The following is a 63,366-nucleotide window of genomic DNA, read 5'->3' on the forward strand; positions in this document are numbered from 1 at the left end:
CCAAAGTGTAACCCCAGATCGTAACCAAATCCCTCACCATGGATTTTCTGTTGAAGTTATTTGCAAACATTTCTATGTAATTTTAAATGAGGTCAAATCAAATCTAGTGATGCCCAAATCATGCAAATCGTTTCTATTTGACCTAATGGTGCTTCAAGCAACTTGAACAAAGGTTCTGGGATTGAAACTGCTCTCTTGGGCACCCTATGACTCACCCGGATACATGTTGCGTGGGGCCGCAATGTTGCCCTCCGATTTGGTATGCCGGCTCGAGTCCAAGGGATTGGGTCGAGACATGTTCCGAGTTACCAAAAAAAAAAACTTGCACACAAGTTGGTCATGACTAGCTTCAAAGATACTTGCAGCAAAACAATTACGTAAATTCCATCTATTGCTAGACAAAACTTTAAAGTTCAAATAACTGTCCCAGCATATTAACCTACGTAAACTCCAAAATTTGATTACATTTATTGGCGAAGTTTGTCTTAAGTGTTTTCCTTAGTTATAACTTATAAGGCCTACTCACCTGGCTACTAATGAAACTGTTAAGAGTACGAAAACTTACAAATCACTGTCCAAAATTCTTGTTCAACAAAGGTAAAGGATCCCTAATCACTGTCATTTAGTGATTTACTATATATAAACTGGGATCACTTATTCCGGCAGTGGAAATAAATTGCATCCACAATTACAAAACCATCCCAAATCACCCCAATTGCCCAAATGGTTGAAAATTATGTACGGTAGAATTTAACGTGCGCGTCTATTTTAAGATATCCTAAAGACTAATCCAGCTTTGTATCCTTAAGAAGAACAGTGACATTGCAGGCTTTTTGTTTTTTTTTAAAGTGTAAGTGGGGAGACTCGAATGCGGGATCTCTTACTTATACTTCCTCCTGCCGGAATCATCTAACTCATCCCTCCCCTCAAGTTACAATGTAGGCATAACCGTGTTTATACACGTTTTATCATGGTGTGCATAATTTAATTAATTTGGATAACAAGGAAGAAACTATAATTTGGCTCGATTAACAAACTTTACAATGGTGATAGCATTAGAGATATTGTAATTAATATCCAAAGTCTAACTATAATTCATTAAGATGAGATTTCTATTTATTTTATGTTCAAAGTCTAATTTTGTTCGTGGACACCGCATGAAAAATAGAGGATCCTCACGTCTAACTTTACCGGAAGAAAGAGGGAGAATAACTTATAATTTAGGAGAATTTTGAGGTTGTTTTTACTAGATGAGTATTAAAAAATGTATGTAACTCTATAAAATTCATGATTTCCTCAACTTGAAAAAATGGTAAAAGACAAGACAAAGTTAATTAAAAAAAAAAAAAAGCAAAAGACAAGGAGCATGTAATGGATGCCTTTCTTTTGAACGAAAGAAACAAATTTTTTGATACTTTCTTGTTGGCTAGGAACTAATTGGTAAAATATCGAGTGGGTTCTTGTAATCTGCAATAATTGGCTTTGTTAGTTTGTAACAAAGTGTCCTTTGCCAGCTATTTGAGAGGAAGGTATGTAAAGGAAAGACTAATTCATTCTTCAACATTGGTGATCGCTTGACCCTTAATATTGACCAAAGGAAATGGCTGAAAATCACCTCATTCTCCTTCACATTTTCACAATTGCCTTCAGCTTCCAAAATCTTTGTGGTTTTCTAAAGGCCGATCTTGAGTACTTATGGCTTCTTCTTCTTGTTCTCATCATAATTCTACTTAATATTGTGCTAAGTCAGTTGAAATTCAAGTCTTTTGAATCTTAGCTGGGTTAAAGATTTTACAAATGCTTAAAATGTACATCTTCAGGAGTTAATAACCATTAAGATGGTTATGGAGAAAGGGGAACTCTAGTTTATGACCACTCAAACCAAAAACTTAAACTTTTTTTCTTTCTTGCCAAATCTTCTTGATCTTTACTAGTTTAAGTTACTGAATAGGTTGTAGTCTGTTTCTCTTGATTTGCAGTACTAAATTATGATCAAGAATAAGACCTTCACTTGTTATCCAGATGCAAAGGTGATGATGGAATACATCGGAGCCACAGGAGTACCAGTAAGATTTGATGCAGTACCCATAGAAGAAGGCATAGATTTTCACTTCACACTTGGCTTTGCTATTGATGCAGATCCATTAGGCAAACCCCAAAATGGAACCTTTTCACCTTACTGGGCATCAACATTAACCCCAAAATCTGTTGCAGCTAGGGGTGCAAACGAGTTGAATCGAGTCGAACTTTGGCCTAATCGACCTCGAGCTCGATGAGCTCAAAATGTCAAGTTCGATCTCGACGAGAATACTGTTTTGATTAGTACGGTTCGCGGAGCGAACCTTCTAGGCTTCCATAGTGCGCAAGGTCGAGTCGAGCTCAAGCTTAAAAAATAAAAAAATAATAATTATTTTATTTTTAAAAATAAAAAATAATTATTTTATTTTTAAAAATAAATAAAATAATTATTTTTTAACAAATAATAAAATATTATGGATATATATATATATAATTTTACTATTAAAATAAAATATATATATATATAATCTAGCTCGCGAGCCAACGAGTTTAATGTTTTTGAGCTCGAACTCGACTTGATTAGTTCGAACTTGATATTGACCGAGCTCGAGTCGAACTCTTATTCGAGTCGCTTGCGATCCGATTCGTGAGCAGCCCTACTTGCAGCCATCAAGGCCAAACATCCTAATGTTAAAGTCATGGCTAGCCTTTCTGGCTGCAGCATTGGCAAAAAGGCCCTGAATTGGTACATCCCAGCTGATACTCAGCTATGGATGTCAAATGCATACTCCTCACTTAGATCCATGGTTGAAACTTACCATCTTGATGGAATCGACATAGACAACAAAAGATTTGGCAGACATAATGACAGCTTTGCTTATTGCATTGGTGAACTTTTGAGTCTCTTCAAGAACCAAAGCATCGTATTTTTCGCGAGCATTGCACCATTTTACAGCATTGTGATCCCATATATCAAGCTTTATAAAGATTCTGGAGATGTTATTGATTATGTTAATCATCAGTCATACACACATAGGGTCAGAACTCCTGGAGGATACTTTGAGGCTTTCAAACTTAGGACTGCACAGTTTGACAAGTCCAATTAAAGTTTTGCCTTAGCTATGAAGTCAATGGTAGAGGAATACAAGGGGAAGTATTCTTTGATGCTCTAAGGCTTCTTGAAGAAAATGGATTTGATATTTAATGGGGTGATGATTTTTTCAGCTGATGCTTCTGCCAAGAATAATTATTACAACGAAAGAAAGTCTCAAGCTTTCTTGCTGAATTCTACGAGTAGTGTATGATTTCTTTTGTGTTAATCTTTGTAGTGAGCTTGAAAGGAGAATCCCTTCCCTTTTCCTCCTTTTCGTTGATTGAGTATCAGGGCATTGGGGCAGGCGTGGAGGCGTTGTGTTACATACGTTTTAATTCTATAGTATATAATCTTTTTTTTTTTTTTTCATGGTCTGGAGGGATATCCCGGATTCACCTAGACTAATCCCCCAGGCTGGACAGAGCTCTTCCCAAAGATGCCCAACAACGGTAGCAAGTGGATGTCGAACCCTAGATCTTACTATAAAGACAGATGATCGAAACCAGCCGAACTATCACTGAGGCCTATAGTATATAATCATGTTATACTATTGTACTGAATATATGTGAAATATTTTATCTATGTATATCAATTTTTTTGAAAATACAACTATATGGTGTTATTATACATCAAGAATGTAGCAAGCATAACAGTCATATTGAATTGGACGAAAATACAACCATATTCGCTCTCATGTCTGAGTATCAAAACTAGTATAGATTCGATTATAGAAATAAGTGGAGAGTAATAACTTGCAATATAAGCAATTTTCAAATTCTTACATCATATAAATTCAAATCTCAACTCTTTACCATACGTTACATTTCATTATTAATAGACCTGTATACATGGAAGTTAATATTGCCATCAAATGATACATAATCCCTTTGATCCATTCAACTGATCTCGAAAGCTAAAGATAATTGAAAGTATTGTGCTCATCTTCTTTTTTTTTTTTTTTTTGCATTTTCATTCTATAAAAAAAAAAATTTGTCATTCATTCAAGAAGTGTTGAGAATTGTTAGAATATTCATCATTTTGGTGGCAATGGTAAACCATTTTTCTAGGATCGTGGTGACGTTAATCTTTTTTCATTTTCATTTCTTTTTTTTTTTACCAAGTGAGGTTGCTTCATTTGATGCCTTTTTCTTTCCCCACTTTCATATTCTTTAAGATGAAGTAACTTTTTAGCTAAACTGCCTTGTTTTGAGACCAAACTAGGCAGCTAATCCTGGGAATATCTTGGCTTATTTTCTTTGCTGACATAGATTAGACAATGAAGTATGTTATCCACAACACTTGTGCACAACGACTTTGGATAATAGATTAAATGGGATAATTTTTTGAAAAAAAAATACTATAGCATATTTTTTGATATAATGTAGTATATGAAATAAAAAAATGGTTGAAAAATGTATTGATAATATATAAGTAAATAAATTTTTATGAATAATCCACTATCCAAACAAAAATGCTTTTTAATTCATGTCAACCACTCAAAGTTAGGGACAAAAATTATTCTCCCTCGTTGAGCGCGATTTCTCTCTTTTCTAGAGAGACAAGTTCCCTTTTGTGGTTGTCTAAAATATGTCTGTTTGGATTAGCTCGTTTTTTGAAAAATAAGTTTTTTTTAAATATAATGCTATTGTAACACATTTCAAAAACACTTCTAAAATACTTCAAATACAAACAATTTTAAACACACTTAAAAAAAATTAAAAAATATAAATCTCGCCACTACTTTCTTCTTCCATCTACCACCCCTCTCCTCCTTCCTCTTTCTCCACATTAGTTAATTATTAATTTATCTAGTTTTTTCTCCCCCACATTTGCCGTGGTTTATTTTGCATGGGTTTAGTTGGCATTTTTTTTTTTTTTTGCCTTTTTTGGTATTAAGGAGGATCAACAAGCCAAAGTAACTAAACGTGGTAATGTAACACCAATTACATAAATCTTGAAAACTCGAGATTTTATTTTAAGCAAATAGGAGATTTTAATATCTTAAAAGAGTTTAATTACCCATAATCAAGAGAGTAAAAAGAGCACCTATATCTCAACCTCAAAATGATGGTCACATTGGACAAACTGATGTAACCTTTTGGTCAGAAGTTAAAATGATACAGCAAAAAACACGTCTAGTTTACATTATCAAGTTGAAATTATCTGCTTAAGCGAAATAAGTTAAGTTTCATTTCGCCATCCCGGAAAGCATGACACAAATCAAGATTTCCTTGAGAATCACCAGATTCTTCTCTTAGAAAATGGCTAATGATTACTTTATTCATACCTTTTTCAATTTATTAGACTTTAATTCAAATAATAAGGGATAAATAACACAATAATAACAGTAAATACATTTAGCAAAATTTGAAAACATGAGGTAATATTAAACTTTTTATGTTTCAAACAATAATTTTTTATGATTTTTGTTCATATCTAGTGTTAGAATATTATTATTATTATTATTATTTTATTGGTAAAATTAGTCAAATATCAAATACTTAATCAAAATTGTTAAAAATGGCTAATATGCCTTATTTTTAAACTCAAAGGAGGAAAATAAAGATTAAATCAAACTTCACTCTTTTGGGCAATAATAGTAACTATAGATAATTTTAGCAATAAAAGGGCAATGTCATAACACACTTTTTTTCTTCTTTTTATACAGTTAAGATTTCTAAGGTTGACTAATTTTCATGGGAGGTAAAGTGTGATTACCCTCGAAACTCAAAGCAAAGTGTGATTAACCCTTTATTTTTTAGAACTTCAAACTTCCCCTATATCCTTTTCATGGCATTTTTTAGTTTTTAACTTTCAAACCTCCATTTTAATAACTTATTCTAATATACCATGGACTGTATATTATTTCCAATACCATAAAAAATATGCACTTTTCAGGTAAGCATACACAGTGTGTGCCTAAAACACTAGTAAATCATTCAATGCTTTTGGAATAACTCATAGTAACACAAGGCTTAACCACTCAAGATGAATTCCTCACATAGAGTGGTCTTTTAGTGCACTAATATGCATGCCAATCAATGTCATGTTTGTTTGGATAAGAGTTTATTTGGATGATTTATTTGAGATAATTACTGTAGCACCTTTTGTGATGTGATGTATGTGAGATAAAAATGTGATTGGAAAGATAAAAAGGTGGTTGGAATTTGTGAAGTAAATTTTTTTATTTGAAATCAAGTTTATCCAAACAAAGGTATCAAGGAAGAACATGGATACAAGCACAAGTTCCTATTTCAAGAACATCAAAATGTGGTAGTCCATACAAAACTTTTTCATCAATTATAAACACATAAAATAAAATTTTTTACTAGAAATTTTGCATTAGCATAGGATAGGCTCTTTTGAAGCTATAGGGCAAAAACCACCTCACGTTATGGAATTTTTTAAAATTTTAACTTTTTATTTTCGGATTTACCATCTAAAATCACGAAACTTTAATTCGACCTTTATAGTCTAAAAATTGCATTAAATCTTCCATCATGGTGTGCATTACATCCCATTACCTATGAAATTTTAATCGACGAATCACTTCAATTGTTAAATAATTGTTTTTGCTTGAATTCTAGTCTCAAATAGGTTTGTTTGGATTGTAAGTTATTTGAGATATTTTTATTGTAACACTTTTTGTGATGTGATGTATGTGAGATAAAAAGGTAATTGGGAAGATAAAAATGTGTATTGGAAATTGTAATGATGATGTAAGCAAATATATTTGAAAAAATAATCAGCTGTCCTAATCACACATTCATCTAGAGCAAACTTTTAAGAGTACAACTATCATTTTAGTTTCATAAAACATTTAAAATTATCTAAGAATCCAAATATTTAATAATCTAATTTATATACAAATAGAGATGTCCAAATTTCAATAGTTATTTTAGATATTCATGGCAAGCTAAAGAAAAATTTGAATTCACCATGACTAAAGAATAAAGAAAATTTGAATTTTGAATATTTTCTAACGACCTTATTTACTGCTAACAATAGAAAACATTAAAAAAAGGAGAAAAAAAAAGAAAAAACAGAAATTAAAATGATTAAAAAAAAAGAAATAGTAGTAAAATAGTCTTACATCACCACCAACCGATCACGCGCACGTTAGCCCCCACCACAGTATTCCCCATTTCCACTTCAAAATTTCAATTTTTTCTTAACCAAAACGCTGCCGATCACCACCAGCTCAACTCCCCGGTTTCTTCATCTTCTCGCTGCCGACGGGATCAATTCAACTCGCGGAGACCTTGTAAACGATGTCGTCTGCGGTAACTTCCTCATTTCTCTCTCTCTTCTTTCCACTTCCTGTTCCGATCTCTCTCATTTCAAAATTTAGCAAAAAATGGGGTAAATTCAGAATTCGCAAAAAAATCAACTTTTTATTCATCTTCTTTTTTTTTTCCTCTCAGAATCATCTTGACATCATCGGGAGCTGAATTGAATTGAATTGAAAATCTACTGAATTCAGAACCTTAGTGTGTTCAATTTAGTGCAATTGAACTAGCTAGGGTTTTCAAAATTTTTCTGTGAATATTTAGGTGTAGGTAGATAGATATACGAATACATTTGAGTTTATATAGATGGAGGAGAGGATAGTGTTGTGAGATTTAGGGTTTGGGTTTTATGAAGATGTAAAATGGCGAAGCTGTTAGGATTAGCGAGAGGATTAATAGGGGAACCAGCCGAGTCACCTCGGGAGATTACTCGAACCATTCCGACCAGTGAGAACATCGGTGAGAGTGGGTGGCTTATCCGATTCTTTGACTCGGCGTTTTTCTGTGAGTGGATTGCTGTCAGCTACCTGTACAAGCATGATCATGCAGGTGTTAGGGATTACTTGTGTAATAGAATGTATACCTTGCCACTTCCGGGTATCGAGAGTTACTTGTTCCAGATATGTTATATGCTCATTTACAAGCCAAGCCCCTCCTTGGATAAGTTTGTGATTGATATTTGCTCTAAATCACTCCAAATTGCTCTTAAAGTGCATTGGTTTTTGATGTCGGAGCTTGAGGACAACGATGATAATGATGGGATTAGTAGGATTCAGGAGAAGTGTCAGATTGCTGCCACTTTGATGGGTGAGTGGCCGCCCTTGATTAGGCCACAAAATGCTGCTTCGTCAAGCCCAATGGGGAAGAATCAAATGCTGAATAGGTTACTTTCTTCAAAACAGAAGCTGCTGTCTCTGACATCATCACCTCCCTCAACACAGTGGTCTATGTCACTTTCGCCTACTTCTGGTAATAATTTACAGCAGGATGATGGTGGTGGAAGTAATCAAAACCTTAATAGCAAGGTGTCATCGCCAGAAGAGAATAAGATCTTTAAGAAGTTTATTCCGGGACCAAAAATGCGGGATGCTCTACTATTCAGGAAGTCAATGGACAAGGATGAGGAAGAGTCAGAGAAAGATGGGTTTTTTAAGAGGTTATTGAGGGATAGTAGGGATGAAGATGTCAGGAAAGTAGTGGGCAAAGATGAAGTGGAGCCTGAGAAGGAAGGGTTTTTTAAAAGGTTGCTTAGAGATAGTAGTAGAGATGATGATTCTAGGAAATCACTTGATAATGATGAGGAACCAGCGAAAAAAGAGGAGGGTTTTTTCAAGAGGTTGCTTGGAGATAATAGGGATGAAGATTCTAGGAAATCTATGGATAAGTCTGACGATGAGTCAGAGAAGGATGGGTTCTTCAGGAGGTTTTTAAAAGACAGTAAGGATGAAGAAGAGGAGCTTACGTCAAGCTCAGATGGGTTCTTTAAGCGGATATTTCGTGACAGTAAAAATGATGCCGAGGAAAAAGCAGGTTCAAAATCTGGGGATGATGATGGTAAAGAAGGATTTTTCCGGAAGCTTTTCAAGGAGAAATTTGAGGAAAAGAAGGATGTTGGTGAAAGAAATGATGATGAAGAAAGAACGCGAAAAAATTCTGAAGATGATGAAAAAGAAGGTTTCTTCAAAAAATTCTTTAAAGAAAGATTTGAGGATAAGAAAGATATGAATGACAGGAGCCAGGAGCATGGGAAGGGGCAAGCAAATGGTGAGGAAGATGAGCATTTGGATTTTTCATTGTTCCGCAGGATATTTCGGGTGCATCCTGAGGATCCTAAGTCTCCTGCAGTACAAGAAAACAGCAATGGCAGCAATTTCCTTGAAAGCAGTCCCGGAACAGAGAAATTTTTTCGAAAACTGTTTAGGGATCGTGATCGCTCTGTCGAAGACTCAGAGCTTTTTGGTTCAAAAAAGAACAAGGAGGTTAGTCCACAACTTTTTTTCCTCCATTTGACTGTTTCTTACTGCTTGTCATTGTAATTTAGTGTCTCCATTGGTGGTGTTATCATCTAGAAATATTGATTGTGACGTTACTTTTTTGGTTTTTAAACAATGTTTGTTTCAGAAAATTCCGTAATGATTCAGAGTTCAACATGAGATGGTGTTTTGGCCTTTCTTTATGGTATTGTTAAGAGTCAGTCAAAGTCATCAGATGTTCATGTTTTGATATGTTTCTATATGCTTAATTGTGTAATCATCATTTTGAACTTCTGTAACAGATTTTCTGAACTCCTTTGCATAATCCTTTCAAATAAAGGGGATCCTATAGGAACTGAAAGTGAAAAATCTGGCTTTATGCTTTTCTTTGGTGATTGAGATTTGTACCCTTTTGAAAGGCAGAACCTTTTGTTAGGTGGCTAATGCATCAATAATGGTAAAGAACAGATTCTATCATCAGAAATCCTCACTCCAGTTCTTCAAGCAGTATCGTTAGCAGAAGTTGGGACCTCCTCCTTCCCCTGGCTTCTGTTAGGGGGGATGGGGGTTCAGCTTCATCAGACACACTGTTACTGTGGTTGTATGCCAAATATCTGTTTCTGATGCTAATACTTTAATTATTTATGGATATTCTTTATCACCATTTATCCCTTATATGTAATATAAACATTCTCTAACACAACGAAGCTTATAATACTTCACGGGTGGTCTTTTGAACACAAGTATATTACAGATAGAGACAATAAAAACCTTGGTCATGCTTACATGTCTAGTCTGTCATGCATCTGTGGAGTAAAGATGGATCTTTACTTTGGACCATTTAGTGCTTTTTGACTTTTTGAGTTGTCTTTTAAGGGAAAATTGGTTGTATGCTTTTGGTGGCTGTGGCGATGTATAGTATCTTTCCTCGGAAAAATTATTAATATCTTTGTGGTTAATGGTATCCATTGAAGTGCTGGGGTTGGTTTTGGTCCCTTGTTACACTCTCTCATTTGTTCAATGAGGGAGACTTGTAGGAATTGGGTGACAAATCACAGCAGTTTCATGGTTAACTGACTTCATTGAAATGCAAGGATTCCCTTGGCAGTAGACAATTCATTGTCCAATTCATGAGCTGTGAATGTATGACCATTATGGTTAAAGGCTGATATATAGAAACCATGTTAGTGGCTTGTGATGATTGTATATCATTAGTATGTCCCTGCTCGTCACAAGTGCTTTGCCTTGTCAGGGGGAGGCACATGTACTGCACCTAGCTTCACCTCAGCACATAGGCATGCCTCTAGGTGCCTTTAGACAATATGCTTCTACTCTTTGGAGAAATCTTTTGTACATTTGGCCTTGTTCTTGCAACTTGTAGAAAGTATGAATGCATGTTTGATTAGGAATAGATTTTGGCATTTGCCTCGTTCTATTTCCCCATCTCTTTATTTTTTTATTTTTTTCATGTGGTTCCTAATGCTGTTTCACTTTGCAGAAATGTCCTGCCTCACCAAAGCAGGAGAATGAGAAATTAATTACTAAACCGCCACTTCCAAATAATGCTGCATCACATTTTCGGAAAGGGGGGTATCATGCATCACTTGATTTTGTGCAATCATTATGTGAGACTTCTTTTGCCTTAGTAGATGTATTTCCAATTGAAGATCGTAAAAGTGCTCTTTGCGAGGTTTGTTATCCTTGTGGTTTGCCCAGATTAATTTGTATTCAATTTGTCCAGAAATATATCATAGTTACTGAAATTGTGCTTCTCTGTTTCTAGTCACTTGTGGAGATTAATGCACATATAGCTGCTGCCCAGAGTAGTGGAGGTATGTAAAGTAGTTTGGGTAGTTTACTCATTTCTTTTTCTTCTTTTGAGATGCTTCATAATCATTTCAACCGTGGGTGTCTATTGTAATGGTTTATAAATAACCTAAGGACAAGGCCACTGATGCTCTTTTTTTTCTTCAAAATTCTCTGTGTTTCTCCGTCTTCTCGTGGTATTGCATTGCAAAAAAGTGATTATTTAAATTAGATTTTGATGTCTCAACAGATACTTGTTTGTTTTCTTTCCTAGCTGAAATCTGCTTAAGTATCATACGATTGCTGAATCTTTTGCAGAGTCTCTATGATGGCGAGAGCACAATAACTGTTTCTATTAGTTTATGGTTTCAAAAGAATCTCTCTTGCTATTTGGGTTGGGGTGATTATGATTGGGCTTGCTGTCAATTGCTTGCGATTCTGAAAAGCAGAATCGGGATTCAAAAGCAGCTGTTTGGATGCTGCTGATTTTCAGCCTTTTTTTTTTGCTTCCAAAAAAGCTAGAAGCAGGTCTTAAAAAGTAATCAAGAACAGAAAAAAGTAGCATTTTTTAAAATCAGAAGCCGAAAGTTGTGCCTCCAAGAAAGCTAAAAGCAGGTTTTTAAAAGAATTTGAGAACAGAAAAAGTAGTATTTTTTAGAATCAAAAGCTAAAATTAGGTGTTCAAAGTCATTTGGGAACAGGTCAATTGTACAATTCGGAGAGGACATTGATTAAACATAATAGGGCTTATTGTTTTATTCTTTTCAGTATGCTCTCTACTGCCAGATTTATTTGGAAATTTTTCTTTCACATTAATAGATGTTCTTGCTGAATATTTAGAATAAAAGCAAATGGCATCTTGGAACAAGTTAAAAGCTTGTGAATTTGCTGATAAAGGGCGATATGATAGAATATAGATAATTTATAATTGTTGGACGCTTTTAAAGTTGTGGTCTGTTTTTTTGTTTACAGTCTCCTGTTTGATGTAAAGGATAAAAATTTGCAGGGTGTCATTTGATATGGTTGTGTACTGCTTTCTACTGTACTTTAGTTATGCAAGTATAATTTGCTTGGGAGACCCTTCTAGGTGGATTTTTTTTTTTCTTTTGTCTCTATCTTGAGACGTCCATTTATTTTGCTCCTCTGATCTGTATTTATTGTATTATATTCATCTCACTTGGTGAGTTCTCTGCTTAAAATATCAATTTATTAGTAGTGCACCTCCCATTACAATTGATCAGTAGATTACTACTTGAGATGCAATTCTTCCTAGAGCCTGTTGTTACTTGCATATGTTGTGTATGTGGTTGTGTTTTTAGAGGTTCTTGCAGCTTTTATTTCCTTTAAAAGAAGTTCTAGACTATGACTTCTTAATGCTTGGAATTGTTTCCTCCAATTTAATTTTGTTATTCCTCTTGGTTCCTCTTGGCTGTGCCCAAGGGGAGATACGGGAGATTTTTTCCTGAGAAAGATAGGTCATTTTATTTGTTACTATTTTTTTTTTGGAAAGGAGAAATTTTTTGCTTCTTGAGGCATGTTTAATACTTTGACATTAGTGATTTTGCTTGTATCATAGGTATTTGTTTCCCAACGGGAAAGGGAACATATCGTGTAGTTCATATACCTGAAGATGAAGCTGTTCTTTTAAATTCTAGGGAAAAGGCTCCATATTTGATCTGCGTTGAAGTTCTGAAAAGTGAAACTGCAAGGTAATTCATAGAACTGCATTAGCCTTAGAAGCTAGTTTCACTTCTTCCACTAAATATGATGTCAAATGATGTGAACTAATATTTCTATTATATTGAAATTTTTTTTCTAATAGCAACTCAAAGGATGTTTCAAACAGTCAAAAGCTTTCTAAAGGAGGTATACCTTTGGCCAATGGAGATGCATTATTGCCAAAGCCACCACCTTGGGCATATCCTTTATGGACTGGGCCTGATATGTACCATAGTGGTTATGATCGAATGTCCAAGTCTACTTCTCAGGCAATAGATGAGGCAATGACTCAGTTATGGGAGGCCAAAGTAAAATTTGTTCATGTGAATCTTTCTGTGGAGAGTCAATCAAACTCAGAAATTCACTTTTGCCGCCCTGAAATTACTCCTTCAAATGGTGGCCAAAACAAAGAATTTGCAGCTCATGCTTCGCTGCTGAGGGAGGGTTTAGATTTGGAGTGGGTGAAGGTATCGTTGACAGCAGATCCTGGGGTTAGCATGGATGATATAGTTGACCAAGAGCCACCTAGGAGGAGAGAACACCGTCGTGTTCCAAGTACAGTAGCTATAGAAGAAGTGAAGGTACCGTTTGTTCTGGCTGTCTGCTTTTTTGTTTTTAAAAATTTAAATTTGGTGTTTGATTATGGCAAGAGAGTTTACTTCTAATTTTATATTCTTTTGTTTCTTTCAATTTCTCTGTCATTTCTGTACAAATGGGTAGTTCTCTCTATAGTTCATAGCAATTGTAAGATTCTACTGGTGTCAGTTCTCTATCAAGTTTGTGGCATTATTGCTCTTTTTTTTCACATTTATATTTTTTATTTTCATAAAAATAGCTGTATTCTTGCTTTCTCAACATGCTTTATTGACATGTTCTGCTCTCACTGAAATTGATCATTATGTGCACATTTGGGTCAATTTTGGTAAACTTTGGGACTTGCAGAGTGGTGAAGAATACCTTGGAACTCCTATGGTTTTGGAATGATTTTAAGAGCCTATTTAATAATACAAGTTTGATTTTGTTTTGAATGTGGAAGTTATGGCATAGTTGGTTGCTTTTTCATTTAACTTATACTGTCTGGATACAAAGTTTGGATCCCAGAGAGGGCATTGTTGGAACTGTGATCTGTTATTTTGTCATTCCTTTTCCTGGTGGATATCTGTTTTGGTGATGCCAATGAAAAAATGTCTGAACAGTTCTTAAGAGTATGATTATATTTTTGTGCATCATCATGTCAGTTGGAGTCATGTATTTATCTTATGTTATATGGGTCTTGTGCCGTTCTGATAGTATCATCCTACATTGGTGATGAGTTGGTTTTTTTCTGGTGAACTGAAGTTTTGTTATTGGTCAAAGTTTTCAAACACTTTGATCAAGTCAGTTAATTGAGTTGACTGAAAGATTTCAGAATTTTTTTTTGGTTTTTTAAGTTCTAGTATTAAATTTTAATTATATGGGAGGGAAATGAAATGAAAATTGTAAAGCATATGAAGCATATTATAATGACATTTGTTCTAGTGTGGTTGGCTTTTAGGTTAATGGTGTCACATGCTTGAAGATATATGTGATTTAAAGCATATGCATTTGAGTGGTGTTTACTCAGGGTAATTCAGAATTTTTGTTCTATTGTGGTAAATAGTTCAAGTAATGTTCTTTGATGACTTATTTCTTTTGGATTCCCTTTTTTGGCTTCTTGTACAAAGGCTTTTAGTGATCAGAAACAGACGTGCTTTGCTTGATTGGGGACCTGTTACCTTGCATAATTATTTCATCTGTATGATTTTGTCTGACTTGGGATTTCATTGTGTTCATAAATGTACCTTTTCACAGGCAGCTGCATTGAAAGGAGAAGCACCTCCTGGACTCCCTCTTAAAGGAGCTGGTCAGGATTCATCAGATGCAAAATCAGAGGTAGTCTAGCTGAAAGTACTAGTATTGTTAGTGTCCCCTAACATTCACTTATTTTTATCCGGTTACAAAACAGACTGCAAATGGAGGTATTCCAAAGGAAACTGATGCATTGTCAGGTGAACTTTGGGAGGTAAAAAAAGAGAGAATACGCAAAGCCTCAGATTATGGAAAATTACCTGGTTGGGATTTGCGTTCGGTAAGTTCTGAATTTCTTAAGATCTTTTTTTCCCTCTCCTCCGTTGTATTAAATAACTGGTTGTTGCTGACTAAAAATTCCCTCCTTTGCTGTCTCTAGATTTTAACTTCCAGATTTTAATTATGAATTCCTTACCTGTAAAGTATTTTTGGGTTGTATAGTTCTATTGATTGGCTGCTTTGAGAAGTCTAATAACGAAAAAGTCTAATAACTTAAAGAGTCTTGTTAGCTTAGAGTCACATTAGTGTTTGACCTCAATTTACTGGCTTCTCCGCAGCGGAAGGATTCAATGATTTAGAATAGTGGGGGGTGCAGTTTTCTCTGATTCACAGAAACCTTGAAACATGGATTGTTTTCGTGCTATCAAAGAATTAAAGGTTTATGTGCAGACAGATGTTATGCTGTTGACTGATGTTTGGCCATTTATGAAAGGAATTGTGGATTAAATACTGTGTGAAATGTTTGTAATGGAACTGTTAGTTCGGAATGTATTGGGGGTACAGACATCAGATGCATGATGGCTGGCATAAGGGGCTAGTTCATGAATGTGTTAATGCAAAAAACTTGAAGAGTGGATGATGGGTTAACAATGTTCATATGGACTTGATTGCTTATAGAGCTTAGGAAAAACGTTGATGACATGTGCATAAGAAACTTGGGAAGGGAAGCTTTCAAATGAGGCTTCTCCAACCATGATGTACTGGAGCAGTTGGCCAGTTAGCATGCGTGAACTCGTATCTATTTGTGTAAATAGGGTTTTGCATATTGGATGACTTACATCTGAGGTCACTGTTGAGCTTGCTTTGGCCTGACCATGGTGTTTGGTTGGGAGCAAGAAGCCATCAGTGAATGATACATTATCCGGCTTATTGTAGGATGTAGAACTTGGAATTTGACTGGGTTTTTGAAGTATCGTTCTCAATAGTTTGAAATCAGACTCGTCATTAAAAGCTTTAGATCACTGATTATAGCCTAATATTTTCTTTCCTTTTTTTCTGGGTTGGTTTGTGGTGCTTTCAATTGCCTTGTAGCTTCAGCTTTGAGAGCTGATTATATGAAGCAGACTTTGAGGTGCTTTGAAGATAGCTTTTTAACTTTCCAGAGCATATGAAACAGAAACATGCTTTTGTTCTTTTCTTCTGATTCTCAATAATCTGCTTTAAAAAGGAAGAAGCTCTTGGATACAAGCCCATAATCATTTGTGATGATCCCGCACAATAGGGGTTTTTTGTTTTACGCTCCTGCACATGCATGCTTCTGAGATTTCTTAATGCCTTGAATGTATCAGAACATGTTAAGATGAACACAAATTTGGTACCAATTTTACTTGCAACTTCACTTTAACCATGTTTCACTGGAGGGCAAGACATGAAACTGTGGATGATTGGTTGTTATCCTACTATATATAAAACCAGAGGGAGGGATTGGTGTAAACAATATGTATCACTTAATGTATTGCCAAATATACCCTTATTTCTTTAGACAACTACATCATTTTAACTACCTACTTTCCTAAAACTACTTCACATCCTTACAATTGTTGAAATTAAGTGCCATTTCTCCATAACAAACTATCACTTTCCTATAATACTAAAACACTTCTTTGGCACAGTTGAACCTTTTAAACTACTACTTTCTAACAAAAATAATAATTTTAATATCTTTTTATTAGATGCGCGCACATTGGGTGTGCCTTCAAGCACTAGTATTTACTATGTCTTTTGGGTTTTATTCTTCAAAACCATTCTGGACAAGTGAATTAATTGTGAGTAGTAGTAGTATTTTCAAGTTCTTGCTGCAAAATTACATGCCAGCGTCTGGCATGTTTCTGGGAATATACTGGCATTTTTATTCTTATAAACTTCAAATTTCTTTTATTCTGTTCCTTCTTCTCTTTTATGTGTTTATTCACGTGAGTTGTTCGCCTTCCTGGGTCATTTGGCTTCTTAGAAGCTTGGTCTGTCTTCATATGCTACTTAGTGTCTTGGATTGCACCACCATCATTTGTTTGATCTGGCTTCTAAAGAATTTTCTACTTTGGGGCAGATAGTAGTAAAGAGCGGTGATGATTGTAGACAAGAGCATCTGGCTGTACAGCTTATCTCCCACTTTTATGGTGAGTACTTGTTTGCTCTTAGATTTTTCTTTTCCATTTTCTTGGCTACGTTTGATTTTCTTGTTTATTTATATCTGATATTCCAATTCGCATATTTGTTCTCACTTTCAACACTGTGCACTTGTATATCATTGAGTGAAAGTTTATTCATCGGGCATCAAAGGAAGGTGAAAATCTAGTAATACAAAACCAACTTTGTTCTGGTTTATATTTTGTTCTTCTTGGGGCGCTCTTTTCCTAATTTAACAAGTTATGGATCTTTTTATCCTGGGCTGTGGTGGTGGGGTTTGCCTACATATGTTCAGTTCAAATTCTGGCTCATCACATACTTCAGATGTGGTTATGATCTTTTACTTGACCTCAAAATGGCAGATATATTCCAGGAAGCTGGCCTTCCTCTCTGGTTGCGTCCGTATGAAGTTTTGGTTACGTCCTCTTATTCAGCACTAATCGAAACTTTAACCGACACAGTATGTTCGTGATTTTAGTTGCTCATTCTCCTATAACATAATCTTGTTTATTTAATGTGCTCAATCTTGTTGTTTGATTGTTATTTCTGCAGGCTTCAATTCACTCAATTAAAAGTAGGTATTCCAATATTAGCAGTTTGCGGGATTTTTTTGTTGCCAAGTATCAAGAAAATTCTCCAAGTTTTAAGCTTGCACAGGTGATTTACTCTTAAAGACAAGGAATTTTCTGTATGATTGTGGTTTGTTTGTGTTTCATACTCTTGCTTTTTCTGTGATCTCTCTGTTTTCCTTTACTTGTACCATTTTTCTGATCTTTCGTCTTGCTTTTGGGTCGTATTTATTGTTGTCCTTAGATTTTCCTTGCTTATGGCGGCAGTATTTGAGACAGTTTGTTCATTTTGAAGTTGTTCCTACTTCTATTAGAGAGTTGTTTAGGGACTGTAGTGCACTTTTGCTTTGTAGTTGCAATATGTTGTCATTAAATGGTTGGGCCAGGCATTGTATTTTTCACTGCATTTGGTATCTGAAAGCAGTTGAAAATCTGTCATTTTTTTTGAGTAATATCTTCAGGCTTAGAAAAATAAAAGACGGGAGTTACTGAACTGTAGCAACTTGATGATATTGGCTGTCTATATTTCTACGTGAATAATCAAAAAATGCAACTAAACCAAAGCTAAAGGCTCTTCATGATTTTGGCTTTTGTTTTGACAAACTTGACTATGTTGGCTGTCTATATTTTTACATGAATAATTGAAAAATGCAACTAAACTAAAGGCAGAGGCATGTTGTGGTTTTGGTTTTTCTGTGGAAAAATTTTAAAAAATAAGACCAATTATGCATATGATTATTATTTTTAGTTTTCATACCATAGATAAGTAACAGGTGTAATAGAAATATTCAAGGAGGGACTAACTTCTGTCATGACCATCCTGAATTCAGGCTTTTCAGCCATCCATAACCTATTGCTAGATAACCATCTTAATTATTTCATACTAATAATGGTAAAAAAGTATACTATATGGTGAAGATGTCTAATACCTAGCTTGAAAGGCTTAAACTTATTTATATGGCAATATGTGGTTGGGTACCTGAAACGCCTCAAATCTAAATGGTCTTGATAAACTTTGAAATGAAGTTAAAACAAAATCAATTAGCCTTATTATGCATGTGAATGTTGAATGGTTATTATTTTATTGGATATGCTTATTCAAAGTTTGCACTTGATTTTGGATTGCTTTACTTGAGAGTTGAGAGGCTATTAATGAGATTTTTAACTTGTTGAACAAAATGAATTTTACATAATGGCGCACAATCAAGTGACTACCCAACTAACAAGAAAGAAAACAAACCAAAATTGGAAAGCGTAAATGAACCAACCCAGAAGGCTGGAATAAGTTCGTTGGTAGGAAAATAAATCCTGTTCTCTCAACTAATTAAACTTTCTCTTTTGTTAATTAACACAACCAAATTATATAAATAAAAATGGAACTAAAAGGAAGACAGCATCATATTTTTTGTTTGTGTTTCAACTTTTATTGAGAAAAATTTTAAGAAGTGGTTCAATAGAAAGTGAACTTGGCAACCTGATCCATTAATTGTTTTGCAATGTAAATTGGATTGGATGTGACACCAAGGATGTGTAATTTCACTAATTGATCCTTATTTCCTTTTACCATTGACATTTGTATTACCTAATTACATAGAGAAGTAATGGGGTTGAGGCTTGGTTGGATTCTGAGGTAGGGTTGTGTACTTTGTGGCCCTTCTGAAAGCCAGGTGACTGGGTAATCAGATACTAAGTTTTCTCTTATATGCCTTGGCTATGCAAACTTTATGGTTATCTGCAATCATGTACTGTCCAATAATTTCAATTAAGAGGTCCATCCATCACAATGATTGGGAAAATAATTGTCTTGCATATCAGAAATAATGTGTGAAAATTAAAAACACGAGACCAATCTTTGGGAAGAAAAATAATTATGCAAAAAATCCAGAATGGAACAAGTAAATTGGGATATCTAGTTACGTCTTTCTACTCACTCATATGCTTTTCCATTTATAAGACCTGACTTTTATTCTGTCAAAAATGTTTAGATGGCGTATTTGGATTGGCATTTTTTCCATGAATACCTAGAGCTTTTTTGGGGAGAGTAAAAGAGACTGTTAAAGTATTGAATCCTTTGTTTTAAATGACAGATGATTGATGTGGGTTCTTAGAAGAAAATTTGTGGGGAAAGTTGCATGGGAGCGTTAGACAATGAACCTAATTTGACGTTGGATTAGATCCTTCTGTGTCTCATAAGAATAAAGTTTATGATATTGTCTTTGATGTGTCTTCAAATCATTGGCACGCATAGCATTTCTCGCTTAATAGTTGTTAATACTAGCAAGAAAGAGACTGTTGGAGGGAGATCTTTCATTTTGTTCAAGATCTACCATGAGTGCGAAAAGAATGATAAGAAAGTGCATTGGGTGTGAGTCTGGGGTCCCAGTTATTGACAGGCAGCAGTGTGGAATAATATTACTGGGTTAATATACTCAGCTTCAGGTTGGTAGGATAAGGTCTCACGGGCTTTTTTTAACCTTTAGCCCACACCTTTTGTAAATTTTGGGAACTGTGAAGTCAGCAACTTTTGCTCCTAATGTCATTTGCTATCCTTTTTGTTGAATGCTTGCGTGTTGTTGGATTAAAATTGAGCCAAACGTTTTATTAGACTAAATTTTGTAATTGGTTTGTGCATTTGAATCGCAGAGAAATTTTGTTGAAAGCATGGCGGGATACTCCCTTGTTTGCTACCTTTTACAGGTACATCCCCTCCCCTCTTTGTATGTGTGTGTGTATGTTTTGTGTTTTTTCTTGAATGTGCCTAGAAAATTAAGAAGTATGTTAAAAGATTGGCTGCTTGATATTGAGGTTCCTACATTCTCTCAGCTGTATTGTTTTTCTTAGTTCTTCTCTTATTCCAAGAATTAATAAGTTAGTGATCTTAGCTTAGGATATTTTGATATATGTGTCAAATTCTCTCAGAATGAGGCACACAAAATATTGTTTGCTGTCAGGGGTGGTTGTTTGGATTTGATTTTGATCCAAATCGTATTTTATTTATGCATTATGTGAAAGTGTACGAGCAATACTATGTTGATTGTCGTCTAGCCATTCATAGAGACCTGCATTTTTTTTGATGGATACTGCCTTTCTGTTAAATTGTAATTTAAGGACAAAAAAAGGTAGGATTTCATGGAGACCCAGATGGCGCAGGTGAGGTTGTTTATGTGTAGACTGCAAAACGACTGAAACTTTGGGGTTTCAGGCAGTGATAAAGTAGACAGAATATGATGGGAAGAGCTGGAAATAAGAATGACCTGAGAGTGAAATTACTCACTTATTTCATCAAAGTTCTTTACGCCCTCTGCCACAATCATTTTTCCTCTTTGACAGATGTGAGTGTATCAGACATCTTACATTAGCATTCAACATGCAGATCAAGGATCGGCATAATGGGAACCTCTTGTTGGATGAAGAAGGTCATATCATACATATTGATTTTGGCTTCATGCTCTCTAATTCACCTGGTGGTGTTAATTTTGAAAGTGCACCATTCAAATTAACTCGTGAACTTCTTGAGGTAAGTATCTTAGACATATGTAACTGTATATTTTACTTGTTATCTGTTTGACCAAAAATTTCATATTTTAGATTTCTTGTTTCTATTAAAGTGTTCTTTTTGGGTCCTGAATAAGTTCATTAGTTTGTTGGCCTATGGTAGGTCATGGATTCTGATGCTGAGGGAGTTTCAAGTGAATTTTTTGATTATTTTAAGGTAGAATTTATTGCTGCACTGCTTTCTTCCTCTTTTGCAGCCCTTGCAAGAACTCTAGGCATATATTTGGAGCTTGATTTGATTTTTGTCCTGTGTATTCAGGTCTTATGTATTCAGGGGTTCCTGACATGCCGTAAGCATGCAGAGCGGATAATTCTTCTTGTTGAGATGGTGCAGGTAAAATCTTCGATAAACTTTCTCCATTGTTGCTTGTTTTACTGCACTTTCTGGATGTAAAACTTTACCGGTTTGGTATACTGGTATGAGTAAAGTTTTTTTTTTTCCTAGTGTTAAAGAGCTGTTACGTTGTGCAACATATCACATGTGGTTCTTTGTCTTTTCAGTGTGAAATTGACTTAGGAGATCTAGACTATTTAGAATGATAAAGGGACCTGAGGATGTTGATTCCTTGATATCCAAGTCTATGGAAGTGTTTGTTTTGTGTTTTTGTTAAAATAAAACATGGGCATATGTGCTTAAAATCAAGGTTGATTGAATAATTCGCTAGATCAATTACAGATTAGAAACTGTAGTTAGACAAAACAATAAGTGGTCCTTGAGTTGTAAGGTTCATTTCTTTCATTTATGATCATTTTCATCTAGATGTATCTGATATTGGAAAGAAAAAAACAAATGTTACTGTCCTTCTAAAAGTAATTTGTACATTCTATGATGATCATATTTGGGGGAAAAGTGTCAAGCATGGTCCCCACATTAGAAATGCTTAACATACTGAACTTCTAAAGTTTAGTTAGAACCTGTTATAGAATAAAACACTTAGACCTGATTATCTAATTTCAAGGATTTAAGTGCATTTGGGATTATGACTTGAATGCATCTTTGAAAAAGAATTCTGCTTGATAATGGAGTAGACAGAGATGTTCAATTATGAATTATATACTTTCTGTACTAGTCAGATTGAATCCATAACTTGCTGTAATACTAATCATTGCTAGAACCTTTTGGAAGACATTACACTTTCATCTTCGCTGATTTTATTCCTTGTTAATCTGAGGATGCATGAAAAGTGAGAGTTTGTTTATTATAAGTTCTATAGCTTTCTTGCTAGTTGAGTAACAGACATACAAACCTTCAACCTCTATTAAATCAACTTACCCAGTTGATTTTATCTAATTGAAATACTCTCTGCATCAGGATTCCGGTTTCCCCTGTTTCAAGGGCGGTCCACGTGCAATTCAGAATCTGAGGAAACGCTTTCACCTTAGTTTGACTGAAGAGGTTTGATACTCTATGATGCTTTTGATATTTCTCTAAAGTTCTTGCATTTCCTTTTTTATGATACAAGTTGTTGTTGTCTAGCAGCAATGTGTGTCCTTGGTGCTTTCTCTAATTAGCAGCAGCTTGGATGCATGGCGGACACGTCAATATGATTATTACCAAAAGGTTTTGAATGGGATATTATGAGCTTGAGTTCTGTTAGAGATTGAATTCATGAAAATTGACTCAAAGTGAAAGCATATGAAAGCTTCCTTATATTGAGGGCGATGCAGGAGGACTGGTTCATTTGTTGGATTCATTTCAAACATCTTTCTGGGGTTCCATAAAGGATCAGTGGTAAAATTTTGCAGTATGTTGTATCAATATGAGGATATTGTAATTATGTACGGCATATGTTACTTTTGGATGTCAATCATGTAACACTGGAGGTGGTCGATTTTGTTTCCCTCCATTGCTTATTTTCATTGGTGAGAAGAAATCTGATGGCTGGTGGGAATGCCTCCTGACTGACGAAGATAGTTTATTCTTTGGACCCATCTTTGACAGCACATACTGTACAGAAAGGCTTGCCGATGGAAGAGGCTCAAGGGTCTGCTGTCAGGATCGTGATCTTGTAATCATTGGTTCATGACTGACTGCAGGTTCTGAAGCGACAAATGGCTGCGTTTGTACGTGTGCTTATATTCCTCAAATGAGACCATGTTGGTGTAAGAATGCATTCTGCTGCTTATTCTTGCCTCATCTATTTTCCATCCATCTTCAAGCTAGACTTTTCTGCTACCTCCAAGGAAAATGTTCAGAGCAATGATTTGTTGTTTTGTGTATAAGAATTTTGTCGATTACAGCATCTGTAGTGCCATTTTTTCTTTTTAGTGATTTTATATGATTGTTGAAATGTGGCTTAAGTTGAGGATGTATAAAATGCCAAACTCAGCTAATGTGCTACATTTGAAATTTCCAAATTACACCTTTGAGTGCAAATGGAGGTTTGAGAGTTATTAAAACGCTTTTATTGCCTAAGCTGTTTGAACATCTACGGTTATGGCCACAAAGTTTATTTGTAGCTTCTTTTTTCCTGTTCTAGTACTGTGTTGTCAAGAAAGAAACTAATTGGCAATGTGTCAAGAGAAGAGGGGAAAAAGGAATTAATTCAACAAACTTCAATAGCAGGATCTAATTTTGATTTCCATCTGGCCTACCCGAGCAACAATAGCTTGTGATTGGCACTTTCCACTTCCATTCTGGGTGAAGATTTTTATTGATGCAAGTGTCTCATTGGCGTTTGGAGGCGTAATTAGAGATGACAAAGGTGTTTGGATAAAAGGTTTTGATAGACAATTAGGTCATTGTTGTTTCAACATAGCAGAATTGAATTGTGGGCTATCAAAAATAGCCAAGAACTGGTGTGGGAGTTGGGTTTCAAATATGTATAGGTTGATACAGATTCTTTGTTAGCATTCCAACCTCTAAGCCAAGGTAAGCATCAATGGCACTCAGCTGCTGCCATCATTGAAGATTGCAAAGTATACTGAACAGAAACTGGACTTGTTTTGTGCAGCACTCTTTTAGGGAAGGAAACTTTGTTACTGATTGTCTAGCTAACTCAAGACATTTTCGTAATCAACCTTCTGTAATTTTCGATACATCTCCAAATGAGGTGAAACGGTATTTAGATAGGAGATTGTAAGGGAATAGCACTCTCAAAATAGAGTGCATAGTGTTTTTTCTATATCATTCATATAACCAATAATTGAATAAAAATAAGATCAAGATAGTACTTTCATAATAAAAATAGCAATGGGGCGGGGATCTCGCTGCCGCCCCCACCCCTTGCTCGTGAATCTCAAATTTGTCTTTTATTATTATAATGGATTTTGATAGTATAGAAATTGAGGATATGCTATGCAGAGTCTCCACTAAGATCTTAAAAAAAAAAATTTCAATTGAACAAAACTCATAGCCTTGGGGGACTAGAAGGAATATTTATTTATGAGATTGCTGGCAAATTACCACAAAAGTTAGACAAAGGACAAAACAAGGAAAAAAAAATAAAGGTTTAATTTTCCATAATGTGAAAGAAAAATATGAAAGTTTATAGTGAGCTATATTGATGTTGAATATTGTGCCATGTTTTGGTGGCTTTCTAAACTTTTTCTTATTATTAAAGTACTAGAAGTATTATGATTGCTTTTGGTTTAGTTACAACTAATACTATACTGCTATTAATACATCAATGCACTTATAGTGTATTAATTCTCTATCCTTTTTAGGTATCATCATAATAGTGGTTCAAAAATCTTTATTCAAATTACAATAAATAGGGAGGTTGACTTTATAGATAGAATTTATCTTCACAACAAATTTTGAGGGAAATTTTATTTATACTCCATATTTTGTTAATTGTATTCCTGCAATAAATAAAAACTATATGATAAAAATAATGTGGAAGTGTGATTAACAAAAATGAGAGTTCAAATAACATTTGCCAATTTTAATCGTTTTGATGCTCAAATTTTCTCCTATATTTCTACTCATTCATCATGTGCCAAAATAATTTGATACTATGTGTTTGACTAAATTTCTAAGGGGCCCAAACCGTGTTTTGCATGGTTAACCATGAAACACGAAACTAAGACCACTGCCGTCCAAGTTCTAGAAATTCAGACTTTGTTTCCCTAAGATTCTAAGAATTTTCGAAGTTTTTTTTTGGGAAAAATCGCCAATTTAGTCCCTAAACTTTTTTTTTCCGTCAATTTAGTCCCTATATATTATTTCTAGCCAATTGGATCCCTAAACCTATATATCGGTTCCAATCAAGGATCTTTGCAGCGGCGCCACCGTATAATTTCCATTAGGTTCATAATCGTGCAATACAAAAGGGGCATTTTAGGGAATTCCATTCTGGCGCCTTTTCCAATTAAAAAGTAAACGAAACAAGTCTGCGATAAATACACACCCAAAAATCCAAAATGAAAACAAAAAATGTCTTGGACAAAATCCAGGGCTTGAGTCGATGATCTGCTAAATAAAATCAAAGCAAATCGTGTTAAATAAGGAATCGGAGGGCATAAGAAAGCAAATGACTCGACTGAGCAACAATTTTTTAGGGTAAACAACAAAAAAGCCCCCTGTGGTTAAGCAATCATACATAAAAGCCCCCTGTGGTTTCATATCATACCAGTCGATACCCCGTGGTTTGAATTAACCTGAAAAGTGGACGGAAATCGGCAAAACAGACGGAGCTGAGTGAATAGACGAAAATACCCTTTTGAAGAACGCAGCTTGCATGTAAATTTTTTTTTTTTTAAGTAATTTGTTAAATAGCCTGCCTGAAACCCGCTTGCGGGTTTCCTGAGTGAATAGACGAAAATACCCTTTTGAAGAACGCAGCCTGCATGTAAATTTTTTTTTTTTTTTTAAGTAATTTGTTAAATAGCCTGCCTGAAACCCGCTTGCGGGTTTCCCCCTTATGTAAAATGACTAAAAGCTGCGTTTCTGTTCTATTTATATCAAACACATACTCTCAAACCCTCACCTGAAGGGTGAGGATGAGAGGGGAGGTTTGCTGGGCATCCTAGGGCCCTCCGATGGGCATGTGCAACTCAACGCAGCTTGCATGTAAAAAAAATTTTTTTTTTTTAAGTAATTTGTTAAATAGCCTGAAACCCGCTTGCGGGTTTCCCTCTTTTTTTTTTTAAAAAAAAATAAATTCTATGCTAAAATGACTTAAAACAAAAATAAAAGACTAAAAGTAAATAAAAACTAGCATGAAAAATAAAAATAACAGTAAATAAAAATACACTAAAAATTTGGTGTCTATAGTAGTTAATGAATAATCTGGAAACAGATTGAATGAAGACTCAGAAGAAACGGAAGCTGGTCTCTTATTATTAAAGAGTGAAGGCTAAAATAGGCATATCAGGTGAAAGTTTGTGGTGGAAATCTGTTTTTCGCATATGCACGCGCCTTTGCAGTTCGTTTAAGACACACGCCGAATATTTGACGATTTCCGTCCACTTTTCAGGTTAATTCAAACCACGGGGTATCGACTGGTATGATATGAAACCACAAGGGGTTTTTATGTATGATTGCCTAACCACAGGGGGCTTTTTTGTTGTTTACCCAATTTTTTAATGGCCATCACTTCTGCAATTCTTCCACTTCAGTCAACATTGTCAGCATAACATTGAACTTGTCACAGAAACTTACATGAGCAATCCAGATGCAAAACAGAGTAATAACAAATCCAGAAGCAAAACAGAGTCAAACATAGATGAAAACTCAATTGTATTTACTTCATTTTAAAGTACAGATGAACCATACAATTCCATACATTCTTCAAAACTACTGCAACATCTTCAATTCCAGCAAACCTTGTTTCTTCCTTTCCTTGCCTCCAAGTACAAAAACAAGTAAAACGCCAAAACAGATACAAATTATAAACAATATTTTCACTTTTGCCTTCAACTTGTTCATTTCAATCAATAATGCTGCGTTTTCTCTCTCAACACTTCTCAGGTCCCTTAAAAGTGCACCCATTATATTTTTCATCTTTTGGGGTATGGGTGGATCATACCACAAAAAAAATCTGCAAGCACCACGTTTCTGCATTTACCACCATTTCATAGTTAAAAGACAAGAAATATTTTAACAAATTCTAAACTTTATGCACATACAAAAAAATTACCCCATAATTTCTGCAACCATGAAACCTTCTTGATGGATTTGCCTCTGTCCAAGCAGTCACAATTCAGCATTGTTCTTGGCAATAGCATCGCACGATGTTGTCTCCACTGTAGTATTTCTCGTTTCCTTCATAAATCGAGTTTCCTGTTTCTGAACCATTTGATCCTTTGACGGTGTTAATAAATTGATCACTGGCTGAGCTTGAGGATGCTTTGTCCCAATTCTTTCTCGAATGCATTGAATTACAGTGCTTTTTCTACGCGGGTCTGCAAAAATTGGACAGCTCTCTTTGGTGCAAGAGAGGTAGTACCTAGATTTGGGCTTTACATCGATTTACTTTTTAATTGGAAAAGGCGCCAGAATGGAATTCCCTAAAATGCCCCTTTTGTATTGCACGATTATGAACCTAATGGAAATTATACGGTGGCGCCGCTGCAAAGATCCTTGATTGGAACCGATATATAGGTTTAGGGATCCAATTGGCTAGAAATAATATATAGGGACTAAATTGACGGAAAAAAAAAGTTTAGGGACTAAATTGGCGATTTTCCCTTTTTTTTGTATATGTCTAACTATTTGCTCCCCTAAGTTCTAGAAAGTCACGCTTATATATATATATATATATATATATATATATATATATATATATATATATATATATGTATATATAGCTATTTGTTTCTTAGAAATTTTCAAAAATCTTATATTGGCTCCAAAGTTTATATGTGTATGCATTTCATCTTCTCAAACTAGATTTATAATTCCGCCACCAAATCTCACTTCAATAAATCTTCAAGCTAAAGTGTAAATCAATTATTATCTCAAGATGCCACCCCGCGAAGATATAGATCCCAAAATATATATGCCTATATGATACCAATATGTTAAATTGGTGGCATATTCATGTTTATTGTTACTTAAGCTAGGAGACATATAAAGCTAAGTATAAAAAATAGTAGCGTGACATGAATCGAGCACTCCGACAATAATGCTGACAAACATACGAAAAAGGCTTAATGGGCCATCACGGTGAATAGCATGAAGTCCTAAAGGCGCAAAAGACTGCTGCCGACTACCTTTAAATTATCCCTATCAGCTTTCCATTGGTGCAAATTCGCAGGCATCAAGTGGTAAAAAGATTGCCCGTTCCAATGGATGTAGATTGTTGTGTATGTTCTCTTTTTTTCCTTTAAAGGATGATTCCAAAAGGGAAACTTTAAAGTTACAAAAGAAAATATTTTGCCTAGCTTATATGAGCACAATTTGGAGACATTTATTCTTACCAAACTTATATGAGCACCCTTTTTCTTTAATGGAAGATTTTGAACTCATAATTTCCTACTTACAATCGCTTCTCTTTTATCAGTCAATTCATACGAGCACTTGTTTGTTACCATAGATACCATTATTAAAATATACCATGTAACCAGCATTACAATTTAAAACATTTTCACGTACTAAACTGCTCCAGATGATCTACAAAAGACTAAACTAAAACATAATTAACTAGAAATAGGATTACACTTTCAAATTCTAAGAGTCTCATGGCAGCTTGTTTTTGTTGGATAAATCAAATTTACAACTTGTATCTTTTAATGATTGTTTATTTTTTATTTTTTCAAATTAAAACATATAATTGTCATTGTAATCTTTTTGCATAGCACACGAATTACAGACACATTAATTATGAAAACAAATACAACATATATCAATTAACTGGGAAGCTCATTCAAAATCCATCCCTTTAATATGCAAAGTAACATGATAACCTTTTTTTTTTTTTTGGGTCACAAATGATGAAACTGAAAGATCAAATCAAGCGCGTAGTGGAAATGGCAAATGCCGATTGGAAATTTTCGGCCGCTGGCGGAGAATATAGGTCCAACAAACAAGAACGAGCCACCCTCCAGTTCGGGGCAACTAACAAAATCGGGCAAACTGCGACGGCCCAAAATAAGGTTTAACTCGATAATATGGACGGCCGATAAAATCTAATTAGCCAAACAATTGGGGTTTTATCTGACTGCAAATGGAGTCTAGGGTTTTGCTGCTTCATCCTTCTGCAAAGATAGAAGTATCCGATCAAAAGTCCTTACGCCTACATTAGCTAAGCAGACCCAGAAACAGAGAGTACGGGAGAGTGATTCTTTTGAAAGACTGGGCATTACCGCAGCTTTGACTCTGTTGCTTTCGTTCCGAGGGTGAGGTTCAAGGGTTGGTCGAGCTACTCCTATTTCTCATCTTGAACAAGGTAGTCCGGGAGTGAATCAAGGTAGTAAGTCAGTGAGCTGATTCTGACGCTTTCAACAAGAAGAATTTCCCTCTAAATGGTCGAACTAATTTCCTATTGAAAGAAAAAAGCCCTCGTCTCTGCGGTGAATCTTCCCAGCTCTTCAACATGGTTAGCTCTCAATATCTCTGATTATTATCAGGATTTGGTTAATAAATCGAAAGTTTAACCTCTTCCTTTTCGACTTAATTACTTGTTAGTGCTATTATGATTTGTTCATTTGCTGGGATAAGTGTAGGGATTTTGTCTTTCTTTGTTCAGTTATCTTCAATTTATCCGTTTTTAAGATGGCCAATGCGAATAGGGTCGGGGGGAGGGAAACTATATTTGTTGTTTCACTAGGTGCTGAAGTTTCTTGGATTGGAACTTTCAAAAAATTTATAGTAATTATCTGTATTTAAAATCTGGAAGATTATTAAAGAGTCAACTTTAGGTGCTTTCTTGATGTGGTCGTTTTAGCTTGGAGAGTTTTCGTGATTGGTTTTTGTCCGGAGTATTTTTGGCGGTAAGGAAATGAATCATGGGAAATTCTTGCTGTAGCATGTTGTGGTGTTATTATATGTTATATGGTCGTTTGTTAAAAAAAAAATAGTGTCATGGTTTTGTCCATAGATTGCTGATTGCAGCTTTCTGTCATAAGTTTTTTGTTTGTTAATCTTGTCGAAATTAATTTTGTAGCTCTAGTTTCATCATGCTTGTTTAATTTTTACAGACTAAGAGAACTAAGAAGGCGGGTATTGTTGGGAAATATGGTATGTATCTTTTCCATTTTTGTGGGATCCTTTTACATTGTGTAAAGAATTTTATAGGTGCTATTAGAAATGTGTGTGAATTATGGTTAAGTATCACCAAGATAAATATGGACAACTCATGATATACCTACTTTCACAGACTTGTGCTAGTAACTACAAGAAGGATACATCCATAGGTTCAACAATCGTACCTGCACTTTGTGTCCATACATTCCATAGGTACACTAATCGTACCTCCAGATTAATCATTCCTTTAATTCAAATCACATAACCAAAATCCTGACATATCTGCACCCTCTTGTCTGGGACTTGATGCAGCTTCCGGTGCCTCAGACTGCTATAAATTTTCAGGGGTTGCTTCAATTATTGCAGACCTGTTTGAAAACGGAAACCCCTCCAAAAGAAAAGAAGCTTGAGACTTCAGAGTTCGGAGTTTGTCGCTTTCGAAAAGAAAATGGCCCAGAATTGTATAGGAGGAGTTTTGAACCCATCCAAAACTCTCAAGCCAAAATGCATACCAATCAACCATTCAAACCCTTCATCCCTCTCGTCATCTTCTTTGCGTAAATTCATTCTAACAAAATCCAAGAAGTGCCTTCCTCCGTCAATTTGTATCTCTGCATCAATGTCATCAAGCCAGCAGCACCAACCGCCACCTTCTCTTGAGTCTTTGAAAACAAGTGAACGCAGAAATGAAGTCTTGAATGCTATCCATAGCTCATTAAACAATTGTTTATTTGAAACCCATCTTGATTTAACCGTTCCTGGTCTTAAATCCAAAACCAGAGGCAAGGTAACTATTTCCAAAATTCTTTCTTTACTCGATTTTTTGTTCAGGGTAATCTTGTGATTCTTTTTTTTTTTTAATTGTACTTTTTTGTATTTTTTGTATCTCGATGGACTTTGTATTCTTTATGAGGCGCATAATCATATATCTTACCTTTTGTCTCTGTTGCTATGCTTAGTTCACTTATTGATGAATGTTGGAAAAGGGAGTAAGAAAAGCGTGTCATTTAGTTTGGGAGAGCTGCAAAGATTTTTTTTTTTAATTTTATTTTGTGTGTTGGTTGTTGCGAGTGAGAGTAAAGATAGGTTAACCCTGTTGAACACTTCATCAGCGGCTGGCCCCCCGGGGGGCCCGGGGGTGGGGGTGGTGGGAAATGCTTTGCTGGATTGTTTTTGGGGGTGAAAAGGTAGAATCGACGGATTCTCTGATAACATAGTTGCTCTTCAGTTTTTTCGTATAGTTGATACTCAAATGATCATTTGACTCATTTTGAAGGTTAGGGACATTTATGATGGAGGAAATTATCTTGTGCTGGTAACAACAGATCGGCAAAGTGCATTTGACAGAGTTCTTGCTTCAATCCCCTTCAAGGGGCAGGTACATGATTCTAAACATACAGAAAAATTTTTGATTAAAGCAGAAGAATACGTATTATTGGTTGAGGCTAACGAGTGTTTGTTTCAGGTGCTTAATGAGACAAGTTTGTGGTGGTTTAATAAAACTCAGCACATTGTTCCAAATGCAGTTGTGTCTGCACCAGACAAGAATGTGACCATCGCAAAGAAATGTTCAATATTTCCTGTTGAATTTGTTGGTGAGATATTTTTACCTTTAGTTTTTACACATTTTTTCCTTATATGCAATATTCTGCAAATTTTTTTGTCTCCAACTACGTGTTTGTGTAACAGTATGATACTATATGGTAGTCTTGGACTCGAAGTGGCTCTCATTTCCATATTGAGTGACAAACTAATTCACTTGTTGATTGTTTTCTTTTTCTAGTTAGGGGTTATGTGACTGGAAGCACTGATACATCATTGTGGACTGTCTACAAAAAGGGAGTTCGGAATTACTGTGGCAATGTACTTCCTGATGGTGTGACATGTTACTTACTGTGTCAATTCCATCTTCTGTGTAACTTTTGGTTTTATGATTCTTCAATGAATGTATAACAGGAATGGTGAAAAATCAAAAGCTATCAGAAAATATTCTCACACCTACTACTAAAGCTGCAGATCATGATGTTCCTGTGACTCCGGATGAGGTTTTCATTTACTAAATAGAACTTGTCATTCATTAGGCATGTGTATATATTCCGTTGATTTTTAGTGTAATAAAGTAGAGACAATAATGGCTAATTGCATTTGAATGAATTGCCTTGCTTTACATAAAAAAAGGTCTATCTCAAGTTGAGCACCCTACATATGGAAGTTCTATTTTATCTGTACAATGCACCTGCTAATAATGTTGTGCGGGACATTGTGAAAAAAAATTTCAGTTTTGCCCTCAATTTGGGCAACATATTAATGAGCATTGTTTGTTTTCCTTTTCTTTAGTCGTAACCAAATAATAGATCATACTGCTTATATGTGTTGAAAATTTTGTATCTCAGATAATTCAACGTGGTTTAATGTCTCGAGCAGATTACGAGGGTGCAAGTAAGAGGGCACTACAGTTATTTGAATATGGTCAGGTAGTTAAGTTTTGGCTTTTCTTAAGGGAAATTTGTCTCTTTTTTTTTTTTCATGTAGTGTTTTTTGGTTGTGGCATGGTACATACTCATGCATTTTTCGTTGATAGTAGTTACACAAGTTGACATGAGCCTTCTGCCTGCAACTTAGGGTTAATCATGTCGAAGTCCTGTAATTAAGCAGTTTTTCTACATTCTAATTTAATGATGATGGAGAAGCACTTACTCTGTGATATTTATTAGAAGAACTACCTCCTTAAGAATTCTAAGCATTGTGATCATTTGTACAAACTAGGAAGTATTTGAGAAAATGAAAGCATGATCAAGGGGTGGTGAAGTGGAGCTGCTATTGGCATATAAATTCTCCTTTCCTTATCCATTTTTTTTCCCATAATTAACTGCAGCACGTGGCAATGAAACATGGCCTCGTATTAGTAGACACCAAGTATGAATTTGGAAAAGCACCTGATGGTACTGTGCTTTTAGTTGATGAGGTAAATGATATTCTCTCTCTCTCTCTCTCTCTCTCTCTGCTTGTGAAAGTGCTTGTGTTTGTGTGTGTCCTGTGCATCTCTCTCTCTCTCTCTTACACTTCCTCTCACACATTTTCATGTGTAATTATAACACTGTCTTGTGTTTTGATTTTCTTTTGAAGGTGCATACTCCAGACTCGAGTAGATATTGGATTGGTCATTCTTATCAAGAACGCTTTTGGAATGGCCTTGAACCAGAAAATGTTGACAAGGTAATGCCTTGAGGGGGGAAAAAGGTTGGAATTAAAAGCAAAACCTTAGGAAGGTGAAAAAATCCGAAAAGCAAAATCAACATTCCAATAATAGAAGTCATTTGTCCCAAATTAAGTGTGCCTATATATATATGTCGTGCATGTAACTTGCTTTTTCTTTAATACAAGATTATACTGGCACTCTTGGAGATGTTATAGCATTCTGACTCCCATATTTTAATACTAAATCTTTCCCAGGAGGTCTTGAGGCTATGGTTCAATGATCATTGCAACCCATATGAAGATAAGGTTATTCTATTTAAATTAGTTTTTTGTGTATCATTCGAATGACTATTCCCACTGAAGTTACTCATCAGAACTGAAAATGGTTATATCCTTGCTTAGGTCTTGCCTGATGCTCCAGAAGAACTGGTTTCTGAATTAGCTTGGCGGTGTGTGATTCATTTATTCTTTTTTTTTTTTTTTTTGTCAGCAACGATACATGTGTATAACCTACTCTATCCTAATCTAGGGGGAAGGGGGAGCCTAAGGAGACTGTTATAAGGGCTAGTGGGTATACAGACCCAACTAGACCAAGGGAGTGCTATGACACAACTCTTAGATTTTTTTCACTGCTGGTGAGGTTTGAACCCTCACCAACAGCCCAAGGAGGGACTTAATCCCTCCCTGGTGGCCACTGAGCCATTGGCCCAGTGGTTGTGTGATTCATTTATTCACCTTTTTGTATTTTGGCTCATAATGGCATATATAGTCATTTCTTGTTAGTTTTTCTCGATGGAGTGAAGACGTTTGCAGAGTTTATTAGTTGTGACCACATATTATTGATATTTCCTTCTAATGACAGATATATATTCTTGTTCGAGACAATAACAAATTCAAGTTTTGAAATACCTACGGCAAAGGTAAAATCGTAATGACTGATTTGTTATCTCAAGGTTACTAGATTAGAAGCCCGATATGTGACTTGAATGTGTTCATGCAGGAGCCAATACATGATCGAATCACCCAAAATGTTTCGCAAGCGCTGAAGTCTCTCTTATAGTGTCAGAGCTTCTCGAGGTGTTCAAGGCTGAAATGCCATGATTTTCTACCAGTTGGAAGAGCTGCAGCAGCGATCAGTACTTCTGTAATTTAGCATGCTCAACAGCTCAACAGTTCTTTGTATTCGATTTCGTTTCCTCTGCACTATGACAGCGAGCACTTTCTCATGTTGAGATGTTGATATGTAAAGCTTCATCATCTCGTTATATGGATGAGGGTTTACAATTAGTCCCAAGCTGTTCATCTTCTGCATCAAAGCCTCAGCCTTCTCAGTGGACCTTTCTTTAACATAAAGAGTGCAGAAGAGGGAGACTGGCAGCTTTCTTAGAAACAGTGTCAAGCAAATTTTCAAAATACTCTTCAACTTCCCATACAGTGTGCACTTTAATCGTCAATTCCAGCCTCAATGCATGATCAGCAGCAGACATTCGAGATCTTTCTTTAGCCTCCATTCATGTGAATATCTGCAAAAGGATAAAAAACCAAACAACATTACTTTCTGCATCGAATTTTTGACTTAAACCCCACAATAGGGAAAAAGAGAAATATACATAGCCTGTCTCTTGCGCTTGTACTCTCACATTAACATGAAAATCAGAGTAAATGTATAGCATCAGTGCCACTACAACCACCAAAATCACCTCTCAAACAAAGAGATTGCATTTCACTGAGTTTAAGCATTTTAGTGCAACGCGTAAAAGGTCAAAGAATGAAATTCAATCTCGGCATTCACCCTGCAAATACTACCAAAAGCAACCTTTCATGTCTGTATTTCATGTGCAGAAAGGGATCCAAGCCAAGGAAATTAGCATCTGTCAAGATTATCATACAGGTAATCCATCCCAGCAGCAAAGTTCTACCGGCCATACCACAAACATGAATCTAGAAATTGCAGAACAGCAGAGAATCTACTGTAAAACCAAAAACTTAGAAACTCATTTTCCCTTTTCAATCATGTTTAATTACACCAAAGCCGTCCAAGAATCTAGCAATCTCAGCTTCAATTCTTCCAAATTTTGCGTTACTAGGAAAAGCATCAACATTGACACCACAATTACGAAATGTACAAAATAAAAAAAAGGGAAACAAGTAAAGGGAAAAAATGGGAACAGAAACAAGAAGGCAAGAAAGCCCAAGAAGTAAAAGCATTAAGCATGAAGGATCTCCAGGGCGTGCTTGAAACGCTGCCGTTTCAGCAGTAGCCTGGATATCATATGCAACGGAGCTCAGAGAATGAGACCTGTCCGCGGCCTTCCTCAACCCAATTCTGCAGCACAGCAGTGGCGCTCCGCCGTGGGTACACAAGCTTTAAAATTCGAGTTTTGAGGCAGCCACCACCACCACCATCATCTTTATCAATCTTGTGGGCCTTGTTAAATGATTCTGTACTGAGTCTAGAAATTGTTTCTGATGAGAAATGCCTCCAAAACCTCCAAATCATTTCATTTGCTACCATGGTTCGAAGTCTCGGCCGAGATCGAGACGACTCGGCCGAGTCGTCACCGTCTCGACCCTACCGATACGATACCGTGACAAAACGATACTGAGATACTTGACTCGCCGAGAAATTGGCCGAGACGTCACCGCGACGGATTGACTCGGCCGAGTCACACTGAGTCACTCCGAGTTATCCCGAGTCAAGACGAGAAATCGGCCGAGTTACACCGTGACGGATTGACTTGGCCATTTCTTTTGCTATTTTTTATTATTTTTGTTTAGCATATTTTTTTATATTATTAATAATTTTTAGAATATTAAATACTTTAAAATTTGCGTCTCACCGAGACCGCGACCGATATGCCGAAACCGATGTGGAACGTTCCGGGCCGCGACCGTGACCGCGACCACGACTTTGAACCATGTTTGCTACACTGACAAATATAACATTTCCGCGCCCCACCAAAAATTAAACATCACCAATTAAGAAACTCTTCACTCACAATTACTACATCTTTCTGGGTAGTTAAGAAAGAGTTATATTTAGTATTTACCTGCTTGGAGCAAAAAGCTGCAGACGAACTGCCATTCTTGATTTCTTCCCCCTCTTCTACAGCCCACAGTTTTTTTTTTTTCTTTTCTGTCTCTTTGTTAAACACGGTCGCTGTTTTATGAAGGAGCAATATGGAGGACGACTATTGCAAATGAACCGTGCTGAAGCCTGGATACCAGATGGTAGCGTATCCAACATTGGCTTCAAAATTGGCTTGTCCAACTCAGATGACTTCAATCTTATTTCCGGTACTTCCATGGCTTGTCCTCACGGTGCTGGTATTGCAGCACTTCTTAAATGTGCACACCCAGATTGGAGTCCAGCAGCTATTCGCTCTGCAATGGTAACCACAGCAAACCCCTTGGACAATACTGGAAATCCTATCCGCCAGATTAACGGCTTCACTAACCCAATTGCTTCACCTCTATCCATGGGAGCAGGACAAGTCAATCCGAACAGTGCACTGGATCCTGGCCTTATATACGACGCTACAGCACAAGACTACATAGAATTGCTCTGCTCAATTAATTACACTCGGAAGCAAATTCGCACCATAACAAGATCCAGTTACAATTGTTCAAAGGCATCATCTGAGCTAAACTATCCTTCCTTTGTTTCCTTGTATACTTATGGGACTAATGCATCAACTCAAAAATTTGAAAGGATTGTCACAAATGTTGGAGATGGGGCAGCAACATATAAGGCAAAAGTGACACCGCCTCACCGTCTTCCCGAAGACATTGGTATTCAGAAAAATGTATGAAAAACAAAGCTATTCCCTCACCATACATGCTAAGATTGACGAAAATAACCAAGTTACATATGGTGCAGTTATTTGGGTTGAGGATAATGGTAAGCATAGCGTGAGGAGTCCAATTGTTGTGACACCAAAAATTTCATCTGATGATTCGTAGTAAATAAGTATTATCTGTTGCGGTCTATGCTCTGCAGGGTAGATAGGCAATGTCAAACAAAGACGCCAACAGATGGAAGTGTCAAACTAATGTCCCGACTCATATAGGCGTGTTCTTGGAATGGCATCTGTACTTACTGAGCCTTCGTGACAAGAAAGGCGTGGTTATAGGGCTGTAGCATATGAGCTAAGAAATTACGCCTTCATTTCCAATCTTTACAATTTGTTCCAGAAACTGCTGCCGCCTGTCCAGAATCATTGTAGACATGCCAAGCAAGCAAAGACTTGTCACTAAACAGTAATTTCCGGTACCCAACAAGGCGTCTCTTTGTCGCTGCTCCGCTCACTGCCTTGAACCTCCCAAAAACCTCCGGATTTCCATGAGCCCGTCCGACGCCGCCGGAGACCGTTGCTCGCTTTCAACTCCCCCGTTTCACACCTCTAAACCGAAAAATTTTTCATAGGTTTGAGTTCAAATAGTTTAAAATGCGCAGATGGAAGCCGCTTGGTTCGTCAGCACATTCAATTTTTAAGAATTTTTTGGTAGTTTTAATCAATAATTAATTATTTTTGCTCAATCCAAAATTACTTACTATTTGATTTATCGCTTCATATCTTCTTCTGTTCTTTTTCATTTTATTTTTTGCCGCAGTTTCGGAGTTCAAATTTTTCTAGAATGTTCAGCTGGAAAGAGGCCGTTGCAAGGGGCATTTCCGGCATTGGATCACCGCCGATGTAAGAAACCATTATAGGCTGTAATTTGTTTGGTTATTGCGCATTTGTTCGATTGTTCATTACAAAGATGGTTTTACCACAGTTTAGGTGTGCTTAAGGAATATATATTATCCCCTAGGAGGAAGAAAAAACAAAACTTTGCGGCCCAAAATTAAGAACAAAAATGGTAAATAACACAAAGCTGAAATAGATTACTCAAATGGTTTGGCACAAAGGAAATGTGACTGTTCTAGAGTTCCTTTCTTTACGTGTCTATTCGTTACTTAGCTTGTTGATTCACAAATTAATATAGTGTAACGAGTTCACCTGTAATTTACTGTCGAGTCTCCGTTCAATTTCCAGTGGTTTACCTTTGAGATGATATTGAGTCAGAGATGATGATTTAGAATAGACAAGGCAATTTGGTTTTACAAATTTATTAAATGATTCTTCTTGTTATGAGTAGTTAAATTTTAGTTAATAAACCTACAAGCAAATTTCTGGAGATGGTGGGAAGGACTGTTAGAAGCAACACAAAGAGTTAATGGCCAAGAGCACATAGAGTTAACAATCAACATTCTTTGGCAAATCTGGAAAGCAAGGAACAAGGTCAGGTTCAACAATTCAAAAATGGAGGAAATCAACATTGTGAGAAAAGCCCAGCAAGAATGGATGGAATTCAATGAAGTTAAGAAACAAGAAGGCAGAAAAGGCATTGCTGAAACAACTCCAAATCAGCAACTTAGAAGCTGGAAACCACCAATGGAGGGTGTGTATAAGATAAACACAGATGCTGCAATTTCCTCACAAATGATCAGAACCGGAAAAGGAAATGTAACTAGGAACCGGAAAGAAGAGATTTTAAAAGTTTGGGTGATAATGGAGGAAAAGATATGAGAACCAAAACTAGAGGAGGCCCTGGCAATCAGAATAGCTATGCAATTGGGAAAAGAAGCAAGTTGGAGGAAGATCGAAATACTGTCTGACTGGAAAAGTGTGATAGACTGCATTACAATAGGCTCCTGCATTGACTGCAATTGTGCCATGGTACTGGAGGATATACAAGAGCTGAGGGAGTTTTTTGACCAACGCAATTTCTCCTTTATATATAGAGCAAACAATGAGTTGTGTCATAGGCTAGCAAAATTTTCTTTGAAACTAATTAATGATGTGTTAGGGAGAAACAACTCGAGAGAATCCATCAAATAACTCAACATGTAAGTCAGGAATCCAACTTTAACCAAAAAACTTAAACTGTTAGGTCTCGGGTCCATACTTACATATTAACCACTCTTTTTTCGTCTCTTGAACAAATATGAAACATAGTCTTTTACTCATAAACCTAACAAATTTCCTCCTTTATAAGTAACCCCTCACATTAAATCCAAGTTTACAATCTATTGTTCGAACTCACTTTAATACTCAACATAAACCCACCTTATCATCTAAGATCATTTCTTCTCCCAATCATGGACTCATTCTTCTTCAAGATCCAAACTGAATTTTTGGACGCTTGCCAATGCTTGGCTCCTTTGTCTAACACCAACCGGCCCCTCTACCAAACTCATGGCGTACTTGATCCAACATTAACCAAACTTCTTAGCACTTTGGCATTTCGATCCATCTTCAAGAAGAAAATTTTCACCGGTCCAATTTCGAGAAAAATTCTGATGCGGTTGAGCACGAGACCCATGGTGCTCCAGTAGACCCTGTGAAGGTGCCCCAAGACCCAGTGACACGAGCACGAGGTAAGAGATTCAAGGAGTCGCTTCAAACCTTGGTTCATGCCGTCCAAGCCCAAGAGAAACCGCCCATTGAAGGGATTGAGTTGGAAGATCCTTGCAAGACGACTAAAGTGTTGCTTACAATTGAAAATGCGCTCCGCTGAGTTGGGCTAGTTTCGGCCAAGGGAAGGCCCAAGGGGCTGGCCGAATTTTCCTTGTTATTTTTCCAGTTTATTAGGTCTTCGTCACCGCTATAAATAGCCTCAAGTCGGATGTTACATTCAGTTTTTGAGATTATTGAATAAAAATTCCAGAATTTCATCCATTCATTGTGGCAAAAATCCCTTAGCTTGAAAAAGCTAAGTTGAACATCCTAGAGTTAATCCTAGGTTGCTCTTGACTTATCAATCAAGCACACACACTTGATTGTGGCGTCCTCTACTGTTGAATCTGTTCTTGAGTGGTCCAAGTTCGGGTTCAACTCCATCAAATCGTCAACGTGTTCCTCTAGATCCGAAGTAGCTTCCGCGTCTCGCATCAAATTCACTTGCCCATGAGTAGGCCAGTCTCACAATGAGAAACTCTGATATCACTTGTTAGGGAGAAATACCTCGAAAAAGCCCATTGAAAAGTCCAATATGTAAATCAGGAGTACAACTTTGATCCAAAACCTTAAACACAAATTTTTCAAACCGGATAAAAGATCCAGCACAAAGGATTATGAGAGCAATTTGCCCCTTTTGTAAAGTATACTTGTATTATCAAGTTTAAATTAATACAAATGTTATCGTTTGACAAAAAAAATCTCGGACTTGACAGTTGGAGGTGGAAAGGATTTGGGGAGGGATAGGAGCACGAGAATTAATAAAGAAACTTCTTTTTGCTATATGAAGAGTATAAAAAAACAAATTTTGGTAATAATAATTATTGTGTGCGCTATCATAACTATAGTGTTTCACATAAAAAAACATAAGAAGATTTCAGCAAATTTGATTTTGTATGACGTCGTATCATGACGCATTTGCGCCAGTTAACTTTGTACATGATGACTTCAATTGTTCAACGGAGGAAACAATTATAACCCAATATGACTGACGACCCGCAACGTAGATGGTTAATAACTAAGTCCCAAAATTGACATCTGTTTGAATTGCTATTTTCTAAAAGTATTTTAAAAAATATATATATATACTATAATAATTTGATGTATGAGAGGTAAAAAAGTAATTAAAAAATCTATTCACAGAAAATATAAATTTTTTAAGGAAAAATGTTGGTGATTTGGTGGATCTTAAATTAAGCTATAAGAAGTTCTTCATATACATATATATACCCAAGGAAGTATTTAGGCATCAAGAAATCAGAGAGTTTGAAGTTGAATTAGGAACCTCATAATTATCTGGCTAAGTCATAATAACAATACTGAGTTTGCTAACTAGAAGGAGAGCTACATGATATTAGAACTCTAGTTTAGACTACTTTAGCAGCTTTTTGACTTAGTAGATATTGGAATTGCTAAGCTTTTTTTCATCTATCTTTTCCTACTAATTTCATGATAAAACCTTTGTACAAAACTTTACCACATTCTGATCCGTGTACTATATAGAAATGTATTGATGAAAGGGATAATTTCATAAACCTCCTCTGAGATTTTTGACAATTTCACTAAGCTCCCCAGAGATGGTTCCTAGTAAATTTTGTGTGTTTGTGTGTGTGTGTGTGTGTGTTTTTTTTTTTGGGGTAAATAGTGAATTGTGTGTAGTACTTGACACATACCCTACAAAAAATTTTGTTTTTGGGGTGCTAAAATTGACCTGATGCATTTATGATCTAAATTATTGACATATTGCATTTATACGAGCTTTTTGCATGTCGGTGTTTATATTGCTTCACGTTTGTGTTGTTCTAAATTGCCAAGGCTTTTTCCTATCATTTTCCCCTTTCTAAAATCTAAATTTGTGTAAAGGATTTAATATAATGTTTTAACTTTACTTCTTGTACAATTCTTTTCACCTTTTTTTTTTGGTTCAGAAGCCACATCTTGGGGTTGAGGGGTTTTGCCAACAAACCTCACGCATTGAAATTTGGCCTTTGGATTACATGGGTTATAAAAAAAAAAAAAAAAAACTAAAATGCTTGGGGTAAATTGTAATGCACCACATAGAGTAATTAACCACATGGCTACAAAATCTGAAGCAGCTGTGAAAGCTTTGAAGCAAACATTTATGGAAGCTTTATTTAATGATGATAGAGTTGGATGCATGACATTATAAAATCATGCTAAATTTTCATTCTTCAACCATTGGAGTAGCTTCCTCTTTGCCTCTTCTTCTAGTGATTTTCTTATCCAATCCGGGGGCCCACAATGACATTGTCATTTTCATCCAAAAAAACAAAAACACGATTGCAGCAAAAATCTGCAAGTATAAATCGACTATGACCAGGCACAACTGTGACGAATGGGTTCTCTTTCTCGATTACTGCCTTTGCATGCTGTCCATTCGTTCCCTTCAATTCAGGCGGCCACTCATATTTGTAAGCTGCATCAAAATATTTGTTTAGAACTTCCATTGAGTACTAAGAAGGATGTTGGAGACCAAAACCAAACCAAATGGCAAGATCGCAAAACTTTATGGGGTGGCGATTTTTTTTTTTTTTTTAAAAAAAGAAGAAGACGAAGAAGAAGATGATGATGATGATCAGCAGAGAAAATTCTGAAATTTATATCAGAATATTTGAGTTTGGTATATGCTTTTTGTTAATCAAGAATCTATTCATTCTCAAAGAATCATATTAAAATCAAATAACATATGAAGTATTTGACAAACATTGGATCATTTTTTTGGTTGTTTTGGGGGGAGGGGGGGGGGGACATTGGACTATTATTTGACGAATTTGTTGAGATAAATCAAGCGTAGAAGATGGAGTGATTTGGGACTACTAAATCATTTCAATAGAAATGAAGAGTTTTCAACTCTTTCTTAGAAACTCCCAGCCAAAGGATTTTGCTACAACCCAAGATACCAATTCTTGGTGCTTGAGTCTAGCAGCATTTTTTGTGAATAGCGGTTGACTAACCTGGGGGGTGCAACACTCGCGTTTATTGCAGCCGGAAAAACAGGGTGGATATGGAATTCGTTGAGCCATTTCTCTTTGAAATATTGATGCTGTATATCTATGTAGGTGAAAGGTTGAGGAACCTAGAGGCAAATATATATAGGCATGCAGTAGCGGAGCCAAGATGCAGCTGTGAGGGAGCAAAACATTTTAATAAAGAAGGCTAATATCAATATGGCAACTTTTAATTGTCTAAATATTTTTCAGATTTTCTTCCTCATTTGGAATTTTTTTTTAGATTTTCAATAGGATAAGTATAAAAATTTTATCTTTAACGAAGACATGAAATAATAGATATATGCATGGATGGAAAGTGTTAAATTGTAGTCCACGCATGGAAGGTGACGTTTGCAAATATTTAATGGTTTTAATAGTTTTGAGTGTATAGACAAGTAGGTGCATTTTTGACGTGTATGCGTGCAAACAAACACCAACATGATGCGTTCACACATACAACTGTAAACAAACCAAACTGTTAATGAATAGTTTTGGCTCTATTCGTTAAATGTTAGATTTGAATTCGATTTTGAACAAGCTTGAACTCGAATTCAAATCAATCTTAGGATTTGTTTAACATATCGAATCGAATCTGGACTTGTAAACATCTGGCTCGTTAACGCTCGAATAAAGTTTTTTTATTTAATATATATAACTATTTTATATGTAATAATACATTTATTATTAAAATAATAATAAATATAAAAATTAATAAAATCTCTAGCTCTCATATTTAATTCAAGTCTACCGAATATTCGAATCAAACTCCAGCTTAAATTTTAAGCTTGTATAGGATTCGAGCCTAAAATTTTGAATCAAGCCTGACAATTTCAAAGTTTGATTTGATTCAATTCAATATATATGTGTGTGTGTATTTATATATGTTTATATTTATGTGTTTATCGTATATATGTATGTATATAGTGTTTTCGATTTTTTAACCTTATTTATTGAACCATTAGGGGTTGGCTCAATGGTCAAGGAAGGGTTCTTAGAATCTTTCTTACTACCAAGTTCATAATTCAAATCTTGGACTTGAGATTTGGAGATGTTCAACATAGCTTTGCTAGCAAAGCAGCTTTGGAGAATAATTGTACATCCAAATATGCTTGTTAGTAGAGTAGTTAGAGCAAAATATTTGAAAAGAGAACAAGATTGGGTGAGGGAAGCTCCTAAATCAGCTTCATACTTATGGAAAAGTCTACTAAGTGCCAGATTTCTATTGGTAAATGGGATCACAAACAAGTTGGAGATGGGAGCACTATCATAGTTTGGCATAGGGGTGGGCAAAAAAACCCGCCGATCTGGAAACCTGATGAACCTGATCCAATCCGATGTGAGAAATATATAGGATATCCGATTTGATTTTTCTTAGCGGGGCAGATGAGGTTGGGTACTCGCAAAATATGGATACGGATACGGATCAAAAATATAAAACTCGCGGGTACCCGACCCGCAAGGTATATTATATAAATATCAAAAAATTAGGGTCATTTTACAATTTTATAATTTTTAATCCTAAGTGTAAGTGAAGTGGCTCACAGTTTCATATTCTAATCCCATTTGATCCGCCTCTCCTCATCTTGTCTGAAGAAAGCGAATATTCTCGGTAAAGCCTAAACCAAATGAACAAAACGAAGAAAAATTTGTGAAAACTCTATCATAAAAATTGTTCATCCCTTTTATTCTTTTTATTTTTATTCTACCTCCATCGATCTTTCCTGCAAATTTTTCATCAATTCAATCAAAGATTTGTGTTTGAGCTCCAATTTTCTGTTAGCTAGATAATTAAAATATTTGTGTCTTTCATTTATTTATTTATTTGATATATTTTATTGCAATTATATCTCTTAAATTTGTCGTTTTATTTTAGTGCAAAAAATTTATTTTTCTTTTTTATCACCTTTAATGCCATAAGGTCTATTCCAAAGATGTAAGGAAGTTTTTTCAAGATTATTTTGGTTATACTTTCTCTAAAAATAATTAGCTTTGTTCAATTCTTTTCCGGATTTGATTCCACCGTCAACTCATTCGGAATGCAGTCTTGCACCATAACATCCTTAAGGAAGCTGGGAAAGTTGCCAAAAACTTATTATTCTTATGTGTGTTGTTTTGTAGAAGGATAAAATGTGTGAGAACAGTGATGTATTCAAAATTATCAAGAAATTTCATTTTGTCTATTAGATATTATAATTCTAATATGTACAAAATTTATGAGATCTGTTTAACTGTTGGATGAAATGTGTGAGAATGGTGATGTATGGACTTTGATTACAATATTTCCATCAATATTAATTGGAAAGCAGGTTTTTTTATTGGAAAACATGTTGATATTAAGTGGAAAGCAATTTCTTTTATTGAAAAATAGTTTTTTTAGGGACGGGTATCCTATGACCCGCCCCCTTTTTTCGAGTACCTGCACATTACTCGGGTACTCAAAGACATTAGGAGTGAGTTAGGGTCGCAAAATGGCTGATCCGATATATTAGGGTCAGGTCAACCAAATCATGTTAGGAGCGGGTACCCGACCCGTACCCATCCCTAGTTTGGCATGATTGATGGATACCAAACTCAAGAAATGGGAAAGTGAGACCAAATAGAGCAGCACAAGCTGAGGTCCAATATGTCAAATATTTGATTAGACAGGGACAATGGAACAAGGAGCTACTAAACAGAATCTTTAGCAAAGAGGAGGCTCAGAAGATTGCAAACATTCCACTCAGCATATACCAGAAAAGGGATTGACTAGTTTGGAACAACTCCAAAACTGGAGTGTACATAGTGAAATCTGATTACGTGTTAGCAAGGGAAATGGTGGCACAAGTTGCAAAAACAGTGCAGATCAAGGAGCAGACAAGTAACCATAACAGAAAAAAGAGCTTGTAGAAAAAAGTGTGACTGTGTGGGGAACAAACGTCAAACACAAATTGAAACACTTTATACGAAAATGTTTACAGAATTGTCTTCTAGTTAATGAAGTGGTGCACAAAAGGATAGGGAAAGGACGCAATATATGTACAAGCTGTGGGGATGGAATTGACACTCTGGAACACCTCTTTTTTTTATTGTGATTATGCCAAAAAGATTTGGAAACTCAGTCCACTCAACTGGGATGGGTTAATAGTCCTACAAGCAAATTTTTGGAGATGGTGGGAATGACTGTTAGATGCAACGCAAAGAGTTAATGGCCAGGAGCACATATAGTTAACAATCACCATTCTTTGGCAAATCGAGAAAGCAAGGAACAAGGTCAGGTTCAACAATTCAAAAATGGAGGAAATCAACATTGTGAGAAAAGCTCAGCAAGAATGGATGGAATTCAAGGAAGCTAAGGAACAAGAAGGCAGAAAAGGAATTGCTGAAACAATTCCCAATCAGCAACTTAGAAGATGGATACCACCAATGGAGGGTGTGTATAAGATAAACACAGATGGTGCAATTTCTTCACAAATGAACAGAACAGGAAAAGGAATTGTAGCTAGGAACTGGAAAGAAGAGACTTTAAAAGTTTGGAGGATAATGGAGGAAAAGATAGGAGACCCAAAACTAGAGGAGGCCCTGGCAATCAGAATACCTATGCAATTGGGAAAAGAAGCAAGTTGGAGGAAGATCGAAATACAGTCTGACTGGAAAAGTGAGATAGACTGCATTACAACAGGCTCCTGCATTGACTGGAATTGTGCCGTGGTACTGGAGGATATACAAGAGTTGAGGGAGTTTTTTGACCAATGTAATTTCTCCTTTATATATAGAGTAGGCACAAAGTTGTGTCATAAGCTAGTAAAATTTGCTTTGAAACTAGTTAATGATGTGTTGGGAGAAACACCTCGAAAGAGCTCATCAAAAAATCCAATATGTAAATTAGAAAACCAACTCTAACCCAAAAGTTTAAACTATTAGGTTTTAAGTTCTTACTAAAACAAGAAACTAAAAGAATTAGAAAATAAACAAATAGAATAGCTTAGTCCAATTCCATCATTCTTTCCTTAAACTAATCTCAGCATTGTGGTTATTTCCAATTCTATCATGAGTTTGAATTTCCATGAAAAATTCAATCGTAGTAAACACAATATCCAACCCCAACTTATGATTAGTCTTCAACTTTATCTTTACATGTGGCAATGGACAAAACTTGTATTTCTCGAACAATTTCTTTGCTTGGTCACTTTTGTCAAAAAAACTCAAACATGTTCATCCATTCTTAATTGTACACTCCATAATTTAATTCATCTACGTCACTTAGAAAACTTCCCAAGACTAGAAAATCATAATTTCCACCACCAAAGTTTTTAACATCAGTATCTTTTTCCTTTAATTTTTTCACACAAACAACTGTGTCAACTTTAGTAGTACCACAATTTTCAATCACAATTTCAATTTCATCAGCAAATTCACTTTCTTCCTTCAACCACACTCATGAAACTTCCTTTTGAGTCACAAATTCTTCATCTTCATGTGCAGATATAATTTTTGCAATTTCTTCTTTATCTTCCTCATCAAACAATTCTTTTTCTTTTTTTTTTTGTCATAAGTTTCTTCTTTATTGATAAAATCATCATCACAAATTGCACCAAACGATGTCTGCAACTGAAGATCATCAACCGATTCAAAATCTTCATAAATTTCTTCATCATCTACATACTTGTCTTCGTTAAAATCTACTTTTCAGGTATTATCAAAATTTGGAACATAACCATGATGAGGATCCATATCTACCATAAAGTCAAAAATATCTTGCCAAAAAATGTGAAGCAAATGAGAATGATGAATAAGCTTCTTAAAAAGCATCTCAAACATTGATTTTCTCATAATTTGAAAAAACAATATTGTCTTCTTTTTACTTTCTTCTTTTGTCATCGATTTTGCACAATATGCATAAACAATCTATCCTAAATTGCATTGCCAAAGATATGTTTTCATTGGTTGTCTCCAACGCAGATGACTAGATCAATATTTAATATAAGTAGTCATCATTCCAAAATTTTCACCATTAACCAAATCTCTATGCTATGGATAAATAGGATCAAAAATCAATTTACCCTTTGACAAGAATATTCATCAATCATCTGTGCCCTGGTTAACTTTTTGACTCGATAAACTGTAACCAATTCAAATTCATTAATGAACTTAATTTTGTCTGATTATTCTTGTCCATTCCAAGCACCAAATAAATAGCTATAGTAGAATTTCTTTCAAATATTTACCACAACTAGAACCAATTTTGTGTTTCGATTTTCAACAATAAATCTTCTAATTTTGTGCCCCAATTTCACGAACAAGTCTTAGGATCAAAGTTTAGGGTTTTGATACCACTTGTTTGCACACACAAAAAAAAGGGGCACGGCGGAAGTAGTTTTAACAAATAAAAATACGTAGAAAGAAGAGGAAAATAAATGCAGAAACAAATACTCAACAATTTTATTAATTCAAAACTCAACAATAACAATATCAAGTTGTAATCTTTTGCTTACAACAATTCACAATCTCAACTTAAAGGTTTTTCCTCAACTCATTCTTCAAGACTCGATTCGACTCAATTCTTCAAGTAATAATCTACCATAATATTAGTATTTATAGATTGCAAAACTTCCTAAAAAAGTACAATTGTAAACTGAAACTTATTTGGAAATTGACTTGAAATTCCTAAATTGATATGAAATTAAATAAACAGACACCAAAACAAGAAACTAAAGGCATTAGAAAATAAACAAATAGAATAGTTTAGTTTAATTCCATCATTTGTAGTTGGATTAACAAAACATTCGCACCTGTTCATACTTATTCATTGCATGCTTATTAATGGGCTACCTTAGCAAAGGGCCTCTCAATTAATTTTCTGACCAGGTTCTCATTTTATAAATCAGTAATAAATTTTTAAAGAACATACTGCAAAAGGAGTCCTCAGATTTGCGCATTATGCTTTCTTTGTCCCTCGCATGCTAGACATATTATCCCAATATCAAATATACTTCTTTTAGTTTTTGTTCTAATTTCTCAATAAGATTTGCATGCACCCGCCTCTTTTTTTTTTGTTGAAAAAATGAAAACATACGTATTTTCACTTTTACTTCACAATTTTATAAAACATGATACATATGTGAACTTTTTCAAGCAAAAAGTGGATGATTTTGAAATTTTGAACCTAGCTGTTACAATTTTGAAAATGCTGGTGGATCACAAAAATTGCATTTTAAATATAGGAATATAATATGTTGATTAAAAAGCATGGACTATGTTCATTATCTGCAATTAATTAAATATTCGGTAAGTATTAATAATTAAGATAAAGATGCCTAAAAGGTTTAGATCTAGTGGTTGAAGTTAAATTCACAGGACTTAAAGGTCTTGGCTTCCCACTTTTTCCTACCCAAGTTTTTCATGTCACCCATTTCTAATGATATTCATCCTTTTTTTTTTTAGAAAATCAAGAATTGAGTTCCCCAAAAAAATAATCTAATCATATCACGTAAATTCAAAACTTTGCTATTGTTAAACATATTCTTTCTCAAATTGCGAAAATCAATAAATGGAGGTAGGACACAAGTTTTGGTAAGATATCTCTTTTACACGTATCATGGAAATTTGACTAATTCAATCAAAAATTTTGTTGTAAAACTTGGATGGTATTCTTTTTTTGCTATTTATTTTATGACTTTTTTTATGCATGAAATGATTTGATTTTAGATTCTAGAATATATTTCAAGAGCATGTGATTTTCTTAAGTGGTTGGATTCCATTTGTAAGGAGTACGGACAACCTCCCGAGACAAAAAAAAAAAAAAAAAAAAAAAGGATATTCTCCAACTTTGTTTCCACTAATTATTATTTTGAAGTCTTCAATATCTTTTTTGCTCAATCGTTAATGTTGACCATTAGTCAATGCGTAAAAATGCAGCAAAAAAGAATGTTACGAGGGAAAGTTGAAATGACACCAAACTTTAGTAGGAGGAGGAGGGAACGTAAATAGAGTGGTCAACGTCTTCGTCTTCATCTTCGTCTTCGTCTTTTATGCTTGCACAATTTAGCTGATGTAAAAGTGTTGTACTAGCCAGTCGTGGACAAGGGGCAGGGACGGTCATTCTGTCCCTGAACAGTTAATGGCCATGATTTGGCCAAAAAATTTTGTAGGGTTCAAATCACAAGTTGTACATCGATTTTCATACTGTGTGTGGGATCCGCAAGATTTTGTACTAAAGTTACACGTTGTGCAAATAAAGTTACTCCGTGTGCAACCAAAGTTACATGCTATTGAAAATGGCCAAAACCGCTGGAGCACCGTCCGTGCCCCTTGTCCTAGTGGACAAGGGGTAGAATGACCGTCCCTGAACAGTTAATAGCCATGATTTGGTCAAAAAAATTTGTGCGGTCCAAATCACAAGTTGTACATCAATTTTCACACCGTGTGTGGGGCCCGTAAAATTTGGTACTAAATTTACTTGTTGTGCAAATAAAGTTACTCCGTATGCAACCAAAGTTACTCCGTCTGCAACCAAAGTTACACGCTGTTGAAAATGACCAAAATCGCTGAGGACGGTTGCAAGCCGTACGTGCCTCTTGCCCGGTAGGGACAAGGGGCAAGGACGGTCAGAATGACCGTCCTGAACAGTTAATGGACATGATTTGGCAAAAAAATTTTGTGCGGTCGAGAGCTTCCTTTATCACTTTTGGTGGGGCCAATGTCTGTGGTAATCATTTTAGTGTTCGTGGTAATCATTTTATTGTTTTTTTTTTATGTCCACCTTTATATATGAATGATTTACTTGATACAGCACTCTCATAAGAACCTTGAAGAATTTTTTTCTGTACCTATCCAAAATGGCAAGCTCAAGAATCAACGCGGATTGGAGCAACCGATCTGCTGCCTACAGAGCAGTCTTAGAGGGAAAAAAACAGTCAGTGGAAACCTTTCGCAGTTTCTGGAGGGAAGAAGGTGTGAAACCACTTGATAAATGTGGTGATACTGTTCTCCATTTTCTGGCCATTTACGGAAATGTGGCTGCTTTCAGATTACTTCTCCAAGACGGTCTTGTGACCAGCGAAAATCTGAAGGCAAAGAATGTCAATGGCGACACTGCATTGCATGAAGCTGCAAGATTTGGCCACAAGGATGTTGCAGAGATCATGTTAAGGACAGAAAAGGGTTTGGCGTCTGAGTGCAACAAACTGGGTGAAACCCCTCTTTTTGTGGCTGCTGCATGTGGGAAAAAGGAAGCTTTCTCACTTCTGGAAAAGTATATCGGTGATTGCATGATGAGGAGGAATGATGGATGCACAATCCTTCATGCTGCTGTAATTGGAGGATGTTACAGTAAGCTTCTGTATGAAGTAAAATTTTGATTGTCTCTGCAAAAGCTGTCAAGTTTGTTGCTGAATTTGAACTCTATGTTTGTTCAGTTTATCAGATTATGATATCTTATCTTTTGTCGAGGTCTATGCTGGTGGAATATGATGTGGGATGTTGCATTAAATGCTAGTCCTTGTCAAGTTTACTGCTTCCTACATGTTTCGCTCTATTGTATCAAACAGGTTTGGCAATTTGCATATTGGAGTCGTATCCTGATCTTGCTGGCAAACGTAATGAAAAAGGAAAAACTGCTTTACATCTTTTGGCTGCAAAACCAGAGTCCTTCAGGAGTGGTTCTGCCTACACGCTCAAAGATCTTGGGAGGAAGTCCCTCATTCCTCTGCATATACTCCGAACTATAATCTATTCTTGTAAGTGCTGTATCATTCATTACCCACATGCAAGTTGCAACATAAGACTTTTCCCAGTCTTAGGAGACATTCGAATTTCTTTTAAGTACTTCAGTACTCTACCCGTAAAGTTGATTAGGCAAATTGCCAATAATCATTAGACTGAATGTGATGTGGTCTTGAAGTCAATAAAGATCTTATCCCTGACATTGGGAGACAAAGGTTTTTAACTAAGAGTTAGTGCAGTATGTTCTGGTGACATGATTTTGTACTTAGCCTGGAAACCTTGTTAAAAATCATCTAATTTAGTGTTTAATGGTTTTGGGATCTATGGAGAAGCAATTTGAACTACCATTTTGTCTGCCAGCTGGTTTTTTCGAGGAAGCAGGCTTTAAATGCCCTCAAAATTTTGAAAGAGTGATACTATCAGTTCGTTGTGTTGCTGGCAGGTATTGCGGTCTTGTACAAGGAATCGCAACCTGTCAATAGTGCAGAAGAACCAAGCAATTCAGCTTCCATTCATAAATTGAACAGATCTTCTTTTGCCAATTTTATCTTGGGTAAAGCATTCTCGTATCTACTTCATATGCACTCATGCTGGTGATGATAGAATAGGTTTGTTTTCCCAAATTCCTCTTTTGAGAGTTGAAGCATAGTCTTGTCTTCGTAGTTACAAGAACGCCTTATTTCCTTTGACTAAATTAATTAGTTTCTTTTTCATGCCTAAACAATGTAAGAATTTTGTTTTCAAGTGCTATATATGCAGCTTGGCCTGCAAGCTCTCTTTTAATTTCCTTTTACTTCACATATCTTTTATTCATCGGCATGTCATGTCGTAGAATAAACATAAATAAGCAATGGCAAGTCTAGAAATTCATTTCGGCCAATTGAACCTCCTCAAACTGTTTCTTTTTAAGAACCCAGAAGATTTGTGCCAAAAGAACAGTTGCTAAGAAGATCGAACAAAAAGCCTAGGACACGTAATGGATCTTGAAGTACTATTTCTGCATCTCCCTCCCTGACGAAATCTGCTACTCATTAATGGTTTTTCCAATTTGATGTATTTGCCCTCTAGGTTTTCCTTGGCTTAAAGAAATTGATGATGCAAAGCAAAGCCATGCAGTTGCACTAATGCTTGCAGAAAGGTTAATCAGAACAGAAGATTGGAGCCACTATGTGCATGCAGAGGACAAAGATCTTGAAGTCAGCCAGTTCGGGATGATATCATCAGAAAAGAAAAATAGGTTGCCAGATCCACTAATACAAGCAACGAGGCTGGGCATCATTGAGGTAGTTCAGGAAATCCTCAGCGTCTACCCTGAAGCTGCGTATACCTTCGATGGAAAAGGAAGGAATATACTCCAAATTGCAGTGGAGGAGAAAAAATGGTTCTTGTACGACTACTTGATGACTAGTGGTACTCACATGGACAGAATGCTAAGTGCTATTGATTACGAAGGAAATAGCATTATACATCTCGCAGCACGCCTGGAATCCCCTCCCAGTCCCAGCACACCCCCTGCAGTTGTTCCGCAAATGATGTGGGAAGTCCTGTGCTTTAAGGTACCAAATTAAATTAATACCAGTATTGCATTGCCTGTTGTACTTGTATATTGTTTAATTTTCTTTTCCGGGCTATTTGCAACTTGTGATTGAGCTTTGGCTCTCCATAGCGGGTGCAATATGACTCTTATCCATATCTTTGGCAACTACAAAATTCTGATGGGAAGACAGCAAAACAAGTATTCGAGACGGACCATGCAAGTCTGCGCGAAAATGCTGAGAGAACTGTGAGAGAATTGGCCAACACCGTGTTGATTGTGTCTGTCCTCATTGGTACCATAAACTTTGCTGCAATTTTTACTGTACCTGGAGGTTTCGATCAAACGACTGGAGAGCCCATTTTTCTGAGGAACCGGCGCTGGGAATTCGGCTTGTTGATGTTCTACTTAGCAGGAGGGCTGTTCTCCTCTCTGTTCACCATGGGGACTCTGCTTGTGATCATCTTTTTGCGATTTGAAACTGAGGATTTTTATGTTTCCCTGCCCTGCTACTATGTGACGGACATGATTGCCATCTTCTACTCCGCGGTCTTCACAATCGTAGCATGTTGCCAAGCATTAATAGTGCAGAAAGTTGTGATTACTGACTTCAGACCCCTTGTGGTGTTCTTCTTTATCTATTTTCTGGTGGCCCTCGTGGTCATGGAAACATCATATCGGATGTTCGACTATGTGTATTACCTGATTCGATATTCACTTTCTTATAGAGGGCAAGAATCTTAAGCACTGCCCTTGCTTGCTTATTCATGTCAATTTCGTGCAGACTGAAAAAGTTCGTGAAGAACTTTTGCTTGTCATCTATTGATTTAGGTGAATTTCCCATAGGGTAAAAAACTGAGTGAAGAATGTAACAATAAACATGTTCATGAATCAAAGTTAAAATCCACCATAATGAATTTTGATAGTCATCTTGAAAACCAATTAGCAATAAATTGGCTCACTCAGGAAAACCACCAAACAACCACTAAACTGTTGCATTGTTTGGGGTGGTTTTCTGGTATTAATTAGAATTATTGCATTTCAATCATGACACTAATAAGAAAAATGAAAAGTTTTAATAAATTACATCTCAAAAATGTTGGTACTTAAAATTAAAAACTACCCACTTACAACTATATTCACCAATCATTTTCTTCATCCCCAATTATTGTATGTGTTAAAATTATCTTCAATTATGATATTCTTATGCATGATAATTAAAGCTAACTATTTTATATACATATTGGTCAAGAAGAAAATTACAATTAATCAGAAGACAAAAGGCTATAAACAATTAATGTGAAAACAAAAGGTTAAATTGATGATTAAATTCACTATATTATGTCATATTGACTAAGAAAACTTCAAAAAAGTTATCGATAATTATAAAAAAATATAACAAAAAAAGGTTTACGACTACTGAAATTGATAAAAATTTGTTGTATCCAAATCATAATGTTTTAGTATGTTTTTTGGTCAGGTTTTGTTGTATACACTAGTTTGATAGCACATAGAAAATTTCTTCTTCTTATTGTCACAATCCAAGTAAAATATACAACAACTTAGTTTAGATATAATAATCTTCCATCTTTAGAGTTCAATAAACTTTTAATTGTTTTGTATAAAATAAACATTTTTTACAACTAGCAATTGCTTAATTTTGTTTATTATATGGTTTCTTAGTCAATATTATACCAAGAACTTAGTTTAAATATGCTAATCTTCCAACTTCAGAGTTTTAATAACGGTAAAATGCATAATAAACTTTTAATTGTTTTTGTATATAATAAACATTTTGTACAATTACCAATTGCTTAATTTTGTTCATTATATAGTATCTTAATTTATATTGTGCCAATAATCACAGTTTTACACAAAAATTTAATATATTAAAGGTTTTTTTATCTTGGAAAAATATATTCACATGCATAAAGGAAAATACTACAAGTGCTTTGCACGTGAGTATGATAACCCAAATGCAATATTTTTGTAGCTACTAAAATTTGTTGTGAAGTTTTGATTATCTAACTCATAATATAATCACATAAGTGTAATAATCCAAATATAATATTTTTGTAGCTATTAAAATTTGTTGTGAAATTTTGATTATCTACCTCATAGTATAATTTATGCATGCTTTTCAATTTCTTTAACCAATTTTGGTTGCTAACATTATTCAAACTGAACTCTTTGACCTAAAGCTATTAGAACTTTTTTTGAGCTTTTATTGATTAAATTTGGATTGAACTTTATAACAATTGTTAATATTATCATGTTTTACCAAAGGTGTTGTGATTACCCTTAAATTATAAAATTGTACTTTTTTGTATAGTTCAAAATAACGTTGTAGAGAAGAAAATATATGTGCACACATCAAGTGCGCATATGAGAAGCAAATCTAATTTGCAAAAGCTACTAAAATTTTAAAAGGGGCATTAGAATGCAACATAAATTGAATTGTTAGATCTTTATCATTCCGATCATTGTACTATGCATCTACTTTCCTACCCCCTTGCTTTCGCAAGCTCATGTATCAGTTGGGGTTGAGATATGTCTTTTTCCAAGTGACAATAAAATCTATGATAGATTTTCTAGTAAAATTATCAGATATAATTGAAAAACTAAGATTTTTTTTTTTTTTTGGCTAACCCCATACACGGGGATGGTCGCCACATCATATTTTATTTATTATTAAAAACTTGAATTACACGAGGGGGACGAGGCCTTACATCAAGTATCAACATGATAATGATCCAAAATCATAACCTAGACAATCTTCAGCTTCCTAATCGAAGACATTTCTAGTCTATCTAATCGAGTTTCCCCTGGAGCCAAAGTTGGTAGCATACGTATATGTTCTTAAATCCTAATATGCTGTTTGGGATGGGCAACTCGCACATTAGACAATATGTTAGCAACTTTATTGGCCTTCCTGTAACAATGGGAAAAACGAGAAGAATCCCCCACAAATTGTCAAATCTGCCAAACCTCCCTTTTGATATGCCAAGGACACTGAAAACGCCGCTAGAGAATCCCGACTAAAACCAACGAATCTGGCTGAACACATATATTGTCAAACCCCCTCTAGACACACACTCGAAGACCAATCAAAAGGGCCAAGGTCTCTGCACGTAAGCTAGAGGTTTCCCCAAAGAAAGTCGAAAAACCAACTAGAGGGAGCCCAGATGAGTCACGTAGGATCCCACAGACACCACTTACTTCTGGGTTGCCCTTAGAACACTATTCGTATTAAGCGTCAATACCCTGATAGGTGCAAAATTGTTATTTAATTTATGATTATTTTTCCCTTAATTGTAACCAAATATTATTTTAATTGGTAGATTCTATTTATATTTGGTTAATGGTGCTAATTGTAGGAAAATGAGCAAAATATGATAAAAAGGGTAATTTTCCAAGAATTGCTGTAAAGTCCAGAGAAGTCGGGATTCGCGCGTGGCTGTTTCCCAATTCAAGTCGAAGACTTGCGAAGCATGTTTCCAAATACAGTTGGGGAACGATTTAGATTATCTTTTGTCAATTTAGGAATTATCTTCTTCTTAGGAAAATTAGGAAGCTTAATGTATTTTGAAAGCTAGAAAATGGGAAAAAGGAGGGGCGACCCGTTTCGTCTCTCGAACTAATGTGAAACATAATCATTTACTCATAAATCAAACAAATCTCTCCTTTCATGAGTAACCCCTCACATTAAACCCAAATTTACAATTTCTTTTTCAAACTCGCTTTAATACTCAACGCAAACCCACCTTATCATCTAAAGTCACCTCTTCTCCCAATCATGGATTCACTTTTCTTCAAGATCCAAACTAAATTTTTGGACCCTTGCCAACGTTTGACTTCTTTGTCTAACACAAATCAGAAACCTAATCCAATACTAACCAAACTCCTTAGCATTTTAGTACTTTGATCCACTATCAAGAAAAGAATTTTCACCGGTCCAATTTCGAGAAGAATTTACTTGCCTATGAGTAGGCCAATCTCACAACCAGAAACTCTGATACCACTTGTTGGGGAGAAACACTTCGAAAGAGTCTATCAAAAAGTCCAACATATAAGTTAGGAACTCAACTCTGATCCAAAACCTTAAGCACAAATTTTTCAGGCTGGATAAAAGATCTAGCACAAAAGGATTATGAGAGCAACTTGTCCTTTTTGTAAAGTATACTTGTATTATCAAGTTTAAATCAATACAAATGTTATCATTTGACCAAAAAAAAAATCTTGGACTTGACAGTTGGAGGTGGGAAGGATTTGGAGAGGGGTAGGAGCTCGAGAATTAATAAAGAAACTTCTTTTTGCTGTATGAAGATTCTAAAAAAGCAAATTTTGGTAATTATAATTATTGTGTGCGCTATCATAACTATAGTGTTTCGCATAAAAAAAAACATAAGAAGATTTCAGTTAAATCTGATTTTGTATGACGCCGTATCATGGTTTGCGCCAGTTAACTTTGTACATGATGACTTCAACCGTTCAACGGACGAAACAATTGTAACCCAATATGACTGACAACCCGCAACGTAGATGGTTAATAAGTCCCAAAATTGACATCTGTTTGAATTGTTATTTTGGTAAAGTTTTTGTTATATATATATATTATAATAATTTGATGTATGTGAGGTAAAAAAGTAATTAAAAATTCTGTTCACAGAAAATATAAATTTTTTTTAGGAAAAATGTTGGTGATTTGGTGGATCTTAAATTAAGCTATCAGAAGTTCTTTAGATATATATATATATATATATATATATATATATATAAATTTACCCAGGGAAGTCTTTAGGCATCAAGAAATTAGAGAGTTTAAAGTCGAATTAGGAACCTCATAATTATTTGACTAACCTCATAATTATTTACCCAGGGAAGTCTTTAGGCATCAAGAAATTAGAGAGTTTGAAGTCGAATTAGGAACCTCATAATTATTTGACTAACCTCATAATTATTTGGCTAAGTCATAATAAGAGTACTGAATTTGCTAACTAGAAGGAGAGCTACATGATATTAGAACTGTAGTTTAAACTGCTTTAGCATCTTTTTGACTTAGTATAAATTGGAATTGCTAAGCTTTTTTTCATCTGTCTTTTCCTACTAACTTCATGGTAAAACCTTTGTACAAAACTTTACCACATTCTGATCCGTGGACGACATAGAAATGTATTGATGAAATTATGAAATAGGTCTTTTATCTACAGAATTTAGTCAGTGCTTATGGGAACCTAATCTGCTACCTAAGCTGTTTGTCCAATATTGGTTTATTGATATATGTAATTATACCTTTTTGAATTCTTGGTTGGACCGCCTCCTTTTGTGAGAAAAACTAAATATGGATTGGTTTTGCTATTCTTTAATTCCGTATTGCTTTGAGGTGAAATTCAATCGTGAATGTAACCAATAGAGTTTGGTGCCAAACTCCCTACTTGTCTAAAGTCGAACTTGACCAAAAAAAAAATGTGAAGAATGGGAAAAATAGCTATAGTAAAACTAGAATATCACATATAGTGCTTCTTTTTTTTTAATTTCTAGGTACTGAGTTTTAATCCCTTGCCCCCTCTTCCCTTTCTTGAATTTCATCCTTCCCGTGCTAGAAAATTAAAAAAAAAAAAAAAACAAAGAGAAAAGAAGTTGCATCCTCTAACTATGGGAACTAGCATCCTAAATCCGACTCTTTGGAACACTTAAATGCAGACCCTCCTTATACTCTAGAATCAAATCCACAGAATTTTCAACTTCTTTCAATAATTGAGACAATAGACCGCTACTAAAAATCAACATTGACTTCATAGGAACACCTATAAATCAACAAAAAGAAAACACACAAAAAACTTCATCAAGATAACTGACGCAATGTTAATAACATACCAAAAATATATATGGTAGGTACATAATGTGATACATACATATATATACACACATATATATATGCATTAGTAAATCTTATATTTACTAACAGTATATACATTAATGACACACATGCAAAATGTTAAATTTCAAATTCAAATTTTATATGGAAAGATTAATCCAACAGACAAATTAATGCAATATGTTACATTTTGGTACCACAAACGATAATTGGTTAGAGTTTCCAATGCCAATTTATAATGTTCAATAAAGAGACTTGCTGGTAGCCGTTAACTTGGTCCTTAATGTGATGCAGGAATCTATGTTCTACAAAGTGTTAAATTTTGCAAATTATTTTGTTCACCGCATTCTCATTGTGTTTACCTTCAATGGACGGAACCTCCGTCCATATGATTAGAGCTGTAAACGAGCCGAGCTAAGTCAAACTTTGGTCTAATCGATCCGAGTCTCAACTTAGTTATATCGAACTCGAACGGAGCTCGAGTTAGAGCTCAATGAGCTGACAATTTTGAAACTTGAGCTCGAGCTCGATTCGAACTGGAGCTCAAAAAAATAAAAATAATTATTTTTTTTAAAAAAATAAAATAAATAAAATTTTTTTCTTAATAAATAATAAAATATTAAAGATATATATGTAATTTTACTATTAAAATAAATCTTAGTGGGGGCAAAAATAACACTAAAATTTTTTATCTACTCTTTTTCTAATTTTTTAAGCAAAAAAAAAAAAGTCTCATGCATAAAATCACCATTTCACAAGTTAAAATATTTATCAAATAACCCATTTATTAGTTATTACATTAACTAATCAATTTTCAAATTTCTTTAAAACAGTAATAGTCTCATGCTCTAGAAATATATTTGCAAACAAATTTAAAATAATAATAATAATAAGTAATTGTTTAGAATCTGATTTTGATGGTCTCCTAAAGTTGGTGAAAAGAGCTGCAAAATGTGGCGGACCCAAGTCCTAGAAGATCAATTGATTCTGGTGCAATCTCTAAATAGGATGAAGTGATCAAAAGAAAGAGTAACAAGCTTTGGTTGTGAAAAAAAAATGGCTCTCGTATGTATGTTGGGGAGTGGGGACAACCGAGAGTCAATTGAGGAAAGGGAAATTGGGGAGTGGGAACAAAGGAAGTAAATGATAATTGGATGAAGTGATAAAAAGAAAAAGTAGTTGGCTTAGGTGTGGAAGAAGAGGAGCCGGTTGTGAAGGGAAATGGGGGACCACAGGAGTAAAGGGAACTTGGGGAGTAGGGACCAAAAGGAATGACCGATATAATTGGTACTTGGCCCTATTTGTGGGAAAATGGGAACTAGAGGAGGAAAGTGAATGATATAAATTTTGTGACCCATTCTTTCACATTTTTTCTAAAAAAAATTCTGGGGGCACCTTTAAAATTATGTCAAAATTGTAGATGTATTATAGGAATTTAAGGGCCCCAGTGCCCCCACTTTAAATCCGCCCATGGCATCAGTTTTACAATTTAGCAACAATGTCATAATACTAAATATGATTTTACTCTTAAAAAATGAAGGTGATAATATATGACGTAATAATGTTAATGTAAAACAACTACATGAAGAGTTTGTCACAGTCAAATCACAAATAAGGCTAGAATTGCTTGACTTTTAGCTCATTGAACACATTAAAGCTTCTAAAGACTAACAAAAGCTACAAATGTAAAAGTAATATTCAACAGATTAAAACATGAAAAAGAAAAGCTTATGAAAACTGATAATAAACCTTGAAATAAACACCTGCATTTAACACTTTCTTTTTGAAACCTTAGAAATCAATTCACCCAAATGTAGTTATTCTCAATGATATGCTATAATTACCAAATGCATATGATTTAGTATGCCCTTGGAGTTTGAACATATATATGGGATACTTTCATAAACCTCCCTTGAGGTTTCTGACAATTGCACCTGGCTCCCCTGAAGTTTAAGAAATTACACTTACCTCCCTTGACATAGTAAAATATCTATAATGCCCTCTACTAAGTAGACAATTTTAAATCTAAGGCAATAAATTTACAAAACTTAAAAAAAATCTATTTTTCTGTCTCTTGTCTATTTTCTAGCTAATATAACCTCTTTTTATTATCTTCAGTTTTGTGGATGTTAATCAATTGAAATTACAAAATTTACAAAGGAGGTAGATTATGTGTCAAACTAGAAGAAAATGAAAAGACTCGCAGCGATAGAGAAATAAATAATGAAATTGATGATTGAAATAAGAATAAGAACCAAATATGTGGAATTTGACATATTTTGTTTATTATTAAGAAAAACTTTTATAAAATGTTAATAATTACATAATGATTTCTTTCACTGGATTAGAAATTTTTTATTATAATTTTATTGTGGAGGTAGAATTTATTCTCAACTTTTGAGATATTAATATTTTTAAAACCATCGGAGAATTGTAATGGTGGTTCTAGGTCAAATTAGCTTATATTGAAAAGATATTTGAGTATTGATATTTAATTTGGGGGTATAAAATTGGTTGTCAATGTGGTTTTGTGTTTTTTTTTTTATCGTGGAAAGGATTGATATTGTGTATACAATTTGGGATCTTTTGGATAGTTACTTGATTTTAGAACTTATGTTTCGATGGTTGTTAGAGATTTAGCTTGTTGATTTATACAAAATGTGGAAGAAAATGATTGAGTATACTATTTTTCTTTCTTAGTTTTGTACAAAATGGCAATTTAGGATTTTTGAAAGAAAATCTGAGTTCTTGGACCTACATTGTTACTAAACAATAAAAGTAGGGAAGATATATGTAATTTTTAAAACCTGAAAGGGAGCTCTTTGTAATTGTGAGAAAGAGAGGTTTGTCAAATTATCCCCATATATATACACACTTCTTCTCCATTTACCTCCTTTTACGTTGTCACCCAACAAGATGAGATCCTCTACATTACTTTTCTCTCCATTTATCTCTTTAATTTTTTATATGAAAGTTGATCTTTTCTACAAACTTTATTCAATTCAATTTCAATTTTTGTACATACTTTAAACGGGGTGGAGAAATATAATATAGATGGTTTTGATTTTCAAAATATTGTTATAATGGTGATTATTTAGGTATAATGGACAGAAAATCCTCTCCAATTAATGGAGAGAACTTAACCTATCACCCCACTACTCATCTTTCATTCATAATTTTGTACCTCTCATTTTATTTTATTGTTTTTATATACATTCATCTAATTAACTCTCGAACTTTACTGATATTGTACTCTTAGCCCTCTAATCAACAACTGTATCCTTTGAGTCGATCTCTTAAAAGTGCAGCATATTTTAATCTTCCTTTTCTTTTTCCAAGTCCAATGATCTTAACCATACTATCCTCGGGCTAATGGCCATTGACCAAGAGTTGATCCTCATTTTGCCGTTGCTAAATTTTGGCAAGATTATGCCCCTGGACATCATAGAGTTTAAGACTAGATTTTGAAGGAAATAGAGCAATCATCCATTCATTGAAATCTTTAATTGCAGTTTTAACCAGAGATAGAGGGAAATCATCCCACCATGATGCCGTTTTACACTTCTAATCCAAGGGGAAGTTTTGCTAGAATATGAGTTTGGCATATTTCTTGTCCTACTTACATGGGAGATCTTACATCAATGAAAGTTATCACGGTATCTTCGAACCTTATCTATCAAGTTGCCCAATTCAAAGAAAATACACTTCATTGCTATTTTAATTTTTGAACGATATTGGTAGAGTCACTTTCGAATTCCTACTTCTTTGACCTATTCTAAACCCTTGAGGACAGCAAGAATTTCAGTAAAAGCCTTCATCTTTTGGTCGTGCAACTCCATAATTTCTCAACTCTATTTTAAGATGATTATTGAGAAGCAACTTCATCAGAGGACAAATCCAAAAAAATTCCTTGAAGATTTGCAATTGCAGAACCTTAAACTCTGTTTTAAAAGTTGAGACGTATCACATGGTAGGATTAGTTTGCAAATTCAAGAACAAAATTCAAGAGTTTCTGTGCAACTCGAATATAGATCAATAGCAGTAGTTAAAGAGACAAAGTTCACAGCTTTCCCAACTTATGTCAGAAATCCAAACAAAATAAAGAATAATACAAAAAGAATCCACAAATCAGAGGAGAGCCTTCCAGACGCTGAGA

At 35.2% G+C, this 63,366-nt stretch overlaps 4 protein-coding genes, 2 long non-coding RNA genes and 1 pseudogene across 12 annotated transcripts; 5 read left to right on the top strand and 2 right to left on the bottom strand.

Moving 5' to 3' along the window:
* Nucleotides 1-2,033: 2,033 nt before the first annotated feature.
* LOC113700648 (chitinase 2-like) lies at nucleotides 2,034-3,323 on the top strand (annotated as a pseudogene).
* Nucleotides 3,324-7,233: 3,910 nt separating this feature from the next.
* LOC113701588 (phosphatidylinositol 4-kinase beta 1) lies at nucleotides 7,234-23,672 on the top strand. Of its 4 annotated transcripts, XM_027222319.2 has the most exons (17): nucleotides 7,234-7,395; nucleotides 7,537-9,380; nucleotides 10,873-11,064; nucleotides 11,158-11,206; nucleotides 12,757-12,889; nucleotides 13,003-13,480; nucleotides 14,730-14,810; nucleotides 14,884-15,006; nucleotides 17,053-17,122; nucleotides 17,495-17,592; nucleotides 17,685-17,789; nucleotides 20,345-20,398; nucleotides 21,075-21,218; nucleotides 21,360-21,413; nucleotides 21,516-21,590; nucleotides 22,569-22,652; nucleotides 22,737-23,672. In XM_027222319.2, the coding sequence occupies exons 2-17, from the start codon at nucleotides 7,764-7,766 to the stop codon at nucleotides 22,836-22,838; spliced, it is 3,459 nt and encodes a 1,152-aa protein (XP_027078120.1). In that variant the 5' UTR covers nucleotides 7,234-7,395; nucleotides 7,537-7,763; the 3' UTR covers nucleotides 22,839-23,672. The 4 variants fall into 4 exon arrangements, 3 of the variants coding, with proteins under 3 accessions (XP_027078120.1, XP_071914519.1, XP_027078121.1); XM_072058418.1 differs by lacking the exon at nucleotides 21,360-21,413 and having other exon boundaries at nucleotides 7,256-7,395; nucleotides 21,531-21,590; nucleotides 22,737-23,633; XR_003450941.2 differs by lacking the exons at nucleotides 22,569-22,652; nucleotides 22,737-23,672 and having other exon boundaries at nucleotides 7,256-7,395; nucleotides 21,342-21,413; nucleotides 21,516-21,567.
* A 3,252-nt stretch (nucleotides 23,673-26,924) lies between these two features.
* On the bottom strand, nucleotides 26,925-27,396 carry LOC140010886 (uncharacterized). Its single transcript, XR_011818066.1, has 2 exons — nucleotides 27,340-27,396; nucleotides 26,925-27,257 (listed from the first exon to the last, which is right to left on the bottom strand). It is a non-coding gene; the product is annotated as an uncharacterized lncRNA (long non-coding RNA).
* Nucleotides 27,397-29,355: 1,959 nt separating this feature from the next.
* LOC113701914 (phosphoribosylaminoimidazole-succinocarboxamide synthase, chloroplastic) lies at nucleotides 29,356-35,079 on the top strand. 2 transcript variants are annotated; one of them, XM_027222815.2, is made up of 15 exons: nucleotides 29,356-29,739; nucleotides 30,341-30,380; nucleotides 30,520-30,599; nucleotides 30,699-31,173; nucleotides 31,663-31,764; nucleotides 31,852-31,981; nucleotides 32,170-32,262; nucleotides 32,343-32,431; nucleotides 32,780-32,860; nucleotides 33,262-33,351; nucleotides 33,513-33,602; nucleotides 33,840-33,890; nucleotides 33,987-34,033; nucleotides 34,447-34,504; nucleotides 34,585-35,079. In XM_027222815.2, the coding sequence occupies exons 4-15, from the start codon at nucleotides 30,835-30,837 to the stop codon at nucleotides 34,642-34,644; spliced, it is 1,230 nt and encodes a 409-aa protein (XP_027078616.1). In that variant the 5' UTR covers nucleotides 29,356-29,739; nucleotides 30,341-30,380; nucleotides 30,520-30,599; nucleotides 30,699-30,834; the 3' UTR covers nucleotides 34,645-35,079. The 2 variants fall into 2 exon arrangements, with proteins under 2 accessions (XP_027078616.1, XP_027078617.1); XM_027222816.2 differs by lacking the exon at nucleotides 33,987-34,033.
* A 1,672-nt stretch (nucleotides 35,080-36,751) lies between these two features.
* LOC140011271 (subtilisin-like protease SBT3) lies at nucleotides 36,752-37,396 on the top strand. The gene has a single exon (XM_072060047.1). It carries the CDS (start codon nucleotides 36,752-36,754, stop codon nucleotides 37,394-37,396), a length of 645 nt encoding a protein of 214 aa, XP_071916148.1.
* A 4,873-nt stretch (nucleotides 37,397-42,269) lies between these two features.
* On the bottom strand, nucleotides 42,270-43,232 carry LOC140011508 (uncharacterized). Its single transcript, XR_011818694.1, has 2 exons — nucleotides 43,063-43,232; nucleotides 42,270-42,524 (listed from the first exon to the last, which is right to left on the bottom strand). It is a non-coding gene; the product is annotated as an uncharacterized lncRNA (long non-coding RNA).
* A 7,625-nt stretch (nucleotides 43,233-50,857) lies between these two features.
* LOC113701423 (uncharacterized) lies at nucleotides 50,858-54,106 on the top strand. Of its 3 annotated transcripts, none has more exons than XM_027222072.2 (5): nucleotides 50,858-51,405; nucleotides 51,624-51,812; nucleotides 52,241-52,351; nucleotides 52,867-53,354; nucleotides 53,465-54,106. In XM_027222072.2, the coding sequence occupies exons 1-5, from the start codon at nucleotides 50,913-50,915 to the stop codon at nucleotides 54,074-54,076; spliced, it is 1,893 nt and encodes a 630-aa protein (XP_027077873.1). In that variant the 5' UTR covers nucleotides 50,858-50,912; the 3' UTR covers nucleotides 54,077-54,106. The 3 variants fall into 3 exon arrangements, with proteins under 3 accessions (XP_027077873.1, XP_027077874.1, XP_027077875.1); XM_027222073.2 differs by having other exon boundaries at nucleotides 53,522-54,106; XM_027222074.2 differs by lacking the exon at nucleotides 52,241-52,351.
* The last annotated feature ends 9,260 nt before the right edge of the window (nucleotides 54,107-63,366 follow it).

The sequence above is a fragment of the Coffea arabica genome, chromosome 7e, assembly GCF_036785885.1.
Source record: "Coffea arabica cultivar ET-39 chromosome 7e, Coffea Arabica ET-39 HiFi, whole genome shotgun sequence".
NCBI classification, from domain to species: Eukaryota; Viridiplantae; Streptophyta; class Magnoliopsida; order Gentianales; family Rubiaceae; genus Coffea; species Coffea arabica.

Bases quoted from the DNA above. Each gene is read 5' to 3' on its own strand.
- LOC113701588 (XM_027222319.2), top strand. From the start codon at position 7,764: ATGGCGAAGCTGTTAGGATTAGCGAGAGGATTAATAGGGGAACCAGCC. The intron at 9,381-10,872 runs GTTAGTCCACAA...TTCACTTTGCAG, and splicing joins GTTCAAAAAAGAACAAGGAG to AAATGTCCTGCCTCACCAAA. The intron at 13,481-14,729 runs GTACCGTTTGTT...ACCTTTTCACAG, and splicing joins TAGCTATAGAAGAAGTGAAG to GCAGCTGCATTGAAAGGAGA.
- LOC113701914 (XM_027222815.2), top strand. From the start codon at position 30,835: ATGGCCCAGAATTGTATAGGAGGAGTTTTGAACCCATCCAAAACTCTC. The intron at 32,432-32,779 runs GTTTTCATTTAC...TTTGTATCTCAG, and splicing joins TTCCTGTGACTCCGGATGAG to ATAATTCAACGTGGTTTAAT. The intron at 32,861-33,261 runs GTAGTTAAGTTT...AATTAACTGCAG, and splicing joins AGTTATTTGAATATGGTCAG to CACGTGGCAATGAAACATGG.
- LOC140011271 (XM_072060047.1), top strand. From the start codon at position 36,752: ATGAAGGAGCAATATGGAGGACGACTATTGCAAATGAACCGTGCTGAA.
- LOC113701423 (XM_027222072.2), top strand. From the start codon at position 50,913: ATGGCAAGCTCAAGAATCAACGCGGATTGGAGCAACCGATCTGCTGCC. The intron at 51,406-51,623 runs GTAAGCTTCTGT...TGTATCAAACAG, and splicing joins TGTAATTGGAGGATGTTACA to GTTTGGCAATTTGCATATTG. The intron at 52,352-52,866 runs GTAAAGCATTCT...TTTGCCCTCTAG, and splicing joins TTTTGCCAATTTTATCTTGG to GTTTTCCTTGGCTTAAAGAA.